This window comes from Ornithodoros turicata, unplaced genomic scaffold, assembly GCF_037126465.1.
Source record: "Ornithodoros turicata isolate Travis unplaced genomic scaffold, ASM3712646v1 Chromosome17, whole genome shotgun sequence".
Lineage (NCBI taxonomy): Eukaryota > Metazoa > Arthropoda > Arachnida > Ixodida > Argasidae > Ornithodoros > Ornithodoros turicata.
In genome coordinates, this window is record NW_026999326.1 from 2,177,714 (window position 1) to 2,249,802 (window position 72,089).

The following is a 72,089-nucleotide window of genomic DNA, read 5'->3' on the forward strand; positions in this document are numbered from 1 at the left end:
ATGTGAGGGCTTTGCTATCATTCTTCTTCTCTTGGTCGGTCATTTCTTCGGCGTATCCGGGATCGATGGCTTCCCAGCATCCCTTCTGGACCAAGGCAGCCCGAACCCGTATTGACCATGAATGGTAGTTGTCCGAGGACAGCTTGGTAAGCTTAAACTCATCCGTCGCGGACATGTTCCTCGAGAACTCACTGCTTAACGTCGTCTTCTTGACTCGTCTTTCGCAGCAGCCGTGCCCCGTCCAAGCCTCTTGCTCCTCAACGGATTCCGGCGTACGTCAGCGGAAACCAAAAGCGATGTCAAGGATACCGAGCTCAGATCCCGTGATGCCGTCCGCAGTCACAACTGGCGTCTTAGATGCCGCTCCAGAAAAAGATTCCCGATGCGCTGGCCTGGGCCCATAACCTGTTAGCAGTGCAACGCAGGGCAACCTAGGTGTTCTGGAACGGAGACAGGAAGAGGAACCGAGACGTGGCTGATCCAACTTCAACGCTTTCCCTTCTTTTTTAATGAATGCGCTGGGCGCGAGCAGTGCAATATATACCAAACCTACCAAACCTAACAAAGAAAACGAAACATTGCGCTTTCGCCCACTGGTGGCGGTACATTACACGCAGAAATACCAACATTATCTGGTGGCAGAAATGGGTGTCTTTGTCTTGGTGTGCGCTACGGTTTCTTGCAGTTACAGCTATTGGAGCACAAATGCGTGTAATTTTTCGCGGTTCTTTTCTCCTTTCACTGCTTGTACTCAGAATGTAGATGAGGGGAAACAGTCAGCATCCAGGTAGAGCAGGAGAAAGCCGCTCGGCAGAGGAGAGAGTTCATGAGAATGGAATTTGTTTGTTTTTTGTTATATGATGAGTGTCAGTATTCGCTTTCCTCGATATGTTGAGGAAGTCAGCCGTTATAGGTATTTGTGCAGAAATGCTGGTATCTGAGTGTGAGGAGTAGAAATTCCTATAAAGCACCTCTCCTTGTGCATTCCTGAGCTGCTGTGTGCGCGCGCGTGCTTCTTTTTCCTGGTTTGCGACGTCATGATGGCATGTTGGGGCTTGTTTAGCAGTGTTTCAATTTTACCCGCCGCTATTATCTTGTTGTTGTTATCTTGTGTTAGCCGCGTAGCGATGTCCAGTGACTCTGCTATTATTCCTGAGGTCTTAAGCCTTTTCCCTGCTCACCTAAGGAAATTTGTGTATCCCTGTCCTGTGCTTTCTTTACTGCGTCTGTGTATGTGGCACTATCAGATACCAGACATGAGTGTCTTTTTCTTGGTTTATTGGCATATGCTTCAGGTTTTTTAAGTCAAGCACAAGTGCGCGCAATTTTTCGCTGCTCTCTTCCTCAGATCACCGATTTTACGAAGAAGACAGTCGCATGGTACAGCTGAGAAGAGGGTTTCTCTGATTGTTTGTTTGATTTTGTTGGGTGTTCGATATGTTGAGGAAGTCAGCTGTATCCGTGAAGAAATGCTTGCATCTGAGCGCAGGATAGGAATTCCTGAAGCACGGCACCCTCAGTGTAAATTAATTATTTTGGATATGAGTCTGCTTCCCTGCATGACAAGGCTGAAATGGGAAGAGAGAAAAAATTGGAGCGCTTCATTAGTAGCGATCCAAGTAATAGGGCAATTATAGTTTCCATAGAAAGTTGGGCTCCTAAAATTATAGTTTAGTTGTAGTTTTTCTAAACTGCAATGCAATAATCATTAATATAGTATAGGAATGCTATCGTGTTCCCGTAAAGGCGTTCTGTCTTGTGCTTTGGAGTGCGCGAATAGAACTTTGCTCCCAGGCTTTCCCGCCTTTATGCTCGCAATGCGCGAATGGAACTTTGCCCACCCGGCTTCTGCGCCTTTTTTGCTCGCAGGTGTAGCCTCAGGCAACGAATGTATGAGCATAGAAAGGGTCATGTATTACATAAGCCTGGAGGTGATGTTGAGTGGTCTCACTTATTATTTTAAAAGAGCAGTGGCAGTTTACTGTAATTCTAATGACCATGATGAGCCTTTGGGGTGAAAATCGTTAATATGCGGGGTGCATTTTGTTGAATTTTAATGAGAGAATCAATGTCATTAAGAGTAGGACAAAGGAAATAATCTTGCGATTCAATAAATAATAGGAGTCTTTGCCGGTGTCTTCTTCTTCAGACAAGATGTGATGACGTCACGCAGTCTGTAGCAATGCATTGACCCTTACTGGAAAAAAGTGTGGCAATAGAAAAATGGTGTGTATTGTCCTGGGCAGATTTATGATGAGCACTGTTTTTTAATAAGAAGAAATAGTTTGATGCTGGTTTCCTTCTTTGTTTCTTTTCGCTTTTTCCCCCCTTGTCTGAAAAACATGTGCTGACATGCCTGGTCTTGTTCTGACATGCTTTCCTTCTGCATGTAGTTTTTTTCTTTTTGTACAAGGCATATTCTTGACGATAGTGCTGCCTTGAATGGGAGTAGAGCTATTCTTAATAATTTTGCGATTCATTTAGTTCAGAGAGTAACCGCGAGGGGGACAGGTGTGTGACTTTATGTCTTGCTGAACCTTTTTTTTTCCTGTACAGTAAGACTTTGGGAATGAAATGCTACAATCTCCTCTTGTCTATGGTGTTTTTCTGCCATAGTTCCCTACGCAATCATTATAGTAGAATAAAGGAAATAATCTAGGGATAGTGATTCAATAAATAACAGGTGCCCTGTCTAGAGCGTACGCGTCCTTGAGCCACGCACCTGCATGATGACCGCATACCGAGAGACTATTGTTTCAGGTTGACCTTGTCTAGAGGAGCATTAGTGGAAAAAAACTGTGTAGCCCTGAGACAATAGGATGACGTCACGACCAATGAGAACGGCCTGCAGGGGGCGCAAGGATTCACTTCTCTCTTGGACACTGACGGGTCTCGACACGCAAATTCTGCTCCTGGCGTTGGCCGTCAGTGGAAGAGCGTAGCTTCGGTGGGGTTCTGTCTGCCTCTGATGGGGTGCGGATGTGTGGTTCGTCACTGGTGAATGGTGTTCGACGATGCAGGTGGATTTTGTGACGAGCGGATTTACAATGAGGGAATGCTGTGAACGGGAAAAATGATGGTGAGTGTCTTTTTCACTCTGTTCAAGTGTTTGTTTTCCTCTGTTGCCCAGCAGTCGTACAATTTGTGCTGACGTGTTCTGACATGCCCCGATATGCATGCTTTCCTGTGTTGACGTTTTGTAATTTTTCTCTTTTGACAAGGAACATTGTTGTCTTGACGATAGTGCTGCCCTGAGTTCTGCGCTCCTGTTTACCCGTACTCTGTGTTGATTTGTTGAATACCTAGTCCTCTTATTTGCCGTTGATGGAGTTACATGTTAGGATGTTTTGTTCTTTTGCAAGTCTCATTTAGTAAGACTTTGGAATTCCTTCGATCAGCTTTCATGCATGGTGCTCTTCTGCAATAGTTTCCTATGCAATCGTTATAGAAGAATAAAGGAAATAATCTTGGGATAGTGATTCAATAAATAATAGGTCCCCTGTCTAGAGCGCACGCGTCCTTGAGCCACGCAGGTGCATGATGACGTCATACCGTGGCTTCACTGCAGATTGACCTTGACTAGAGGAGCATTAGTGGAAAAAAACAGTGTAGCCCTGGAGACAATAGGATGATGTCTGGACCAATGAGAACGGCCAGCAGGGGGCGCAGGAATGCTCTTCTCACTTAGCCTCACGACCAATGAGCAACGAGAGAAGAGGGCGCAGGAATGCTCTTCTCTCTTAGCCTCTCGCAGGTGGCGGTAGGAGCGCGCAGAGGGCGCTACGAGCGCGCGCATGCGTAGCACCCGTAGAGTGGCGCTTACGTCAGTCCACCTCTGGCTCTCGTTGGGAGAAGACGTGCGGTCGTTCGCTCCGTCGTCACTTGATCCCTGGCTGTCGACGAGAGCGGACGCTCCGTCGCAGCGGGGAAAAAGGTGAGTGATTTACCGATGTTTGCGCGTTGTTTTACCGTGCTCATGTTAAGCCTTTTCTCGCATGTTTAGACTTGTTTAGCGGTGTCCAAGCCTGTTGACGCACGTTTACCATCGTGTGGTTCCCGCCTTGTGTTAGCCGCGAAGTGTTGTGACGCTGTGGTTAGGCCTAGCCGATTGCCTTAAGCCTTTTCCCCCAATGTGTAGTGTTTTCTCCGTGCTGTTTAGCAGTAGCGGTTAGGCCTTTTCCCCGCGCTCTGGCATGCTTAGACTTGTCGAGCAGTGTTGCCATTTTTACGTGTCGCTAGTACTTTCTTGTTCTCTGTGTTTCTCGTATAGAGCTACGATGCTGGCGCCACCTGGTGTGATGCCTTGGAACTAGCGTGCCACCTGCCTCTGCAACCGTCGTGCTCCAGTCGCCCGCACCGGCGTGATTTCTTCAAGATGGCGTCGTTGATTTTCAAATAAATCATTTCCCACTGTCTGCTTGCTTTCTATCTAGTTTTTTATTTCCTACAACCCGAGTTTTACATTGAAAATCCACGACAAGTATTGCACTGAGTCAGATTTTGCCAAATTTAAAAATTTTAAAAATTTAAATTTTTAAAAAAAATTTAAAGCAAATTTTAAAATAATTTAAAGTAAAATGTGCAATACTTGCCGTGGATTTTCTGTGCAAAACTTGGGTTGTTACATTACTACTTATAAGTTAAGAAAACAATCATATAGAACTTTCAATTTTTGTGGTTTTTCAATTTTGTGCTGCTCACCTGGCCACCAACAGAAGCTGCTGCTGCAGCAAATTGCAAACCAACATTTCTGTGAATCATCTGAGTGCTGGCAGATGCATTGTGGACTGGAGGTGCAGGGTGTGACTCTGCTACCTGAAAATGTGGACGTTGTTAAAGTTCATGCATGCAACAGATGTGGAAGCCAACTTTTATAAAAACCTACACAAAAATAGGTAGTACCAATGACATTTATAGGCATATGCGTTTAAAGGCGCGAGCAAAATCATACAGAAGGTCCCCCAGCACACAGGCGCCAATTGCGGGAGGGCTTGGGGGGCTTGGGTGCTTGCTATCACAGCGGAAAATTCAGAGTCACCACCGTTGCTGCTCCGTTGCATTTGCAAAGTGGCACTTGCAACATATCCAGGAGGTGCAGGATAGCATGGATACTAAAAAATGCCTAATTGTTACGTTCAATGCATGCAGCAGATGCTTACACAAACTATTTATTCCAACACGCTGTGCAATAATCTTTCAAAATCCAGTGGTCTGAAAAGTTAGCCCGCGGTATTATAGTGGAGACCACTTATAACGTAACCACATACAGTGCGGGACTGCTTATAATTAGAGCCTGATTTGTTCGGGTTTTATTTTTCAGAAAAATCGGGGGTAAATATCGGGTTATATTTTGCTTCAATAATTCGGGTGCAATCAATTTGAACTGCATCTGATTCAACCCAATTCTCGTTGAATCGGGTTGAATCCGGTGTAAATCATCAGACACAGGGTCCATGCATGTAAGAGGTGGCAGGGTCACTGTTTTGACAGTCTGTATGAGCATGCTTATGCATTTACAACACAGTTTCCAAAGTTCCGACATATGTTATAAGTGGTCTCCACTGTGATGTGGAAGGATTGACATAAGAAATGGTATTACCTGCTGACAGCTTGTTGGGTTGTAAGTTGCTATGACATCACCCTGCCCTGCAAACCTTTCTGCACTGTCCACTGCCTGCACTGGCATGTCAGGAATGGTGGACTCCTCTGCACAATATTGTTGATAGTTCCGTGTTAGCACCATATCATTACTCACAATATCGTTACCGTGCGACATCAAGAAATATACATCTTTACAGAGCTACAGGTGTTGGTCATAGTCAGATAAGAGGCTATCATACTAACAAGGCGGACTTAGTGGCGACAGAAAGGTGCCGAAGAAAAAAAGTCATAAAGTGAGTACCGAGGGTCACATTAATGGGGATGCACTGTATATGTATTTACAACATGATTATTTGAAGAGTGGAGAGAGCCAACTTGGCATATTACGCAGCACATGCCCGACAATAGGCTGCTGGTTGCCACCCAGAACATTCCTGAAGACTGCATTTCCCATTTCTTTTCTTCTCGAAACACAATCACTTTTGCAACCTCTTTTCCTTGTAGGATGCACAAAGAATTTGAGTCCTTCGGCCGCACGTCTTTTTTTATTTTTTTCAGTCCTGTCGACTTAATGAGGGTTTACTGTAGCTGCATGAGCGAAGTATCTGTGCTAATCACCGGAAGGGAATTTGATTTATTATGAACCAATCTTGGGTTTCCCCACTTCTTCACATCTATAAATATGTTCCCTGGTTTTGCCGAGCCAACTCAGGTTGGAAGCGAGTGCCTCTCCATGTATGTCACCCTGGCTTTATCTATGTTTTACACTTCTAAACCATAAGAAATATATATGCTCTTCTATACCTCTCACAGTGCTCTCTGCGTGACCCGCTTCCTGGTCATCCCCCATGATCTGTAACGCAGCTCTTAGATTAAGGAAGGTGGACGAACCTGGTGGTGTCCCCTGCTGGGCACATCTTGGACATGAAGGTGCCAAAGGCAGAATATCTGAAAGACATTACACCAAACACTATGAGGAACATCGCTTCATTTTTTTATGCACAGTCACTTCAGTCATAGTAGCACATGTTATGCCAAAATATTGTCTTTTGTAGGTAATTACCAAACTTCTTCAATAGGACCTCTTGGAGACCACCGCAGAGTTCTCTCTCTTTCTCCAGCTCCTCCTGCAGTTTTGCCAGCTGGATCTTCAGATTTTTATTCTTCTCTCTCATGGCTTCAAGTTCTGAATTTTGTGACTCAGGCAAAACGCCATTGTTGTTCTTGTGCGTGTTGAGCATCCTTTTTAGCCCTGCGTTCTTTGCTGTCCTGATGTTGGCTGCCCTTTGTTTTTGTGAATGTGGTCTTGTCTGCACAACGCAGAAACGATTGCATCATGATGGGAGCATAAACAAATAAAAAAAAAGAATAAAATAACACTGGCAGGGAAGACCTCAATATTCCTGGTTGCAAAATCCTCGACCTCGAAATTCACGTTCTAGAAACAAGCCTGTCGTCTGCTACGAGGAACTTGGCGCATTATGGCCTTAGTAGCTACTGCGACAGTAGAACCCAAATGAAATCCGACAAGGAAAGAGAGAAATTGAAGAAAGCCGTGATGAAGTATCGTGTTTTTCTTTTTTGTCATGACAGCTTACAGACAATATCTTTCATGCCACATGGCGACATTCGCAACTTCGTATCGGGCACAGCATCACGGCACGGGACGGAATTGAGAAAACTGCTTCAGTGGTAAGCCTAGCGACAGCAACATTAAAAATGCATGAGGTCATATCTAATAACATGTTGTTGTAGTATAGAAATTAAAGGCTGTGCTTTTTGAATACTTGTGAGAAAACTACGGTAGTCTAGCACATTTGGTCATTATTAGACATGCATACGACTTTCAATGCTTTTTCGAAATGTGTCCGAAAATCTTGCCACACCCTGTAGCTGGTTCAGGTTTGGTGTTTGCATTTTTATGTAGAGGTTAGAGGACAATTTCCCGCGAGCGATTGTTCGTTTTCTCGTCAAATATAGCATTTATTTACAGTAGTTCACTTTGCAACTGGGATTTCTATCACTTCATTTTGAGGTACATCCCACTGCCGTACCTATTTTGAAAACAAATTGCTCACCGTATATCTGGCTTCTGTTTCTTCATGGTCAAATATCTCTGGAACAGCCTTGTGCATTGCACTCAATGTTTTGGCCATTTCCTGTGTACTTTCTGCAACAGAGGGTAGGCACCGGTAAAAAGATGTACTATCGTGGAACTGGGAAAAATGCGCGTCAGATTTCATCTAGTCAGGAAGACGTACCGCGATGTATTAGGAATAACGAACAACACATGGTTTCGCCATGTTCGAAGAATCGTGAAACGTACCTTTCAGCATCGTCACCGAAGCAGGATAGTAATCTTCGACTGATCCATCTTTGTTTCGCCAGTATGCGTAAACAACAGCCGAAGGATTGTAGTCATTCACATTTTTGGGGTTGAAGTTCCTAATTCTTGAAACTGGAACTATTGCCTCAACTGTGTCGTGATACGTAACATAGGCGTACATTTCATACGGGAAATGGCTCGTAGAACAGGAAAATGTTGAATATCGTTGCTGCAGCCAGAGGACAACAACTACGTGTTTCAAACTAGAAGTGACAGCCAGCACATGGGATCCATGTGGGTGAAGAAAACACGGCAACGCGCAGCCCCCTAGCGGACGGGCCGTATAAGTAATATATATATACAACGTATATATAAAAAACGTAAAGCATTTTGTACGCATATAAACGCATGAAAAATGTAAAACGTGTAAAACTATAAGTTTAGATATATTGTTATAATGCACAGTACGTGGAAACGGATAAAAATAATAGTTATTCGTTCAGCCGTCACGTTTTGGCTACTGAAAAGCGATTTCTGTAAAAGCAAAGCAGCAAGCAAGTGATTGGAGCAAGTACCTCAACTACGAAGAAGTAATGGTAGTGTAACCTGTCAGCTACTTTGCTTGCGTCGCTGCTTCGAAAAAAAAAAAGAAAAATGAATCTCACTGGGGACAACAAAATATCAAGACTAGCAGAGCAGGTGGCAATACGCGACTACATGTAGATGCATCACGTGTTCTGACTTCTGAGTTATGATGGATTCTTCACCGGAATCTGCTGAGAATGTAGCAGACGGAAGAGAAGTGGTAAACAACTGTAGCCCCGGCGGGCCTTCGCGAGTTGTAAAACGCAGAAAGCAATACTTAAACAAAGGGGAGCCGTTCCAGGTTCCGCGCTCAACTCTATATTACAGAAGGAAGCGAGCACAGCACAATGCCGTACAGCTGGGCAACAGTGTTTCCGCTGACGAAACGAGTGCGTCGGGAACTGACGCACATTTTGATAACACCATTCCTGGTTCAGTCTCACAGCAAGAGAACAGCATGGAGGAAGAACATGAAAGCGATGAACACCAAGAGAGCGACGAAGACGACGTGCCATTGTTGGAGCATGCGGAACTTGTGGCGAACTGCATCAATCAGTTTGGCGACGAGCAGTGGCGTCGGAACTGTTTTTGCACTGGGGGAGCGAAAAAAATGCTATCATCATCATCATCATCATCATAATCATCATTTATTTTCCTTGAGGGCTCATGCAGGCAATACAGGGGTGGTACACACAGGCTTCTCGACAAGATGCACAAAAGGGATCTCTGCTCCTCACAATCAAAATCGCCACACAGGCTACCCGACAAATTGCACAAAAGTGATCTCTGCTTCTCAAAATCACAATCGCCGGGCTACCCAACAAGGTGCACAAATCCTTAAACTCAAAATTACCGCACAGGCTACCTAACTAAACAACTTTTACGTCAGTCTCGTCAACTTCACTTAGCTAGGGGTGGGAAGTCCGAAGATTCCTCGAAGAGGCCTGAGACGTCTTCTTGTCGGCGGCGTGTCTTCTGGCATTTTCCTCGACGTCACACCGTGGCGAACAACACTTGCACACGTCACAAAAATAATCTAACTGCACGGTGCAGCAACCTGCAGTTGACACTTCAGACCGATCGTCGGGCCATACCGCTATTACTGCCGCCGCCACTATTCCCAAACTTCCCGGCGGGAATACTGCTACTATATCCCCCTCGCGTTTACATTTTCCGTCTTCCAGACCAACCACGGGACGAGTCTCTCAAGCTCATCCAACAATCCCTTATAAAACCTCCTTATAAACTCCATGGAACATCCATTTTTCTTGGGCGGGAAAGAGTCACGACGTCACAAAACCCCACTATGACCGCTTTACGTAAAAAAAACAACAACAAAAAAACAACAATTTACTTCCTTTCCAAATGTCAGGGTGCAAAGACAATTCCCAGGTCTGGGGGCCAAAAGATTCTGGGCGAAAACACGTGGCATCGGCTTACCGTGGACGGTCCGAACGACCCGAAAATGCCATGCCTAGTCTCGCCATATAGGGGGTCGAGAACTACCCGGAGGACGCACACCCGGACTGTCCCTCCAACGCATCTGACAAAACATCTGGAAGCAATAACTTTGGGGATCCCGAAGCTGTCATGGCCAACTGAACCAGTTCCTGTTGCAACAACTCTTCTCTAACGTAACTCGCAACTAAACGAAAATTCGCACAAGAACTTATCGCCCTGTGGTAGTGCCCTTTGACTGGGGGAGCCGTGCTACCTCATCTGTAAATGAGGGGGAGCCGTCGCTCCCCCTGCTCCCCCTGTTCCGGCGCCCCTGGCGACGAGACAATTCCAAACTCAAACATAAAAAAAAAGTTGAAGCCATTGCTCTAGTTACATCTTTTGCGACTGGACATTCTCTGACGTGGACTGCCCTCAACGACTTGCTTAGACTTATAAACACGTTGTTTGGGAGTGAAGTACTACCCCGCAGCACATACATGTTAAAGGTCAGATATGCCGATTTTGAAGTGCCGCAGAACTGAGCGATACTCGCGCTGTGTGTTCATTACCTAACACTGAATATGTGTGCGAAATATCTTGCTCCAACTGTTCGTAGTTTTTTAGAAAACAGTTTTTTTAGTTCCCACGCCCGGCCGTCAGACCGTCGGCAAATCCTGCGCACGGGCGCACCGACGTCACTGCTCTCGGTTTATCTGTCTTTGGCTTGGCTGCTTGGCTTCTTTCGTTTCCTCCTCTGTGCATCGTACATAAGCGAACAGCTGTTATGTTGTTGCTAAGCCGGAAACAAAGCATGTGAATGTTTTTTTGTTTTTTTTTTTGGCACAGCGTCGTTTGGAAAGTGCACTTCCTTGTTCTGACCTTCCCTTTTATGGGCTGGAGCGATATGATTCGTGAATATGCCACGGCTAAGTTGTCGAAGATGCGACAGTGCTACGCTGTTAGAACAATTCATCGGAGCATTCAAGTGTTACCTATTATAAGCTGCCAAAAGACCAAGCAGTGCGAAGCTCTTGGCTGACAGTGGTGCCTGCTAATTTCCACTGCAAGGATTTCGTCCACGATGTTATCATAGGTTACGCGCGACTCCAGAGGCAATTTGGAATCTCGGCACGAAATCGTCTGATGAAAATCTGAGGTGCCCGACGCATAACATTTTGAACGTGCCACGGAGGATCAAGGCAAAAAACGAGAGCAAAAAATGGTAAGTCGAGGTTCAGATATAAAAAATCGCAAGCTTAATGAATTGATTGTGCAGCTGTCCTACTGCGCTTGCTCTGATATAACCACGATTGACAACACAATAGTACTATCGATAATCTAACTTCTGAATTATCACAGGTGCACGCTGAAGGCGGAAATGAAGCATGATCTGGCTTGCTTCTGGTCATGAAGAAATTGCTGACACGTTAGTTGTAGTCCACCTCCACCAACAGGTATGACAATGTGATGTTATAATTTGAGTATTCATCTATGTTCAACTTTTCATGTGCACTCGCATGCAGAAATCTTGACACCACTTTTAAATCTGCCCTCAAAGTTACAACCTGTGCTTTCAGGGTGGAAAACAAAGGTCGCCATTACGATTAGCTGCTATCTCCCAGTTCAAGCACTTTTGTGTCTGGACACTGGTTCCTGTGGATGGGGTGTTCCAAGCTTCACTGTCTGATATAGAAGGTACGTTACATTAGTTCAGGTAATTAGGTCAGTTAATTAGTTCTGGACACCATCGGACTTCGATCGTTATTGTAAAGGAGCACGTTATTTTATTCCCCCCATTCCACCAAGCACTGGGGTAGAGTATCGCCTGTTGCGATGAAACTCCCCACTCTCCAAGGCCGAAAATAAAGTTGTTGTTGTTGTTCTTTTGCACATTTTTGTTACTGTTAGCTGGATTACTGTTGGACATACAATCCTTTGACACACCGAAGCTGATGTCGCCTCAGATAACGTTTTAGAATTTTCAGTGTCATCAACGTTCATTGAGGAAGGTGCCTTTACTATCTGTGAATCTTCAACTGAAGAATAGCCCAGAATTCATGTTAACATTGTCTACTCTTATTAATTCACTGTCTGTTTTCTGAGAGCTAAGAAAAATGGAAACTATTTATTTGTCACAACTTCACACTGGATACTGGTGTGGTACTGGCTTGACATGTAAGCTAAAATACCTGGATTCTACAATAATTGTGTTCAACTTGGTACATTACCGTGGGCAATGCCACATTCACTACATTTTTAGTGGGTCCGGTGCACAAATACTGTGTGCATACTGCATACATAGTACTGTTCGATAGGCAAAAATACCTGAGCAGTGCTGTGTAGTCTTTTTACCCAAAGCCCATACTCTTACTGCAAAGTCACAGTACGTAGAACAGCAATGTGCAGGTATGCTGCGATAGAGATTCACAACAGAAAGAAGACTGTTGAGAGCATCTAAATTTTAATGAGACGAGACTTTCGTGCACAAGGCTGCTCTTGTTAATGTCTAACATGAAGTTACAAAATCCCAGAATATATAAAACATGTTGTAATGTAGAGAGCGAGGGGTGGTACAGACATAAAGATAATTATATAATCATATATAATAAAATAAAAATGCGGTACAACTCCCCTCTCAACTCAACTCGACAACTCAATAACTCTACTTATTCTCTACCTTACAACATGTCATATATTCTGGAATTTTGTAACTTGATGTTAGACATCAGGAAATACAGCCTTCTGTGCAAAAGTATTCTTTCTGTTGTGCACAATCATTATACAGTAAATGCGACTATCCATTTCTTGTCATTAAATGCTTTTCCTTTCTTTCTTTCTTTTTTTCTGCAGTGATGAGCATCCATAAGGACACATGCCAGAAAGGGAGTCTCTTTGGGATGACAAACCCTCATCACCTCATGAGGATACAATGGTTGACGAATGGTTCTCAAGCACATCGAAACTTCCAACAAATAATTCATAAAAAAGCCAGTCAGTGCTAGCACCAGGAATTGAACGTGGACCGTCCTGCTACCAGTCAGAGATGTTCAGTGGCGTAGCCACGGGGGGGGGGGGGCTAGGGGGGGGGGGGCTCGAGCCCCCCCTACCTGCCACGGACCGACCCACACAAATCGTGCAAATCCGAGAACATAATATATGGGGGGGGGGGGACCAGTGTGACTATTGCGAAAGTTCTTGCAGTTCATGGCGTCTATCTAAGAAGCACTCTTGAATGGTTTTCAAAGTATGAGCTTTTCAAAATACTTCCAACACCACTTCATTGGTCATGACAGCCTATACATGTAATCGTACTGTGAACGTCTAAATCAACTATTTTCGTTCCCTTTTTTAATCCTCAGTTTGCAGTGTGCACAAGTATGTGTGTGTTGTCGACACAGGATCAGCGGGGGGGGGGGGGCGAGTTTTCGTATCGAGCCCCCCTACCTTTGTGGTCTGGCTACGCGACTGGAGATGTTACATTTCAGGTGCTCATTGACTTTTGGTGAATTACTTGTTGACTTTGTCCCAAGGTGGAGCTCGCTACAGCTCATTTGCTATCTGTTAATGTTGTGGCGTGTGTTGCGTTTTTCTCTTTGTGTGTTCCAGACTCAGAACGGTTAATTTGGATCAGGTCAGGTACGTTTCATTTAGACATGGCAAACATAAAGTGGTGTTTCTCAACACAACTTAGCAGTGGTCTTCATGCATTACTGCTGCGGCCATTAAGCGTGAATAGAAACCTGCACATTATCCATGATGTAAAACCCCAAGACTAGGGAACACGAAGGGACAGACACAAACATGTCCCTTTGTGTTCCCTAGTCTTGGGGTTTTACATATGCATCATCTTCAGCTCGCTTGCTTGCAGCCATTTTTTCTGCACATTATGTTCACTCTACTTTTATCGTGTGCTATATAATCTTGTTCAAGTTCTGTCAAACAACCTGTAATGCTATAAAAAAATTCAGTACACTGTTTGTGTGGGTTGAGTGGTAGCGCATGAATGCAGGAAGGAAACTGTCATGTTATGAAAAGTGTTTACGTATTGTACATTTAACTACTAATTTTATTGGTTAGCTTTCGCTGGCATATCACGTCAAGCCATGTTATATTAATTTGGAACATGTTGTTCTTATAGCCAGAGCAGCTGATACACAGAGAGAACATAGCCCGTGTGTGTTTGTCTTTTCCACCGCAGCCCTTGGGTTTCCTCCCTGATGGTTACACATGTCAGGGATAGGTTTCAGAACCGGTAGTTCCCGCCAAGTGTGAATTGTTTTTCAGGGGATCATCACGCTGGCAGATGAAACATATGGCTTAAATTATTTGCAGGACAGGAATTGCGCAGCTTCACACAAATACTACTACTACGACGTAAGAGTGGTTTCAAATCTAGCTTTTTTGCGTTGTCCTGACATTATCGCACAAGATGTAGTATCCACTATGATCCTTTATGTGGGGGGTATGTACAGTGCAATCAACAGATGCTATTTACAAATCTGTGTTTTCTACTGTGTTGAAATGGGGTAGTTTGTATCTGAGAGCCATAGTGAAACACAGGCCCTCGAGAAACATGGCAATGGGGCTCTGGATGCTGCCTAAATTTCCAGAACACACAGCTCAAGGCAGCGGTTAAATAACAAGTGGTTAGAGAAATCCAAGATAGTTGCATCCGTAAGCAGTCCGCTGTTGGATTTGCTTCTGTCAGGGATACGTTATCTCAAAGGGAACGCACGAACACACTCAGAATGATACTAGGGCTGCCTGTGAAATAGAATGAGGAGAGGGGAAGATATATAACCCTTTTTCTTGTCTGTTATTCTATTGGTTAAATTGTCATTTTCTTAGCAGCATATGTGTGTATATTCCAGAGTCCGCTAATAAATATATCAGTTTAGAGCTAGCAGTCGCATTGTACATGTCTCATCCTGTCCTTGGCTACTTGTGATTTACTATGGCCATGCTTGCTATTGCAAAAACAGAAAACACGGAAAGAGCGACCTAAAAAGCTGCCTGTTCTAGTGCTCACATGGAGGCAATGCAATGAGGTAACATGTTCCATTCATGAACTGTGCATAGTAGTACATATCACAACGGCAACCGATTATTCAGATTTTTCTTGAAGTACTTTGTTTTTTTAGCTTTGTTTGCACAGTCTATTATTGGAGCTTTATGTGATTCCCCCTCTTCAGATACTTTAAGATTGCTGATGCTGTGCAGTTTGTTAATTTTGAAACCGTACTGTGCTGAGGTACAAAAACAGAATTGTCATATCTGCATTTGAGCACATAGGAATAATTTGTAAGTACTTTACTTGTTGACATTAATATTTGCACCAGGCCACAACATTGTTGATTTATGGAAAATGTAAATAAATATATTCATTTGCTTGCCAAACAATGCACAAATGTCTTCTTTTCTAGTGACATAAATGTGGAAAAGTTAAAGGGGCACAATGATGGTAGAGTCTAGCGTTGCTTTTTGCCACTTCATATATATGCACTGTTATTCGTGTGCACATGTACGAATAGGAAGGTAGAGGATGCGCATAAAAAATTTCGTATGCAGCCACAGATATGGTTCAGAAGATTAATTAGATGATGTCCAAGCATATATAATTGGGCTTCATGTGCAATGGGTATGCTAACGGATTGCTTCCATGAAGCCTTTTTATTTATTTTTTATAAATTCTTTTTATAAATGCCATTTTTGATTTTATATAAATTTCATATTACATATTGTATACTTATATTTTTATAAATTTTATAAACTAAAAACTCAAGTTACACGGCCCCTGTAAGAGTGCCCTTTGCAAATGGTTTGGTAACGTGTCTCGAACTGTAAAGGTAAGAGGCAATCGAGAATGCTGCAGACAAGGTTGCAACTTACATATTGCTTCTCACGTCCTACATACAAAGTGATTTGTACAATAATTCCTGAGCACGGCATTAATCCCGAGGCTGGCCAGTGATGTCACCCAGGACGACAAGTCACATAACTGCCTTTAACACTTTTACACTCCATGGGCTGAGTTGTGAATTGAAAGAGCACTCTACAGAAGGATAAGGTGCACATGATTTCTAGGGTCTATGCTATGCCCTAACTCTTCAGACACCACATTTCTAAGTGGCAATATGTGCTCTGGTACTTCTTTTGCGTCTGCACCGTGTGCAACCACATGGCTACTGGAGCTTTCGTGTGCATGTTTTTGTGCGACGGTGTTCATTACAAACAATATCCAGATGTTAGACATAAAATGCAGTAGTTTGTAGCGTACCACACCACGCAGCGTGAATGGGAGTGTGTGATTCAAAGAAAGCTTCTGGAAAATGCACAGAATCCCACAAAAAGTTTATAATGTGATTTGTATTTCGTTTTACGTCTTTCGTCGTTACATACCATCGTCGACGCTGTTGCACATTGATAAATCGTACGTAAAACTTGTCCCATAGCAGTATGCGGTTTCTCAAATACATAGCACAGTTTTCCTGCAGGAATAAACTCTGTCGGCATTTTCTTGCTAACACGGCTGTCGAAACGTCAGTCTCTACAATGGGCAAGTGCTGTAAAGGGGCTAACGCAGACGCGACTTGATACAAATTGTACGTGCTCACAAAACACAAACGACGAATTCCAGTCACAACATCGCACAGAGGTTGGTTCGCGAATGAGTTCGCAGCTGCTGCACTGTTTACTTATCGCGGAACGGTGGAACCCGGCTGTCCGCCATCTTCAAGCACAGATACGTGAAGCCGCGAGAAGCCGTAGCTGAAATCCACTGACAAGTACGAAGGCGCGTACACGTCACAATGCCCGTTCGGGTGCATCTACGTCATAAAAATGGCTGCGCCCATGTGTGTTTCGGAATGAATTACCTATTTTTTTGACATGGGTACTGTACCGAACTGAGAGGATGAAGGTGTATTTTGGGGAGAGCTGGATGTGGGCTTTCAGAATATCACAACCGTTTCGACTATTTGGGATATCGGCATAGCTGAACTTTAAGAAAACTTTGGAAACCGAAGGCAGGAACATGCGTAACTCACCACTACTATTGCGAATACTGTAGCATGCCTTTGGAGGAAAATGAAGGTGCAACGCTAACATGCACGATTTGCCGGAAAAGGTATGAGCAGGACAATCTCAAAAGTTCTGGCAGCTTCTTCAGCATACTCAACTTTTCTGAACAAATGCAGCACGTGATCAAGAAAAATTGTGATGCTCTCTATGACAACCTAATAGAGATGAACTCTTCCACACATACAGATGCTGTGACTGATATCACTGACGCGGCTCTTCGTAAAAGATTACAGGCCAACGGGACCCTGTCTTTCATGGGTCTGACCATCACATTTAATACTGATGGAGCTCCTGTGTGGTCGTCATCAAAAACATCTGTCTGGCCGATACAGTACATATTAAATGAACTACCTCCAGAAGTGCGTTTTAAGAACTGCATGCTGATCGGCCTTTTTTTTTTTTTTTTGAAAAAAGCATCCTGACATGACCATGTTCCTTGACATGTTTGTACAAGAACTGAACCAAAAAAAGACAGTCGTGTGGAAACATAATTCTGAAAAAATCACATCGAAAGTGCTTCCACTCTGCTGTTGTGTGGATACTCCAGCCCGCGCCATGGTGCAAAATCATGTTTCATTCAACGGGTACTTTCCGTGCACGTGGTGCTACGTCCCTGGAACATACGTAGATGGTAAGTTTGTGTTATGAATCTGCTATAGCCTCATTCACAAATATTTTGGTGCATGTTTATATGTTATACCACAACATGCTGTCTGATTACTTTTTAGGAAGCATGCATGAGGTTCCTCGTCGACAAGCCCGAAGGTGAACGTACCCACGATAGTGTTGTCAGGGACATGGAAATGGCCCTCAACATACAGTGCCCTATTAACGGAGTAAAGGGTCCATCTCCTCTAATGAACCTTCAAATCTTCAACCTTGTGCGGGGTGAGGCAGTTGATTATATGCACTGCGTCCTACTGGGAGTCACGAGACAGGTGACAGAACACTTTCTCGCTGTGCTCACCTCAGGTAAGCATTACGAGTTTGCTTAGTAATCATTATTTTGCATCATTCATGTTTGCTAGCACATTGGAAGCATACGTCAGAAAGGAAAAAAAAAAAAAGAGAAACACTGTCAAGGAGTCTGCGAAGAGGGAATCACACACGTAACATGAAAAATGGTCAGGAGCAACTAAGATTTATTTGAACAAGAACTTTCGTGCAAGAGACTGCACTTCTTCAGGTTACACAACTAAGTGCGACACAAGTATATATATAACCCAAAAGAACAGATACAATAAAACAGGTTTCCAGAACCAAGTAAACAGAAAAACAACCAGACGGTAATATGCATTGTATATGATTGTATATGATGCATTGCATTACTGTCTGGTTGTTTGTCTGTTTACTTGGTTCTGGAAACCTGTTTTATTGTATCTGTTCTCTTGGGTTATATATACTTGTGTCGCACTTAGTTGTGTAACCTGAAGAAGTGCAGTCTCTTGCAGGAAAGTTCTTGTTCAAATAAATCTTAGTTGCTCCTAACCATTTTTCATGTTACATTGGAAGCACTGAGAATCTAGCCTGTTGATGCTTATGCGCCAGAAAAACTCCTGTGATTACCAGCAGTAGCACTGAATATCAGTTAGTTTCATTTTAAAAGGTGCCAAGAGTCTTGCGTGTGCTTGTGTGTGAAAGTCTTAGAGTACTACACTGACACTCATCGTCATCATCTGATGCTTCCTTGCATTCCAGCCAACAAGACCACTGTAGATAAACGACTCCTGGCCATCCGATCCCCACACTGCTTTACACGACTGCCTCGGTCACTTGCAGAACGGCCACATTGGAAAGCTAGTGAGTGGCGCCACTGGCTGTTATTCTACTGCCTCCCATGCACTGCGGGCATCCTTCCCACCCAGTACTGGAAGCACCTCAGTCTGCTAGTAGAAGCTACACACCATCTGCTTCGGACAGAAATTTCACCTAGGTTGCTCCGGAATGCTGGTACGTACTTCACCTACTTTTCAGTAGTCGCAGCATACAGTATCATCTATCTGTAGATCACAAGGTTCAGGTGATTCACAGTATTAATTATGCATGAGGCTCGAGAACAAATGAGAAGCGATGCCTGTGAAATTAAATAATCAGAAAATGGAACTAAATCAGCAGTGCAGTTCTGACACCAGTGCAATGGCACTGCAATGACAATGCAATGGAAGACAGTGGCGATGATGACAACTTTACACAACAAGCTCCGTGTCGGTTCTACTCAATGTTTTTAGATTTACTGCGCTTAATGGCATGCTTCGTTATTGTAATTACTAAACATTGTAGTTAGTGAGCGCTATTTCCCCTAGCCAGTACTCAAATGTGAGTATGCCCTACTCATACTATACTGAATGCAGATAATAGCTAGAATGAATATATGACTGCTAGAAATTCGGTGATACATTTTTTTTTATTCTATAGATACTGCTAAGCTGAGGATGGTTGGCGCTCAAAGCAGAAAAGTAAACTACTGTCACTCAGTCTGTGGGATCTGGGATGTGGTAGTAGTTCATTGGACAGATTCCTGATTCATGTGTTCCTTGAATATTTAATGGTCTATGCTTTATTCCCATTTGTTCAACTGACTCGCTCTCTACAAATGCATAACCATAGCCGCCAAATCAAGAAAAAAAAACATGTGTTGCATTGACTTGTTTATTGGACGGTGAAACATAAAATTTCCTGTTTGAGGGGCTTCCTGAGCGTAGCATTAGCAGGTCGTTGCTTAGTCGAATGCACTAGAATATTGTGTTCTTCTTTTCAGATGACTTGCTGAGAATGTTCGTCTCTCGCACAAGAAGTCTGTATGGTGATAGTAGCATGACTTACAATGTTCATCAGTTGCTGCATCTGTCAAAGGGAGTCGAGTTCCTCGGTCCATTGTGGGCACATTCTGCTTTCGTATTCGAAGGTGGCAATGGAGCCTTGCTAAAGAACATAACAGCAGCAAAAGGCATGCCACACCAGATCATTGAGCGAGTGCTGATGTCGCAACAGTTAGATGTGCTCCTGACAATTTTGCCAATCTCAGCAACCATTAAGAAAATGTGCCTGTGCATGCTCGGCAATGAGCCGTTGAAGAACTTTGAATATGTTGGTGAGTCATGTATGCTTGGCACTCCAAAACATGTTGTGCAGTTCAGTCATAATGAACTAGAGGCTCTACAGAACATAACAAATGTGCGTGTGTCGGCTGCCCTTGAATACTAGTGTTTTGTTCATGAGAGCCAATTATATCACAGCAGTACCTACGCTAGAGCTACGAAAAGTGACAGCAGTGTGATTGTTTCGAAAAGTGGGGAGTATCTAAAAATTCAGCGGATACTTCTGGTCTCAGTTCAAGGCACCCAAAAGTGCTATCTTCTGTGTATCAAGATCATTCAGAACAGTACCACACCTGTGACATTTCCAGCGCACATAAAGAGCTGTTTTGAGTCACAAATCCGAGCTGTCACAGTGATTCAGCCAACAGATACTTTAGGTCCTTGTCTTTTTATGGATTTTGCAACCGAGGATCTCTCATACTTGTGTCTGCTACCCAACACCATTGAACGTGACTAGTCCAATAAGTTACTGCTTTTGCATCAGTATTGCTTTCAGCCTGAATGTACACCGAAAGCTATGTTGACTGTCTAACATGGAAGCCAAGCATGGAAGCCACAGATTGATATAGTGGAAAGAAGGTGGTGCAGTCATGCTCATGGCATATTGTTGCACGAAAATAGTTTCCTTTATATATGTTGTGGTTTTTCTGATTTTGATATTGTTTATTTTGCGGGTTCAATCACACATAATTTACTGTGCTACTGCCTAGGTAATACGGTAATACCTGAGCCTCGTAGCTTGAATGCTTCTTCAAATTACAGAAAAGGTGTGTGCGAATCTGGCAATTGAGTGCATTTTTCCATCGACTGGATATTCCGCCGTTTCCTGGTCTTGTTCGTGAACGTCCTTTCCTAGTGATCAGCTCAACGGTTGTTACTAATTTATCAATTAAGAATCCAATATTTCAGTGGTGCAACAGATTAAACAATGATGTTACATTTAACTACTATATTTTGTATCGATCAAACAATGTGTATGGTACAGGATTGATTACTTGTTTTGTTGCCTATATAGAACTGAGAGGGCATAGTAGAGCACATGTGTACATATGAATTGATCGTATCTGTATATTTATTTGGTTCTGTTGTTGTTCATTGTTATCTTATTATATGAGTTCTATGTTGCAGGTACTCGACTATTGCTTGTGGTGTTGAATCTGTATCTCATAACTTTTGACCTGTGTGTGCATCACATGCTTGTTTGAACAATTCAAATAAAAAATCTTAGTCTATCTGTGTCATGCTAGCCGCGCAGCAATTTCGCACAGCTAGTGTGTGCATCACGTACTGCTTGCGAGACGGTTGTCTGAAATCGCCTGTCCATGCAGTTACGCAGTCCACTAACTTTATTGGGCTTGAAAATCGTATGTGAAGATCAAACACATGCTGCCCCTGTATATTACCCTGTATTAAGTAGTAGTCTTGCAACACATTTGAGATAGATGGAATAAAGCACATGGTGCAAAATTCAAATAATCGTGGTGCAAGCAGTATATTAATAGTCAGCAAATATAAGCAATATATTACATTTATAATTTGATTGTACACTCCTAGGGGAGGACAACTGTTTCGCTCTACTTGGAGCTCGTCTGTACACAATCAAGTTATAAACATGGTCAACGTGCGGCCACACAGCTCCGGCTAATTTCCCCTTGCTTTTTTATAACTGTGTTTGTTTTACATAACTACATATATATATATATATATATATATATATATATATAAAGAGGGGGGAAAGCCATTAAAAAAATAGGTAAATGATGCTAGATGTGTTTGAAATTCAAACTTACAGTTAAGATGGCTTCTATGGCTGCACGTAGAGAAACAGATACTCATTGAACGATGCGACAGCACCAGAGGACACGTGTTTCGCCGTGTTTGCGGCTCGTCGGCCCTGGGTAGCTGCGCATCGTTCGGGATTGGCAAACCAGGGGTCACTCAGCGAGCGATATACACCTGGGAGGGTGACCGAGCACTCCTCAATGCCACAGTGCAAGCCAGTGAATTATAAAGAGGGTGGAAAAGCCATTAAAAAAATAGGTAAATGATGCTAGATGTGTTTGAAATTCAAACTTACAGTTAAGATGGCTTCTATGGCTGCACGTAGAGAAACAGATACTCATTGAACGATGCGACAGCACCAGAGGACACGTGTTTCGCCGTGTTTGCGGCTCGTCGGCCCTGGGTAGCTGCGCATCGTTCGGGATTGGCAAACCAGGGGTCACTCAGCGAGCGATATACACCTGGGAGGGTGACCGAGCACTCCTCAATGCCACAGTGCAAGCCAGTGAATTATAAAGAGGGGGGAAAAGCCATTAAAAAAATAGGTAAATGATGCTAGATGTGTTTGAAATTCAAACTTACAGTTAAGATGGCTTCTATGGCTGCACGTAGAGAAACAGATACTCATTGAACGATGCGACAGCACCAGAGGACACGTGTTTCGCCGTGTTGGCGGCGAAACACGGCGAAACACGTGTCCTCTGGTGCTGTCGCATCGTTCAATGAGTATCTGTTTCTCTACGTGCAGCCATAGAAGCCATCTTAACTGTAAGTTTGAATTTCAAACACATCTAGCATCATTTACCTATTTTTTTAATGGCTTTTCCCCCCTCTTTATAATTCACTGGCTTGCACTGTGGCATTGAGGAGTGCTCGGTCACCCTCCCAGGTGTATATCGCTCGCTGAGTGACCCCTGGTTTGCCAATCCCGAACGATGCGCAGCTACCCAGGGCCGACGAGCCGCAAACACGGCGAAACACGTGTCCTCTGGTGCTGTCGCATCGTTCAATTGTTCAACTGTTATCATATGTTATATATATATACATACATACATACATATATATACATATATATATATATACATATATACATACATACATATACATATGTTATATATCAACTGTTAACATATATATATATATATATATATATATATATATGTTTACTGATCGAGCGTGCCACAATCTCAGCTGTGGACAAGTTATAAACATGGTCAACGTGCGGCCACACAGCTCCGGCTAATTTTCCTTTGCTTTTTTATAAGTGTGTTTGTTTTACATAACTACATATATATATATATATATGTTTACTGATCGAGCGTGCCACAATCTCAGCTGTGGACAAGTTATAAACATGGTCAACGTGCCGCCACACAGCTCCGGCTAATTTCCCCTTGCTTTTTTATAACTGTGTTTGTTTTACATAACTACATATATATATATATATAAAATGAAGAAAAATAGCATACGCTCTTTGGCTGCACGTTGAACATATGTTTATAAGTCCCAAACGTCGCCACACCAGCATTGGACAGCTGTTTCGGCCTTATTGGGCCTTCATCAGCAATGCGTAGGTGGGCGACGTTTGAGCGAGTGGCGTCGGAAGGTCACGTGGAACGTGACCTTCCGACGCCACTCGCTCAAACGTCGCCCACCTACGCATTGCTGATGAAGGCCCAATAAGGCCGAAACAGCTGTCCAATGCTGGTGTGGCGACGTTTGGGACTTATAAACATATGTTCAACGTGCAGCCAAAGAGCGTATGCTATTTTTCTTCATTTAATATTTTACTGGCTTCGCACTGGGCTTTCAGAGGTGAGTCACTCACCCTGACGGGAGGACATCACGTTCCACGTGACCTTCCGACGCCACTCGCTCAAACGTCGCCCACCTACGCATTGCTGATGAAGGCCCAATAAGGCCGAAACAGCTGTCCAATGCTGGTGTGGCGACGTTTGGGACTTATAAACATATGTTCAACGTGCAGCCAAAGAGCGTATGCTATTTTTCTTCATTTAATATTTTACTGGCTTCGCACTGGGCTTTCAGAGGTGAGTCACTCACCCTGACGGGAGGACATCACGTTCCACGTGACCTTCCGACGCCACTCGCTCAAACGTCGCCCACCTACGCATTGCTGATGAAGGCCCAATAAGGCCGAAACAGCTGTCCAATGCTGGTGTGGCGACGTTTGGGACTTATAAACATATGTTCAACGTGCAGCCAAAGAGCGTATGCTATTTTTCTTCATTTAATATTTTACTGGCTTCGCACTGGGCTTTCAGAGGTGAGTCACTCACCCTGACGGGAGGACATCACGTTCCACGTGACCTTCCGACGCCACTCGCTCAAACGTCGCCCACCTACGCATTGCTGATGAAGGCCCAATAAGGCCGAAACAGCTGTCCAATGCTGGTGTGGCGACGTTTGGGACTTATAAACATATATATATATATATATATATATGTTTACTGATCGAGCGTGCCACAATCTCACCTGTGGACAAGTTATAAACATGGTCAACGTGCGGCCACACAGCTGCGGCTAATTTTCCTTTGCTTTTTTATAACTGTGTTTGTTTTACATAACTACATATACGTATATGTATATATACAGGGTGTTTCAAAAAACGTGTCATTCGGACTTTATAAAAAAACGGGGCGACGGAAAAATACGGGGTAAAGGGCACTTGTGTGGCAACTGAATTTGCCATCTTGCAAAAATATTTTAATTTGATTTTAATTAACATAAATTGAATTTCTTTAATTGAACTACAAAATTTCCCAACTCAACCTAACGTTTTTTTTTACAGAATTAGAGAGCCTGTAGCGAACTTAGTCAGATCCACCAAGAAATCCGCTCGATATTGCAAAGGGTACTGCCCAAAAAAAGTCCCGAACTTGAGGCTTCAGAGTTTCGGGTATTCAACAGCGCACCAAATCAGTCGGAAAAATGCGCGGAGGGCAGGACATGCTCCTGCCCCCATGAAGCTAGAACAGTTTATCGCCGGACCGGCGTGCAACGCAAGACGCGCAGATAACAAGGCAGGTGACATTCCACCATACGTTGATAAGCGGCAAACAAAAATGATTCCGCCTCTTTTTTCCCGCCCTGTGTTTTTTCGACCTTCTATCTTTCATGGGGGCAGGAGCAGTCCTCCTCTCCACGATTCTTTGCGTCTGATATGGTGCGCCGTTGAATACCCGAAACTTGGAAGCCTCAATTTCGGGACTTTTTTTGGGCAGTTCCATTTGCAATATCGAGCGGATTTCTTAGTGGATCTGACTAAGTTCGCTACTGGCTCTCTAATTCTGTAAAGAAAACGTTAGGTTGACTTGGGAAATTTTGGAGTTCAATTAAAGAAATTCAATTTATTTTAATTAAAATCAAATGAAAATAATTTTGCAAGATGGCAAATTCAGTTGCCACACAAGTGCCCTTTACCCCGTATTTTTCCGTCGCCCCGTTTTTTTATAAAGTCCGAATGACACGTTTTTTGAAACACCCTGTATATATATATATACAGGGTGTTTCAAAAAGACGTGTCATTCGGACTTGATAAAAAAACGGGGCGACGGAAAAATACGGGGTAAACGGCACTTGTGTGGTAACTGAATTTGCCACCTTGTAAAAATATTTTCATTTGATTTTAAGTAAAAGAAATTGAATTTCTTTAATTGAACTCCAAAATTTCCCAAGTCAACCTAACGTTTTTTTACAGAATTAGAGATTCCGTAGCGAACTTAGTCAGATCCACCAAGAAATCCGCTCGATATTGCAAATGGAACTGCCCAAAAAAAGTCCCGAAGTTGAGACTTCGGTGTTTCGGGTGTTCAACGGCGCACCAAATCAGTCGCAAAGATGCGCGAAGGGCAGGACATGTTCCTGCCCCCATGGAGCTAGAACAGTTTATCGCCGGACCGGCGTGCAGCACAAGACGCGCCGATAACAAGGCGAGTGACATTCCACCATACGTTGATAAGCGGCAAACAAAAATGATTCCGCCTCTTTTTTCCCGCCCTGCTTTTTTTTCGACCTTCTATCTTTCATGTGGGCAGGAGCAAGTCCTAGTCTTCACAAATCTTTGCGTCTGATTTCGTGCGCCGTTGAATACCCGAAACTTTGCAGCCTCAATTTCGGGACTTTTTTTGGGCAGTTCCATTTGCAATATCGAGCGGATTTCTTGGTGGATCTGACTAAGTTCGCTACGGGCTCTCTAATTCTGTAAAAAAACAAAAAAACGGTAGGTTGACTTGGGAAATTTTGGAGTTCAATTAAAGAAATTCAATTTATTTTATTTAAAATCAAATGAAAATATTTTTGCAAGATGGCAAATTCAGTTTCCACACAAATGCCGTTTACCCCGTATTTTTCCGTCGCCCCGTTTTTTTATAAAGTCCGAATGACACGTTTTTTGAAACACCCTGTATGTGTTTACTGATCGAGCGTGCCACAATCCCAGCTGTAGATGGCCGTTTCGAGCTTCTCGGCTCTCTCTCTCGGCTCTTGGGTCGGCACAAACACTGTGTCTTTGCAAGACATCAATGTTCCAGGGTGTTAGCAACACCTCTGGAGGCCGCTGTGCAAAGCCAATAAGTACAGATACAACGCTGTGCCGATGAGAGCCAAGAAGCTCGAAACGGCCGTCCACAGCTGGGATTGTGGCACGCTCGATCAGTGAACATATAATTCACTGGCTTGCACTGTGGCATTGAGGAGTGCTCGGTCACCCTCCCAGGTGTATATCGCTCGCTGAGTGACCCCTGGTTTGCCAATCCCGAACGATGCGCAGCTACCCAGGGCCGACGAGCCGCAAACACGGCGAAACACGTGTCCTCTGGTGCTGTCGCATCGTTCAATGAGTATCTGTTTCTCTACGTGCAGCCATAGAAGCCATCTTAACTGTAAGTTTGAATTTCAAACACGTCTAGCATCATTTACCTATTTTTTTTTAATGGCTTCCCCCCCCCCTCTTTATGTATATATATATATACAGATGTAAAAATGAGCAAATGCTCCATGGCTATATATATATCTTGAAAAGTTGGAGTTGGATCGGACGGCTACGTAATTATAGTTGAAATAAATGGGAGACAGAAGACGAAAGTAGGGGAAGTAACAAAAAAGGGGTTTATTAAAACTTAAAAATCATAAAAGTTAGGGAGGATGTCTACGTTACGGCGGAAGCTCCGCCTTCTTCGGGACAAAAGAGCTAACGAGGCCACGAGGCTGATAAGGGGCTTGAGAATGACGTGGTCGGTTGGGGGAAATTTCCGCCACCTGGCGGTTGTCAATTGGGGAAATTCCAGAGCGTTTCTGTGTCGGGTCCAGGAGTGGGGTCATCGTCCTTGTGGGTCAGTGGGGACCTTAATCTGGCTGAAACGAGAAAAGGCAACAGGGTCTTATCTAGGTTGTTAGAATTAGATTCAACAATCACCGATCGGATGTTACCAAGAAACCTAATCTCCCAGTCTCACGCCATTTCAAACAACCAGAACATTCAATCAACGAAACCTCAGTTTTTATTCTCCAGTCGAACTTTACCTCCGACCGCTCCCGGGAACAACGGGAATCTTACCTAATTTACAAATTCCGATCGGCCATTAACGAGGACCCTGGCATGCTGTCAACAATAAGAAGTCTAACAACCTGGATAAGACCCTGTTGCCTTTTCTCGTTTCAGCCAGATCAAGGTCCCCACTGACCCACAAGGACGATGACCCCACTCCTGGACCTGACACAGAAACGCTCTGGGATTTCCCCAATTGACAACCGCCAGGTGGCGGGAATTTCCCCCAACCGACCACGTCATTCTCAAGCCCCTTATCAGCCTCGTGGCCACATTTAGCTCTTTTGTCCCGAAGAAGGCGGAGCTTCCGCCGTAACGTAGACATCCTCGCTAACTTTTATGATTTTTAAGTTTTAATAAACCCCTTTTTTGTTACTTCCCCTACTTTCGTCTTCTGTCTCCCATTTATTTCAGCTATATATATATATATATATATACAGTTACAGTTATATATATACAGTTAACTTAAATCGGGCTCCTTTTTTCCTGTGACTGCAAGGATCGAAGGTCCACATATCGATGTATGAAATCGCGCACAACCACCATTGAGGTCGGTACGCATGCTCTATGGAACCTGAAAGGTCATCGTCACACACGCTGTATGGAACCCGTACGCCTACCATAGAAGTCTGTACACTTGCTGCACGGACCTAGAAAGGCCGCTATGGAGGTTCGCAACACGCTGTATGGCTTCCGTACGCCTACCATAGAAGTCTGTACACTTGCTGCACGGACCGCTATGGAGGTTAACACGCTGTATGGCTTCCGTACGCCCACCATAGAACTCCCTACAAGATGCATGGATTCGGTAAGCACACCATAGAGGTCCGTAGGTCCCGTGTTTGAAGTCTGTGCGTGCTCCATACCAATTCCATACAAAGTCATACCATTCTGTAGCTTTCCATATCCTTTCCGTTCAAAGTCGTAAGAATCCATACCAATCCATACATATTCTGTATGGAAAGTTATGGATTTTTCTAATAGGGCGCGGAGCGCATGTCTATAGATGAAAAGTATTGGGCACCTTGCAGGCAATCAAGGGCATCGTCAATGGGCGGCATGGGGTAAGTGTCTCTCTTAGTGATCTTGTTGAGCTTTCGGAAGTCTATGCAAAAACGCCAAGAGTCGTCTTTCTTCTTGACGAGGACAACAGGAGCAGCACACGGACTGCAGGACGGCTCGATGACCTTGCTCTCCACCATTTCTTGGACGTGCTGTTGTATGACAAGGCGTTCGCTCTGAGAGACACGGTAGGGCTTTTGGCGGATGGGACGGTGGCCTTGTGTATCGATTGTGTGCCGGACAAGAGAAGTCCGACCCTGCTTCCGATCAAAATCAAAGATGTGGTGGTAGTCCTCGAGGACATGTAAAAGTTCGTCGCGCTGACTCGGGAGGAAATCGGCTTCGACCATTGCCATCATCCTGTCGGAACGTTCAAACACGGTGGATGTACCAGAGGTCACTGCGGGGTTGGGAACGTGTACGACCGCAACGTCACCGCCGTTTTCGTCAGCACCGGGAAAGTGAGGAAGAAAATCAAACGAGGCGACGACGATACACTCGGGGAGGGTTTCCGGTATCCATCCAGTGTTCGTCAACCAAAGTTTCGCAGCGTCGTCCTGGAGAACAGCAATGCTCCGGGGGGACGTGATGCCCTTTCGAAGCAGCAAGTCCTTAGACGGTTCCGTCAGGACATCTGCAGCGCACGATAAGGGGGGAGCGCAATGACTGGTTGTAGCCGTCACACACACGGTGGACTGGGGTGGAACTACAACAGCTTCGGTCAGCTTCAGTTGGCCCGAACATAGGGAGGGAGGCGTATAAATGTCATCGCAGCAGGCGGTGTCACAAAACGGGAACTGCAAAAGATGGAGCTCGGCGGCACCGCAGTCAATAAGCGCTCCGTGGACCGACAAAAAGTCCATACCCAAGATCACGTCATAGCTGCAAGCTTCGAGAACGACGAACGGAACAGGGACGACGGTATCACCGAATGAAAGTCTTGCAGTACAGCGCCCAAGAGGAGATAACGGCTGCAAATTTACGGCGCGCAGACGCTGCGTCGGCATGGGGGTAAGGACCTTGTTCAACCGTCGTCGAAAATCATTGCTCATGACTGAAAAAGAGGCACCGTATCGACCAAAGCCGACAGCGAGTTATGTAGGTAGAGAGTCTTCTTTATGAGTGGGCGAAGCTTGGTGTCGAGATTCTGCCACTCCGTCTTTCCGACCACGCCCATCCTCATGTCAAAGTTGAGTGCCGGGAAGATAAACGTCTTCAGGGCATCTAGTCTCTGCCACGGCGCAAGCATGGAGTTGAGGATCTTTTCGGCTGTGGCAGTGGTGTTCTGGATGGTTGTGCTGTTGCGGAGGACGTTGAACCCAATAGGCTTCCCCAGAAACGGATGGCTTTCGAAGTCGTGCAGCGTTGGAATGCGTTCGCCGAGCGCGGAGAATGTCGTGTCTCTCAGGCCTGCAGGTTGCGCACTGGATAGGTGCAGTGTCTTGCATTTTCTGGGGTTGAGGTGTAGACGTAGCTTCGCAGACATGGTTGCTATTTCGTTGATGGCGTCCTGCAGGGTAGTTGGGTCTTCGGCGAGGGGTGTGATGTCGTCGGCGTACGCCAGCATGCGGTGGTCCTTGTGATTTCCTTGGATTCTCCGTATAATGGGATCCACTACAAGGTTGAACAGTAGGCCACTGAGCGGGCATCCCTGGCGTATTTCCGGACTCTATGGGAATTGGGTTCGTTCCTCCGTCGTTGGTTATAATGGTGGTCGAGTTTCCCGTATAGAGGTCCCGAATGATATCGGTAAATGCGGGGCCGCATCCAGCTCCGTAGACGGCGTCGACGAGGGCGTTGTGGGGGACCGAGCCGAAAGCATTGGAGTAATCCAGCATAGCTGCACACAGATCTTTTCCTCCTCCTCGTGCTTTGTTGATCCGCTCCTCCATGACAAAGTTGTGCTCGAAGACACCGTCGTGGGGGAGGAATCCTTTCTGGCACTTTGAGATCACTCCTTCATCCTGGATCCATAGTTGCAGTCGCGATGCCCTGCAGCCTGCGTATAGTTTGGCGATGGTTCTCCCCAGCGATATGGGGCGCCAGTTCGTAGGGTATGTCCGGTCACCTTTTTTGTACATGAGAACGGTGCTGGACTCGCGCCATGTGTCTGGAGTCCGCCTGTAGTGCAGGCAGAAGTTAAAGACCTCCGTTAGGAACTCGCTTCCAGGGTCGACCGATTTCCAGTTGGCATAGGTTATCCTGTCGTCGCCTGGTGCCGTGTTCTCGCACTTTCGGAGCCTTGCCCGTACTTCCCCACAGGAGAACGGTTGCGAGTTCATTTGCCCATCTGCCGGTCTTCTAGACTGGAGGATCGTCGTGTCTGCGGAGGTGGGCGACCAGACCTCACGGAAGTGGTTCTCAATGTCTCGGGTTTGGATGGTGCATTTCTCGTTTGTGCCCTGAGTGATCAGTCGGATTGCTTGGCGTCTGTTCCTCCTGTACAGACGTTGGATGGTTCTGGGGTTGTCGGAGTTGACTGGCTGCCGGCCGCGTGACTCTTCGGATTGCTGCGGCAGTTTGATTTTCACTGCGATGGCTTGCGTGGCTCGTAGGAGCAGTTCTTCTAAGGATGCCCAGGTTGTGTCCGATCTGGGGGCGTTGAGGAGCTCTCTAATTTCCTCCAGGAACGTACGCAGCACTCCAGGGTTATCCTCCGGGATGTCAGTGTGGCTCGTTCTTCATACAGCCTCGTCCGTTCGTCCGGTTGCTCCAGTGTTGTCACCGGGACCGTGTATAGCGTCTGCGTTGTCGTCTGGGGTGTCACCAGGAGTGATTTCGTCATCCGTAGCGTCGGCATCTTGCTGAGGGCTAGGGCTCGCTGTGGGCTGAGTCGAACAGTGAGAAGCTTCAGATGGCGTGACCATGTCATCCATGACGTCGGCGTTTCGCTGCAGGTTGGGGCTCGCAGTGGGTTGGGGTGTGGATTGGGTGTCTTCGGACGCACTGTTGGAGCACGGGGTGTCTGCAGCGTACTCTGCTTCGTCCGTGCCGGTGTTGAGCCGAGGGCGCAGAGCGGTGCTCTCTACATCTGTAATGCTGTCGCCAAGTGCATCATCGTATTGCTGGGGGGACCTCCTTGATTGCGCAGTCAGTCGTTAACGGGCCTCTTGCCTTCGGTGCTTTGCCTCATGGTTCTGACGGCCTTTCCGCGAGGGAAAGCTTTCTGAGCACCGGCTGCATTTGAAGGCGAACGTTGTCTCACGGGTGCCCGGAGTGCTTGAGCCGGGGCAGTCATGCAGAGCGATCTGCTGATGTGGTCGTTTTCCGAGCGTGGCATTGCAGTCAGAGCAGACGTGGTTAAACGAGGACAGTCGAATTCCGTGCTCCTGCTCCAGGTGCCGTCTCAATGATGCCTTCTGCGATGTCCACGCCTCAGCCTTGAAAGATCGGGAGCACCCTGACTCAGTGCACTGGAAGTGGTCTGGAAGCGGGAGTAGATGGAAAGGTCGTTTCCTTCCTTCGTAGGCTGTCGCAGTTCTCCCCGTTCCGTCGTCTGGGTCCCGAGAGCCATTGCCCTCACAGAGGGCATAAGCGATGACTCCTCTCGTAGTGTAGAGGGCTACGGGGCTACGGTGGCTGTAGAGGTCCGCAGGGGTCTCTCTGTCGGTCAGGAAGGTCTGCGTCTGGAGGTCCGAGGTCGTGGAGGTCCGGGGCCGGCGATGAAGGTGGATGATCTGGCTGGGTCGGCAGGTCCTCATTGTCCTGGGCGTCACGGGCAGCAGGAGTCCAGGGCGTGAAGTCGCCGGCTTCACGTCGGGCTGCCGACGGGAAGCGCCTCTCCCCAAGGATGGGCGAAGGGGGCATGGTCACGGGGTGACCAACCCCGGGTCAGGCTGCCTCGGGAGGGGGCAATGAGCCAAGCTCAGAAAGGGCCCTCCCTTTGCGGACACTCAGCGCCCTGAAAAGGGCGGTAGGCAGCAAACCGCCTACTTAGTGCCACCTGCGAGGTGAGGAGTGGCTGTGTAGAGGAGGTGGTGTTACTCTACATGAGTCCTGACCGGCGATGATGGTATGTCCCAGCGGGCAGATGTGCGTGGCCTCACGCTAGGACGGTGCCGGTAGAACTGCCGTGCCAGCGCCGTAGCGCGTGGCAGCAGAGGCACGTCTTCGTCATCACACACGGGCCGCCACATCACTCCCCCCCTAAGACGCGGAGCGGTGTAGAGCTAGCGGTTGGGGTCCGCGTCGATACATGAAGAGGAGGAAGACGGGCGACACGTGGAACAGGGACGACTTGTTCAGAAATCGCAGTAGCAGCAGAATGGTTGGTGCGGGCAAGCGCTGACCGGGCGGGTTCCAGGGGCGGTGTGAGGGAGGTATGCCGAAGTAATTCAGAGAGGGGCGACAGAACCACGACCGGTTCGTGAGCGCTGGGCTCGTAGTGTTGTCGCCAAGGAGACTGCGGGGAGGACCATCGTGAAGCACGGGGAGACCGGGAGTAAAACTCACTGTGGCCTCCGTGCGTGTCCCCGGTGGAATGTTGGTCCCGGAGCCTCTTGACCGCATCTGGACGAGCTGCCAGTGTCTTGTATGGAAGCCTGGTGGGAAGGCGAGGCGGGCAGGGTTCTTGGACCGCAAGCGTAGCAGATGCGGGTGGGGCGGTCGACAGCGGCGTACCGCGACCGGTACAGGAGCGTGATGCTCGGGAAGGTGCCGCTGGTGGAAGCCCGAGGAGTACCATCACGAAGCGTGTGGCGACGTGACGTGGAGTGTGGGACCATTGCGACGTGAGCTGGGTAGATGGGTACAACCACGGTGTTTCGCGGCCGGGCGTTGCGATGAGTGGAGCCGCGTTGAGTTGACGTCGTCGCCTAGCGGTTCCTCGGTAGAACGTTGCACCGTACCTTCGGAGGTGGGCTTGCAGTAATTTGGGATGGTGCTCGGCCGAATTATGCCGAACATGGTGTTCGTTGTTCGGGTCACCAAAATCTAGAGGAGGTGGTGTTACTCTACATGAGTCCTGACCGGCGATGATGGGATGTCCCAGCGGGCAGATGTGCGTGGCCTCACGCTAGGACGGTGCCGGTAGAACTGCCGTGCCAGCGCCGTAGCGCGTGGCAGCAGAGGTACGTCTTCGTCATCACACACGGGCCGCCACAGCTGCTTCGGGCAAGGGGCAATAAATCTATTTATTTATTTATTTACTAATAATACCTCAAGGGCCCTTGCGGGCATTACATGAGGGTACATAGTTGGCCTATGGAAACAATGAAATGATGCACAGCAAACATCAGGAGAACATAAATGCACGTAGATGATTTCGAAATGTGTCTGTATTATCGATGATGGCCAAGGCTTTGGGAAGGTCATTCCAATCTTTGCTGCTGCGGGGGAAGAAAGATCAAACCCCCACAGGGGCCTTGTCCTTGGCTGGCGCGCTAGTCGCCCTGAAATGGGCGGTACACGACAAGGTGTACTCGTCGCCACCACTTTCAGACCTTTTGGCGATCGAAGTGTGTATTGTCATCAAGCAAGATAACTACCTATGGAGGTAGCCTCTTTGTATTGCCAACTGTAGCCTCTTTACGATCGGAGCCTCTTTACGATAGAGTGTATTGGCATCAAATGGAAGGCCGGCTCTTTACGATCACTTTGATCTTAGCCAAAAGGCCGAGAAGCGATAAATATTACACGTCCATCTTTCGTTCTGGTCACGGTCGCGGCACCTGCCTCCGCGGGTGTCACGTCGCCAAATTCAACATGATGTGGTGCGTGTAAGAAGCACTAGAATGATAGTCGGACTGTATGAAATGCGCATGTTAGTGGACGGAACTCGTGTTTCTTTCTCCCTTGTATCCGCCAAAAGAGCCAGAAGAGATATACGCTGCACATCTCCCCCTTTCGCTTCTGTCGCAGTCTCGCCTTCTACGTCCGCGCGTAGCACGTCGCCAGTTTGGGCATCGTGGTATATGGGTACGGAACACTAGGGTGTTAGTACTAATGCATCACGGCCCGTGAGATAAAAATGATTGATTGAAAATTGCAAGGTAGATATATATATATATATATATATATATATATATATATATAGAGAGAGAGAGAGAGAGAGAGAGAGAGAGAGAGATAGAGAGAGAGATAGAGATAGATAGATAGACAGACAGACAGACAGACAGACAGACAGACAGACAGACAGACAGACAGACAGACAGACAGACAGACAGACAGACAGATAGACAGATAGATAGATAGATAGATAGATAGATAGATAGATAGATAGATAGATAGATAGATAGATAGATAGATAGATAGATAGATAGATTGATTGATTGATTGATTGATTGATTGATTGATTGATTGATTGATTGATTGATTGATTGATTGATTGATTGATTGATTGATTGATTGATTGATTGATTGATTGATTGATTGATTGATTGATTGATTGATTGATTGATTGATTGATTGATTGATTGATTGATTGAATGAATGTGTACCCTAGTGGCCAGACAGGACATTTCCCAGTGGTTGTCTCCAGTGTGTTCTGTGCCTGCTGTAGGTTCCCTGCTTTGCTTGGTGTTGTTTCTACGCTTCCCTCTTTTGCCTGTCTCTGGTCATCATGGCTGATGCATATTGGTGCTGTTTCCGAATTTTTCTCTTTTTTTTATTTGAGACGGGTGGGCTACACCTGGAGGTAGTGCAATACGAGGGCAACCCTTGACAGTGCTGAGGCGAGCTTCAGACACACTGTCTCGGGCTAAAAATAAGATTAATATCGTGAGTCCAAATAGGGCTCGTATCAGATATTAAGCTGATAAGAACAGATACTGTTCAGAATATTTATTAACGCTATGACTATTTACATGCGAAATTCGGTCACTTCATTACTCGAGCAAACAAATAAAAGCCGACAAACAGTAAATATGTATACAAAAATGAAAGTACAATACACGATGAAAATTCAGTTTATATATACACCTTTGTAGTCCACCCTGTCAGGCGAGGCCTAAACGGGCGTATTCCTCAGAATCACCTTCCCATTTATTAGGCGAATATATCTCGTGCCCCACCTCCTTAGAAACACCGCTTCACCAAGTTCTATGGGCTGTCTTTCCAAGTGACCTACAACTATTTTACGCAGGCGAATCAAAGCTGGAAGCATGGGCATACGTCGTCTATGCCTCGCCACTGAAATACACCTGTTGTGTCAAGCCACAAAGAGAGACGCCACTGTGATTAGGTTATCGAGCCTAGAACGTCTACCTCTGCGGGGATTGCAAGGAAACCCGAACATCCTAGTAACCAAAGTAAGAAGCGTTCTCGTCTGTGCGCACTCTTGAATCGCATGCTTGTTTGATTCCTCGTATGTGCAGCTAGGAGATGTGGACACCGCCGTAACGCTCCATCTTACCAAACGATCCCGAGTGGGCAGTACGCCGGATGCAACTTTCCATAAAAAAACTTGCAGGTCACTCGGTAAGTAACGACGTGTGAGTTCAATCCAATTCGCGTTGACATTTTGAACTGATGGCAATGGGTCCACACGCCTCGCACACATTTGTTCGCAAATTCGTGAAACAGGTGCTGCCTGTATAGCCACTTGCGGAAACATCTGTTGCACTTCTAAAAACACGCCGGTGATCACGTGATATAACAGTGGAGTCCTCTCAGCGCTCGGGCACAAGTTGCCTAAGGCACATGGTATCAATACTCTACGGCGTGGGCCAAGAAAATACATAACCAGTGGCCTTGCCAAACACTCTACATCATCAAGCATGTTCAGAACATTCCGAGTTGCGAGCAAGGTACAAAATGTTGGGAAGCATGGCAGACCCCAACCCCCTTCACTTCGCGCAAGGCGTAACACATTTCGCGATACAAGTTCAGTCTGACCGTTCCAGAAAAAGCGGGAACACAACGACGTAAAGCGCGTGCTGAACACTGTCGGCGGGCGCGCAACTCTAGCAACGTACCAGAGTTTAGCGCTGAACACAGATTTAATTAAGTAGGCTCTTTCCTGAAATGACAGTTGAAAGCTGCGCGCAACGGCTATTTTCCCCTCTAACTCTGTCAGTAACAAGTTCCAATTATCAGAGGCTACCCTTGCTTTGTCAAAATGCACTCCCAACAAGGTCAAGCACTCGGTGGGGGTTACTCCAGCAGGAAGGTCTGGACACACGTTTCCGATAGAAAGAGCCTTACTTTTATCTCTGTTTAACTGTGCTCCAGAAAATCGAGCATATTCGTCAAAAACACCGAAGGCGTTCAGCAGGCTGGATACATCTCTCAAATACAGAACAATGTCATCTGCGTAAGCGGTAGCAGACACAATACTTCCTCCTGGTAAGGGGAGTCCCATTATCGACCTGTTTTGGTTCATTCGTCGTAAGAGAGGGTCTATACATAACACAAATATCAACGGCGACAAGGGACATCCCTGACGCACCCCTCTGGTCACATCGAAATTGCTCGTCACTCTACCATTGAGAATTAAACAACTCTGCAGATTAGTGTACAGTGAATTCAAGAGAAACACAAAATGATTAGAAAAACCAAAACTTCTTAGTACACTGTATATATATCCATGCTCAATATTGTCAAAAGCTTTCGCTTGATCCCAGGAAACGACCAGGCCGCTCCTGAGGTGGGGATGGGTGTACGCTATAATGTCTCGAATGAAAACAAGCGATGAAAATATTGATCTTCCGGGCACCGCCGCTGTCTGATACGGGGAAACTACGTAAGGGAGTGCCTCTCTTAGACGCCTCGCGAGAAGAGCAGCCACCAACTTATAATCAACATTCAGGAGGGTAATAGGGCGCCATGACTTCGGGTCTCCTGCTTCTGCTTGGTTGCCTTTGGGAATAAGCACAATGCGTCCCTTCCCAAACGATTCCGGCACATTTCCTTTTCTCAGGAACTCGTTGACTACTTTGATGAATGCGGGTCCCAAAACTGACATGAACCGCTTATAAAAAGCCACCGTTAAGCCGTCTTCCCCGGGCGCCGAGCCAGCCTTCATTCCGTTTAAAACGGTCACTAGCTCCTTCATTGTAACCGGTTTGTATATTTGTTCTTCCAGTTCCTGTGGAACCTGGGGCAGACCGGATAAAAAATCTTCGAGCAAAAGCAGCGGACATCCCTGTTGCCGGGGCATTTGAGTTTGGAACAGTTCTTTGAAATAATTCCCAAAAACATAATCTATGTCTTTCTGAGACCGTGAAGTATCCCCTGAGGGCATTCGCACTTCTTCTATGCGTGTGTTCGATTTCTGAGCCACTTCACCATTCCTTACGTATCTCATGTAGTCCGTATTCCTCACCGGTCTGTTGTTGTTCAAAAGAACACAAGCAGTTCGGGAGGTCAGACGCAGTGTACGGTAATATCTTTCCCTTTGAGTTTCTAAATACTCTTGGATTAGAAGCGTAGCCGCTCCGCCTCTTTTAACAATTTGCATTCGTTTCCAAATATCACGCAGAGCAGCGGTGTCTTTTCTCGTTTTCTGTCTACCTGCCGCGATTAAAATATCACACGGAATTATCTTTATCGTATCCCATGCCGCGCCTTCTTCGAGCGCGTCGCTCAATTCGGCCTTGGTCTTATCTTCCGCTTAATGCATGAGTGATTCACCGCGCAACAGCCTGCTATTAACCGCCACGCGCGCGGTGTCATGTTGTGTTTCCAGCTAAAGTGTATGGTCGTGACCGCGGGCAGGTGATCCGAAATGTGTCCCATTTCCGGAGAAAAAACAACAACATTACACGTCTTTATTCTATATTGTGTGCTTGACTGGAAATAAAAGCGATCCAGCCGTGTGAAGGACTGTCTACGGCACCAGGTATACTGAAATCGGCTACCGTGCAGGTGCACCCATGCATCATTTAATGCGTACTGCTGAATGAGTCTTTTAAGTTCGCGAGCCACGTAGGTAGGACGACCTAACCCAGGACCACGTACGTCTCTACAAGGATCTAGTACACAATTAAAATCTCAGACGAGAAATATGGGCTGTGGATCCAACATAAAAGCAACCAAATTACTATAAAAGTGATTTGAGAAGCTTGCAGATGCAGGTCCATAAACATTTATGACACGAATTCTGGTATCGTAAACTGTAAGGTCACCAACAAGTACTCTACCTGCAACATCAAAGCGAACAACCAGGTCTTTGATTATCATAGGATTGAAATTAATCAGCGCTACTCCCTCACTCCGAGCAGAGCAAAAGGAAAAGTAACAATCAACAGGAAAGCGCGTTTTAAATTTCGTTACCTCGTTAAGCGAGCGAATATTTGTTTCTTGTAACAACAACAAGTCACAATTTATCAGTCTCGGCCATTGAAAAACTTCTAGTTGCTTTCTTTCACTCCGAAACCTCTGTACATTTAGGGTTACAATGCTTATACTCATAAGGAGTAGAACCTTCAACAGGCAGTAACAACTATACTGAGTCTGACGTATCATCATCATCATCAATGCTGATGTCTGTACTAATCACGTTTTTCTTCTTGGTGACTTCCGTAGGGTGATGACTGTCGTCCGAGGTGTTGTCACTGCTTGACGGTAGTAGCTTCTTGGCGTCCGGTCTTCCCGCGCTGTCGACGGGGGAAAACTGTCCAACGGTAGAAACGGTCACCCGGCTTGACGAAGTACTTGCTGTTGAGATGGGACGAGACTGCCTCGGAGGAATCAGGTTGGCCAGACGCTGCGCCAGAGGGTGATGTGCAGATTCATCGTTGGGCTGCACGTCGTCTGTTGAATTCTCTTTTCCAGTTGTTTCCGTTTCACACATTGTAGCGGCCGAAGTTATAGAAGAGCCATCCTCCGAAATGTTTAGCTCATCATCCAGATTAGGTATCCGCTCTCGTTCATTTTTATCTTCGTCGGCACCTGGGGCTCCCTTATCGCTGCTGATTACGGTCGGAGAAACAGCGGCGGCCGTTTGTTCCGTTCTTCCTTTTTTATCTTTCCTTGCGCTTAAGAGGGCATACCAGCTCTCCGTCCCAATGTATTTCCTATGGAACAGTTTTTATGCTTTCTCTCGGTAACCGCCGCGCAGATTTTGACGCGGGTGCTTTCATCATAAAGAGGAAGACGAAATGAAATTATTTACGCTACAGCATTTCTCATATATGTCGTATGTATTTTACGGCGACGTCACGAATGAGAAAAAAATACACAATTTTTCTCCTCCCTCCTTGAACAGGTTTTATTAAACTTCTATAGCCATTTCGAAAAAAAACTTTTCACTTACTTTCTCTGGAATTATTTCAGGAATCGATAAACTTCAAATTTATATGTCTACCACTTTCCGTTTTTATAAAAAAGCATGAAAAGTGAGTACGGATAAATACTGTCTCAAAGCCCCGTAAACCGCGTCATTCTGTGTCGCCCTCTAGCCGTAGCACAGAAAAAACCGCGCGGAACATTTTGACCGTATCCATCCGCCGACCATGCGGATGGACCATGCGCACGCGCACTGTAGTGATCCCTCTCTCCTCTTTACTTTCATGGACAGCGGACTTTGAGCATGGCCTTGGAGACCAGAACAAAAGCTTACTTAGCTGCTCGTAAAGGGATTAGCGTCAGCCAGCATTGTCGGGGGGGGGGGGGGACGTTGGGTAGACGAGTCAGCGTTGTCGCGGCCCGTGCAAGAGACCACCGAGACCAATAAACCTCTTCTTTTTTCGGTGCGCTTATAGAGAAGTGAGATGAGTTTGTTAGCTTGACATGAAACGTCAATTTGCTCGATTTTGCCGTTTCGGTTTTGTGCTTACTCAGTCAACTGTCTCATAAGGCTGACGATAATCTCTCGGATTTACGGTTAGTGGAAGGCCGACTTCGCAAACATTCCAGTAACGTTCAACAGGACTGCCCTGTAACGTTCGGAATGTTGAAACAGCCAGCCAGCGGATTACACACAGATAAATGTTTCTTAGGATAACGGTACTTAGAACTGCAGTTTTATTTGTTGTTTCTCTTTCTTTCTTTTATTGATCAATTTATTTTTATTTTTATCTTTATTATTATTTTTTTTTTCATGAACGCTCCACGTGAACCAATAAGAAAAATCGATCAAGCGGCCGCTGCACAATTCTTTCCGCCCACGCAATGAGCAACAGTCTTTTCCGGAACCCAAATTCACGTTCGCGTAGCAAGGAAAACCAACGACAGCGACGGGGGAGGGGGATATATTTATTAGACGAAAAAAAAAAACGGGCTAAAGGTCAGCCAAACGGGACTATTCGGCTTGCTATTCCAAAAATACATAAATAAATAAATAAATAAAATTAACAAATAGGAGATAAATGAAACGGACGCGACGGAACAGCACGTTAGGTAGTTGATTATTAGATTAGTAAAAGTTCGGTGTTTGCATTTTCATGTTCTGGTTAGTCTAAGTGGGCTTTCGCAGTTTCCGCGCAGAAACAGCCAGATAACATTTATTTACAGTAGTTTATTTTGCAACGGGGACTTCGATCACGTTATTTTGAGATACGGCAATTTTTCGAGACCGGTTCCCTGGATTTTCCATCTTTCGACAATCCTTGCTAGTTGCACGTTGGATGACCCAAAACCTGTACCCGTCTGTCTTTGCACGGCGCACAAAGGGAGGCACTTCTGAGGAAGATAAGGAAAAGCTCCGGGTCACTGGGGATTCTCCGCTGAACTAGTGTCTACGCTGAACGAAAGGTCTGGTGTAAATGTAATGTGAAGTACCCTGTGAAAACCAAGCAGTGTCTAAAAATATGGTACTGAAGTTTCCGTGTAATAATCAGCGCAATTATGAGACGGAAATCGTGCTCCGAGACCTCGTCGCGCGTCAAGTTCCTTTGATTTTATCTTGTTCATTTATACATAAAGATGGAGTCCATGGGGTTTTAGGAGCTTCCTCCTTCTCCTTTTCTTTTCATTTTTTTTGAATAGCTGTTGCTAAATTCAATGCATTTATTTAGGCTGATTGAGCCTATCAAAAGGCCGAAAATCATGACGCCGAACTATCAGAAGGCCGACAGCCAAAAGACCAAAAAATCATAACGCCGAACTGTCAGAAGGCTGAAAATGGAAAGGCCAAAGAGACACCGGGTGAGCACTCCAGTGAATGACCACTGAATGGGATGGTGTAGATTATGAAAAAGTTTTGTGGCTAGGCCAAAGAGACACCGGGTGAGCACTCCAGTGAATGACCACTGGATGGGATGGTGTAGATCATGAAAAAGTTTTGTGGCTATTGTATTAGAAATCAAATAACTGGAATGCATAGCATTTGGTGCTCGCAAATAGACTAGCCAGCGAATATGAAAAACAATAATCTACAATATGTTTACTACGAAAAGAAAGTGTGTGGTGGGTAAAGTGAGAATAATTGTGCATTAAAAGCCCCTGGAATATACAGTCAACCCTCGATTTATGAACAGCCTTCGTTCGTCGAAAAATCGTTCATAAATCGAGGTGCAAGGTGCGCTGAAGAGAAATGGGCTGAATCGCGACAGGAAATGCACTAGGTTACGTTTATTTGTGAAAACAGTTCGTTGTGCTCTGCACCATACATTCAGCTGTATTTATCCTCTACGGAAGAGACGATCGAAGTTTGGAACTTGACTCGTCCGCCTGGTCCTCGAACTGTAGATGTGATTCCACGCTAAGCGAGCTGTCACAGCTTCAGAACAATCCTGCTAGTTATCTTCACTGTCACTATGATCACCCTGGGTACCATCATTTGACAACTTCACTAAAGCACCGTCATCGAGCGGCTCACATATGCGTTCACCGTCAGCACAGGAAGTGCAATCCTCTGTTCTCAATCTCGAATTCTTGTGGCTGTGGGACACTGCACGGGTGCTTGACCTTCATCCTTTATTCATCTTTATTGACGCGATCCCAGTACTTCCCCGTGCGTTCGCAACCCCGTTCATAAATCGAGGTCAGAACACACATGGTTTTGCGGTTCGTTCCCTGAAAATTCGTTCACAATTCGGATATCAAGGGTTCATAAACCGAGGGAGAAATACATGGAAAAAGTTTGGTCCCTTGTGACGCCGTTCATAAACCGAGGGAATTCGTAAATCGAGGGTTCATAAAACGAGGGTTGACTGTAGATGCAAGTAAGAACTGAAATCTAGACAGCCGATGAAATACATCCCAGCCGACCGAATGTTATCGTTCGCTTTGCGGATTTGTTGAAATTGGGAGACATAGGGGCTTTTTTCTTTTTTTTATGTGTTAATAATGAGTAGTTAAATCTACATTCCATTCAATAAGCAACATAAAATGGATATACATAGTTTGCTGCATTAGTTCGCTAGCGATATCGTTCGCTGGATTCTATAGTATTTCTCTACTGTCAGTCAGACACAGGTGTTAAAGTTGTCCTTTGTCTTTTTCTGGGCCGATGTTTATGGGTTATAAAAGCTCTACACCCACTTATTCAGGTGTTTCACTGCGGTTTGATTGCATTGAAAATACGGTTCATCAACATAGAAAGTATGAGACAACAACTACAACATCATTGTCTGACCGCCACCAACAACAAAACAGAACTATATATGAAAATACCAGTATTCCAGTTGAGTTGGGAACTACGTCCGACGATATCCACGTTCAACGAGCGTGAAGTCAGAGCCTCAGGATTGTGGGCATTTGCATTTCCTTTCATTGATACGAATACAGAAGGTAATGCGTCCTTGCGCTCAGTATTCTGTAGTACTCCCCTTTATAAAAGAACGCGGCTTACATATCTGCCAGAAATAAGGTATCAGGACCTTGGAAAATCACCAGTGATGAATCACCTCGTGTCATAGTCAATATTTATTTGTTGTTGGAGAATCCCTTCCTAATCTTACCGCATTGTCTGCACTCAGCAAACTTTGCGAGAGAGGAACAGAAAGAACAGATGTAATCGGCGCAACGCAAGCGGCGCAGTGGGTGTAACCGCATTTATGTTCCTTCTTCAGTGGTTTTAGTGTGCATTAGCATGCATATTAATTTAAAAAATCTCGTATCCCAATTTAAACAAATAATGTGATAGCACTTGATCGGCTATGATCCGTTTCCTCAGCTGTTCACAACGGCGCTCCTTTAATTTCCGGGATACGGAAAAATCGTCCCCGGTGGGAACCTAGGTTAGAGCGATTAGGTTAGAGTTATTATCAAGGTAAATTGAAGTTGTAAAAACATTTTTGGGACCCCTCATATAGGACCCCGGTTAGCGAATGCTGCCCTGTTGTGCATTTCTCACACACAAAATATGGACTTTGTCGCAGGCAATGCTATGTACCTCGTATCTTTAATGACCTCCCCTTCGACAGTTTTTCTTTGGAATCGAAGTACAAACTAAAAAAAGCGCTACGGCAACTTTATCATGGGATGTGGTACCTTTATATGTTCATGTACTGTCAAACTGTATGCCGCTGACTCCTTCAGGCCCAGTGCCACAAGCTTTTCCGCTTAGACGGGCCTGTTTTATTATATTTGTAGTTTGCTTTCTTGAGTAAAATTATTATTATTATTATTTATTCTTCTTCTTCTTATTATTATTATGTAAGCGAGTGCAGAAAAAAAAAAGAATACCGTTTCGAGCAGATTTTCCAGACTGGCATTGTTGCGCAGTGTGTAGGCGATGTTTATAGCCTAATTTACAGCCGCTGGTAGATTGAGCCAATTGAGAGCCTCTGAGATACCGGCGTCCGTACTACCCGATCACACCTGTACGTCGGCATACAGTAAGTATGCGCTAGTAAAACAATACGAAGAGCAACTAAAAATTCCATAATCAGTCAGTACAGGCGGTAGTGACTTGTGAAAACAATAATTGTAGCATGAATATATAAGAACAAAAAAATAAAAACAAAGTACTCATGTAGCAATAGGAGACAAGCAAAAAGACGTGAATGTCTCGAATCGAACTACGGACCTTTCGTGGCAAAGTCCGACACTTTACCACTCGACAAACAGCGCAGAGGGCGCGGGCCGCCTTAAACTCGCGAGGTCAATCATGCACAATGGGGATTATTTCGTGAGTCAGTGGCGAACGGTGTGATAAGGACGAGCGTGGCGCCATCTAGAATCGGGAAAATCGTGAATCGGATTTGCTCCCCGACTGGTATGGCCTCTTAAAGGGGGAAATTCCACAAGCGATCTCGTTACGACTTCGGAATATGGTTTCCGCACTGTGCAATCTGCTGTCGCATGCCCGCCGTTGCATATTCTGCAACGGGCTGTACACCCTTCCTTCCCGTGATCGAACACACTACAACGATCACAAAACGGCGTGATGCAAGCCTCCTTATAATCAGGGTGTCGAACCGCAACAAATACGGGTTCGGTTCGGGTTCGCATTGTTTTGATTTCGTTCCGGTTCAGTTCCGGTTCGGCCACGCCAAAAATCGAACCGGTTCGCAAACCGGTTCGCAGCCCCGAACCGGTTCGCGAACCGGTTCAACGTTTCCGTTTTATATGTTCCATAAAACTGCTTTTATCAGGAGATGCGTGGCTAATAGCTTACTGCTGTTGTCTGGATTGACGTCTCTAGAGGTGAGGTAGCCCTTTAGCGAGAGCAATGAGAAATGGATGAACACTTATTGCAAATAGAGTCCACGCTGTTGAAGCGGTGTAGTCCTGCTACTTTCTGTTCCCAAAATCTCTTTTTTCACACGCACAGTGCCAGCAAGTTACATTTAAAGGAAGCCTAATAAGATGGACAGCGTAACATATAGACGACAGTACTTGCCGGCAGCGTGAATCGATCTGAAACGGTACTGAAGCATGTCGAAAATAAGCCGCCAGCCTTACTCTGTCCGAGCTCACAGCAGTGTACTAGTTGATCCACAACACAAAGGCAATGTGTCAAGACACAACTGCACTACCAATAAGAAGAACCACATTTACTTTTCAAACCACGACCAATCAAACCGGCACCGTTCTGCGTACGCTCCTTCTCCACTTCTCATGTTTCTGACTTGTTTAATTTGTACTGCTCACGTGTAAAGGGAAATCTCGGGCGCTTATTTGATCACATATTCGTCCTGTAGAGCTACATAACTGGCCTACTCCATTCCTGTTTCATTCGTCCGCGTGCACTCTTAAAAATGAACTCCACCGCATAGCACGCTCCTAGCCAACCACCATCTCGAATGATATCGTTATCTGCCCTGATTTGTTGAAAACGGGAGGCGTACGCCTTTTTGTGACTTATGCTGTTCATAATTGTCACAAAAAAGGCGTACGCCTCCCGTTTGCAACAAATCAGGGCAGATAACGATATCATTCGAGATGGTGGTTGGCTAGGAGCGTGCTATGGGGTGAAGTTCATTTCTAAGAGTGATGGCACCTCTTCTCTGAAGAGTAGACGCCGCATCACCGCGTGCGTGGGGCGCTAGCTGCGGCGCTCACAAGGAGAACTGCGCTTCATCGTGTTAAAAAGACACTGAAAGTATACTTACTATACGTCGTCGTCTGACTGCTAGGTGAAAATTTCTGAAATCCATGATATAGGCGCGTGATGATGATACCAATGTGCCTTCGTTCGGGCATAGAGAGGAACTCTTATGCTGACTTCTTTTATGTCCGAACCGTTTTGTTGCGAACCGGTTACCGCTATTATTTTTTACGGTTCTGCTCCGGTTCGGGTTCAGCAGCGCCATGAAAATTTCGGTTCGGGTTCGGGTTCGGTTCCGGCAAAAATAACGGTTCGGGTACGGTTTTCGGTTCGGGTTCGGTTCGACACCCTGCTTATAATGCCCCTCGCCTTTGCATCTTCGGCATACTCTTCGCATCCCGCGGTAATTGAATGTTGCGCGGTGGCCATGAACTCGAAGAAAATAAGGCACGGGGTTATTTACGTTCATTTCCATCTTAATTACTCTGTCTCCAGTGCGGACAGTTGGGCGATCCTTGTACTTTACGTACGTTATGTCCAACACCTCCCCGTACGGCTGCAATGCACGGCTGAGGTGCTCCGTCGCCACATACGTGGGAAGGTACCTACATGTAACGTAGACGAGCTGCGGTCCAATCTGTTCGATGTTGACATCTTGGCCTGCTACTCGTAGAAGGCCTTGTCCAATGACTTGGCGGCTGGCTGGTGCCGTCGCCACTACCACCTGGAAAGCTGAATCTCCCAGATGTTGCACGCTGAATACTTGATTCAGTCCAACTACATCGGCTGTTGAGTCGATGACTTCGTCCACCGACGTCCCGGAGGGCGCCGTTACGTTGAAAGCCCACTCTTTAATGGGGGTGCAAGATGTCGCCATCTTGCCCAGGGAGACGATGGTGAAAACCACGTACTCCGGGGCCGGAAACTTGCTGAAAAACGCTCTGATAACAACCGCAGATCTTTGCCAAAAGGCCGAGAAGCGATAAATATTACACGTCAATCTTTCGTTCTGGTCACGGTCGCGGCATCTGCCTCCGCGGGTGTCACGTCGCCAAATTCAACATGATGTGGTGCGTGTAAGAAGCACTAGAATGATAGTCGGACTGCATGAAATGCACATGTTAGTGGACGGAACTCGTGTTTCTTTCTCCCTTGTATCCGCCAAAAGACCGAGAAGAGATATACACTGCACGTCTCCACATTTCGCTTCTCTCGCAGTCTCGCCTTTTACGTCCGCGCGTGGCACGTCGCCAGTTTGGGCATCGTGGTATATGGGTACGGAACACTAGGGTGTTAGTACTAATGCATCACGGCTCATGAGATAAAAATGATTGATTGGAAATTGCAAGGGAGAGAGAGAGAGAGAGAGAGAGATAGCTTATTCGTGCTGTTTCCGAATTTTTCTTTTTTTTTATTTGAGACGGGTGGGCTACACCTGGAGGTAGTGCAATACCAGAGCAACCCTTGACAGTGCCGAGGCGAGCTTCAGACACACTGTCTCGGGCCAAAAATAAGATTAATATCGTGAGTCCAAATAGGGCTCGTATCAGATATTAAGCTGATAAGAACAGATTTTATTCTATGTTAATGACATTACATAGCATGCATAGTAGACAGTTGATAAAATATATTATATGTACAGTCAGGATGCAATATTGTTTTGGTTTGTGGAGTCATGCTTGTTAACACGCAGTTGGTCGTCTCGTACTCTGTTCTCCATTGATGTGGGCCGCGTATATGTTGCGAGATGCTGCGATGACGCTGCTGATGCAAAGTTTCTTCAGCTTCTTCGCGTACGACTTTGAGCACATTCTTCGCAGCAGTCTATCATTGGCAGGCTCCCAAGACCCAAGGGCACCAACTACGACAGCCTCGACGGAGACGCGTTGAAACCGTCTCTGCAGGTTTTCTTTCACAGGCTGGTATTTTCGCTCCTTGGCTTCACGGGCGTGTTGGAGTGCCTCCATGCGGTTCTCGAAGGGGCAGGATACGTCGACTATAATGGCTCTTTCTCCTTTCTGCAAGGTGAGGTCTGGTCGGAGCCCAGTACCTCCCACTGGCTGATTTTCGGACATAATGCTGAACCTGCCGGAGGCTGCCTTCTTGATGCGTTCCACCACCTCGTTGTGTCTCCTTGTCAAGGCGGCACTCTGCGTCATGCAGTGGCAGATGACGTGGGCTAAGGTTTTGCTCTCGAAACCACATCTTCTGCACCTTTTGTCGCGGTTGGACTGCCACGGTCGTGCCCCATTCAGCGGCAGAAGGTTGAGTCGGGCCTAATGCACGAACCTCCAATCAGCAAATGTAGTGAAGGCGCCAGTGCGGATGAAATGGGAACTTGCGGGATCCGCGACGACACACTCCGTTACTTTGCTTTGGTTTGGGAGGCTCTGGAGTTTTTGGGCTCGACTCTTGCTGAGTTGCTGGCGGAGGGAGGCGAGGAGTCGTTTGCGCTGCGTGGGAGAGAGAGACACTTCTCCGCACGTGATGTAGGGGCTTTCGTCTTGGAGCTCCCATGTCACTTCCATTCTCCGGGATGCTTTTCTGGCCTCCGTCCATACGCTCCTTAGTTGTGTTGCCGGAGCCCTGAAGTCGCCCTCTCCATTCCCGGATAGGTAGTCTGCGATGTCTCGTGAGGTAACCGGACGTCTTAGTCTCCCTTCAACAGTGCGTTGGGCCGCTGTTCTTGTCATCTCTTGTATCTCTGCATCTTTGGATGTCAGCAGCTTGAACGCAGTGTCTATTCTGCAGAGGTCGCTGAGTTCTGCAGCCACGGGTATGTCACAGGTTCCGGCGACCCTCCTGTCATGGATGTAGTCATTGGTGGCCCCTGTTGGTAGGTAGAGAGACTTCTTTATGAGTGGGCGAAGCTTGCTGTCGAGATTCTGCCACTCCGTCTTTCCGACCACGCCCATCCTCATCTCAAAGTTGAGTGCCGGGCGGATAAACGTCTTCAGGGCATCTAGTCTCTGCCACGGCGCAAGCATGGAGTTGAGGATCTTTTCGGCTATGGCAGTGGTGTTCTGGATGGTTGTGCTGTTGCGGAGGACGTTGAACCAGTGGCGTAGCCAGACCTCCAAGGTAGGGGGGCTCGATTCGAAAACTCGCCCCCCCCCCCGCTGATCCTGTGTCGACAACACACACATACTTGTGCACACACAAACTGAGGATTAAAAAAAGGAACGAAAATAGTTGATTTAGACGTTCACAGTACGATTACATGTATAGGCTGTCATGACCAATGAGGTGGTGTCACGAGATTGGGAGTATTTTGAAAAGCTTATACTTTGAAAACCATTCAAGAGTGCTTCTTAGATAGGCGCCATGAACTGCAAGAACTTTCGCGATCGTCACACTGGTCCCCCCCCCCCCCACATATATATATATTATGTTCTCGGATTTGCACGATTTGTGTGGGTCCGTCCGTGGCAGGTAGGGGGCTCGAGCCCCCCGTAGCCCCCCCCCCCCCCCGTGGCTACGACACTGCGTTGAACCCAATAGGCTTCCCCAGGAACGGATGACTTTCGAAGTCGTGCAGCGTTGGAATGGGTTCGCCGAGCGCGGAGAATGTCGTGTCTCTCAGGCCTGTAGGTTGCGCACTGGATAGGTGCATTGTCTTGCACTTTCTGGGGTTGAGGTGTAGACCTAGCTTCGCAGACATGGTTGCTATTTCGTTGATGGCGTCCTGCAGGGTAGTTGGGTCTTCGGCGAGGGGTGTGATGTCGTCGGCGTACGCTAGGATGCGGTGGTCCTTGTGATTTCCTTGGATTCTCCGTATAATGGGATCCACTACAAGGTTGAACAGTAGGCCACTGAGCGGGCATCCCTGACGTATTCCGGACTCTATGGGAATTGGGTTCGTTCCTCCGTCGTTGGTTATAATGGTGGTCGAGTTTCCCGTATAGAGGTCCCGAATGATATCGGTAAATGCGGGGCCGCATCCAGCTCCGTAGACGGCGTCGACGAGGGCGTTGTGGGGGACCGAGCCGAAAGCATTGGAGTAATCCAGGATAGCTGCACACAGATCTTTTCCTCCTCCTCGTGCTTTGTTGATCCGATCCTCCATGACAAAGTTGTGCTCGAAGACACCGTCGTGGGGGAGGAATCCCTTCTGGCACTTTGAGATCACTCCTTCATCCTGGATCCATAGTTGCAGTCGCGATGCCCAGCAGCCTGCGTATAGTTTGGCGATGGTTCTCCCCAGCGATATGGGGCGCCAGTTCGTAGGGTCTGTCCGGTCACCTTTTTTGTAGATGACAACGGTGCGGGACTTGCGCCATGTGCCTGGAGTCCGCCTGTAGTGCAGGCAGAAGAAGACCTCCGTTAGGAACTCGCATCCAGGGCCGACCGATTTCCAGTGGGCATAGGTTATCCTCTCGTCGCCTGGTGCCGTGTTCTCGCACTTTCGGAGCCTTGCACGTACTTCCCCACAGGAGAACGGTTGCGAGTTCATTTGCCCATCTGCCGGTCTTCTAGACTGGAGGACCGTCGTGTCTGCGGTACTACACTTTGGCCTAGTGGCAAGACAGGACATTTCCCAGTGGTTGTCTCCAGTGTGTTCTGTGTCTATGTCTGCTGTAGGTTCCCTGCTTTGCTTGGTGTTGTTCCTACGCTTCCCTCTTTTGCCTGACTCTGGTCATCATGGCTGATGCTTATTGGTGCTGTTTCCGAATTTTTCTTTTTTTTTATTTGAGACGGGTGGGCTACACCTGGAGGTAGTGCAATACCAGGGCAACCTTTGACAGTGCCGAGGCGAGCTTCAGACACACTGTCTCGGGCCAAAAATAAGATTAATATCGTGAGTCCAAATAGGGCTCGTATCAGATATTAAGCTGATAAGAAGAGATCATGTATTGGCATCGGAGCGGAAGACCAGCCACACGGACTGGCTCCCTCTGTTGGATAACTGTTTATTTTTACAATAATGTACAATAGGTGGCGGTTACATAATAGTTTGTTTAAGTGAACACAGAGGGAGCTATGCGGCGATACCTAACACACGCCCCATCATCGAGCTTGTCAAGTCTTTTTTTTATAACAAAACAGGCATGTACACGCACACACAAGACTTGACCAGCGATGAATTAGGTCAGTTCACTTCTGGAAAAAGGTCGGGTGAAATGTTCATTTGTGGTTGGTCGTGGAAGGGCTTTAAAGATTGTACGTGGACGACGTTAGTAGTGGGATTGGCCTGGTTTGCAGTTGGCTTCGATATTTCGTAGCAAACAGTCCCGATAGGTCTCACTACCTTGTATGGGCCTTTAAAGATTGGTGTCAACTTGTGATCGGAAGCTTGAGGCCAATCATAGAGGACAAGGTCGCCGGCACTGAACTTTCTGTCAACACGGCGTGCGTCGAACCTTGCTTTGCTTGCGTTGTGTGCTTTCTCCAAATTGACTGAGGCGGTTGCACGGGCAACTTGTAACAGGTCGAGTTGGTTTTCACGTGTTTCATCTGAAGTCAGAGTTCCAAAAGAAAGCTCTTGTGGAAGTCGCGGTTGGTAGCCGTGAAGTAAGTAAAAGGGAGAAAGGCCAGTAGAGCTCTGAACTGCAGTGTTGATGACTAAGAGCGCGTGAGGGAGAGCTTTGTCTCATGCCTTTGGGTTGGAGCAGGACAGTTTCTTGAGCATTGTTACGAGTGTGGCATTGGCCCTTTCCACTAGTCCATTGGCTTGTGGCGTATATGGCAGTGATAAACGGTGCTGAATGCACCGTTTATCACCGCGTTTATCACGGCAAGGATGCCCGCTTAGTGGCTTGCTGTTCAATTTGGCAGTAGATCCTATACTTCCTGACATCCAGGGCCCCAACAGAGAACACGCCATCTTGGCATATGCTGACGACATAACACCGCTCGCAGAGGATCCCCAGCTCCTACAGCAACGCATCGACAGGATTGTCTCCCTGGCATGCTCCCTCCGGCTATCCCTCAACCCCAGCAAATGCAGGACCCTCCTCATCTCTGGGAACCAACCGGTCGGACTACGAGACACAGTGGTCCACATCAATGGCAGGCCCATCAGCACCATGGCGGAGTTTGAGTCCTTCAACTACCTCAGACGACCGGTGGGCTTTAATGTACTAAAGGATGTCTCAACAATTGATACGGCCATCAACACGGGGAAACGGATCCTGACATCGATGTTAGCGCCTTGGCAACGACTTGATGCGCTGAAGACATTTGTCTACCCGTTCCTTAACTTTGCCATGCGCTGTGGACGCCTGGGGAAAACAGACTGGACGAAACTCGACCAGGAACTGCGACCTCTCATAAAGAGGACTCTCTACATTCCCAACAATGCCACCAATGACTACATCTACGGTAAATCCGGATTGGGATGCTGCAGCATCCCTCTTGCGGCAGAGACAAGCGATATTGCAAGGATCGACGGAGCGTTCAAGCTCCTGACATCGCGGGACCCAGCGGTGGCAAGGATAGCCAAAGAGGACCTCTTCGACACAGTCAGCAAGCGCGTGCGCACAATATGCTCCCCAAGTGACGTGGAGGGTTTCCTTTCCGGAGACACAGAGGGATCCTACAGAGCATCTACAAATGAACTCTGCAATGTTTGGACTGAGGCCAGGAAAGCCTCTCGTCGGCTCTGCGTAACGTGGACCATCGAGGAAGGTGGTGCCACCATTACCAGGAAAGGCCAGGCCATGACAGAGCGCTGGAGAGCAAGAATAATGCGCACCATACGTGACCAACTCGATAGAGAGCGCAGGGATGCTCTTCACAACCTTGCCAACCAAGGCAAGGTCATGGACTACGCCGGACTCAACTCCAGCAGCATCCACTTCTTCCACACGGGCCTATTCACACGGACTGGAGATTTGTTCATCGAACCCGCCTGAATATCCTTCCACTAAACGGCGCAAGAACCTGGGCAAACGGTGACAAGAAGTGTCGAAGGTGTGGCTACCAAAATGAAATCCTGCCTCATGTGGTGTGTCACTGCATGAGGCAAAGCCAAGCAATGACGAGGCGGCACAACGACGTCGTCGACCGAGTGAGGAAAGCAGCCACAGCAAAGTTCACCATAATCTCTGAAGACCGACCTGTTGGTGACACCCAACTCCGCCCAGATATCATCCTTGCTCGGGGAGAAGAAGCTATCATCGTCGACATAACTTGCCCATTCGAGAACCGCCAGTCAGCGTTCGAAGAAGCCCGCACAGCAAAGGTCACCAAGTACCAGCCTGTCAAGGAGTTCCTACAACGAAGATACCAACGCGTTACCATCAAGCCAGCCGTTGTCGGTGCCCTCGGCTGCTGGGATCCCAAGAATGATCACTTCCTCAGGCGCCTCTGTTCGCGCAGGTACCTAAAAAAGATGAAGAAGCTGTGCGTAAGCGCTGTCATCTCTGCGACACGGGACATCTACGCGGCACACATCGCCAGCTCATGACCTGCTGCTGATAACACTGCAGTCTTAGCCTACATAATGGGTCTCCCCTTGTACATCCATACTTCCTTGGCATAAGACCTATCATGTTATCCTGTAAATACTGTACATAGAAGTAATCCCATTCTCCAGTGTAACGCAACCAACATCCCGAAATAAATTCTGGTCTTATCAGCTTAATATCTGATACGAGCCCTATTTGGACTCACGATATTAATCTTATTTTTGGCCCGAGACAGTGTGTCTGAAGCTCGCCTCGGCACTGTCAAGGGTTGCCCTGGTATTGCACTACCTCCAGGTATAGCCCACCCGTCTCAAATAAAACAAAAAGAAAAATTCGGAAACAGCACCAATAAGCATCAGCCATGATGACCAGAGACAGGCAAAAGAGGGAAGCGTAGAAACAACACCAAGCAAAGCAGGGAACCTACAGCAGACATAGACACAGAACACACTGGAGACAACCACTGGGAAATGTCCTGTCTGGCCACTAGGCCATCCATCCATCCATCCATCCATCCGTCCATCCGTCCGTCCGTCCGTCCGTCTGTCTCTCTCTCTGTCTCTCTGTCTGTCTATCTATCTATCTATCTATCTATCTATCTATCTATCTATCTATCTATCTATCTATCTATCTCTCTCTCTCTCTCTCTCTCTCTCTCTCTCTCTACCTTGCAATTTCCAATCAATCATTTTTATCTCACGGGCCGTGATGCATTAGTACTAACACCCTAGTGTTCCGTGCCCATATACCACGGTGCCCAAACTGGCGACGTGCCACGCGCGGACGTAGAAGGCGAGACTGCGACAGAAGCGAAAGGGGGACACGTGCAGTCTATATCTCTTCTCGGTCTTTTGGCGGATACAAGGGAGAAAGAAACACGAGTTCCGTCCACTAACATGCGCATTTCATGCAGTCCGACTATCATTCTAGTGCTTCTTACACGCACCACATCATGTTGAATTTGGCGACGTGACACCCGCGGAGGCAGGTGCCGCGACCGTGACCAGAACGAAAGATGGACGTGTAATATTTATCGCTTCTCGGCCTTTTGGCTAAGGTCAAAGTGTCGTGAAGGGGTTGCAATACAAGTTGGCAATACATGAAGGGGTTTTTTGTCACGCATTGTTACCGCAGCCTTGCTTTTTGAGTTGAGTTGAATTGAGTTGAGAGGGGGGCCACGCCTTGCTGAGGTCTTCGGGATGGCCTCCCGGCGCACCATCAACCGCGAGTTCAGCTTTGAGCTGGAAGTGGACAAGGATGTGAGGATGTCTCACGTATTACAGGGATTGCTGAAAGCAGTTGGGAAAGAAGCAAGGGGAATCAACCCTTTCGGAAATGGTCGCTACACTGTGACGACGACTACGAAGGGTGCAGCGGAGTTCTTGCTAAGGCCGGGACTTTGGAAGTGGCAGGTAGGGAGTTCGCTCTCGTACCGATAGCGTGTATTACGACAGTAGTAACGGTACATTTTCTACCGGTAGAGGTGCCAAATGGAGACCTCTCGGAGGTCATGAAGCCGTACGGGAAGGTGATTTCCGTTAAACGAGAATACTTCAGAGAGGCCCCGACGGTCGAGAAGGGAAGCCGACGAGTCATCATTGAAATGCAGACGGACATTCCTAACTACTTAGATGTAGACGGTTTCAAAGTTATGTGCATCTACGCGGTTATGCAAAAGTCATGCAGGAGGTGCGGCCTAGTCGGACATTTTTCGTTTAACTGCAGGACCCCACAGTGTAAAAGGTGTGGGGATTTTGGCCACTTAGCAGCGACCTGTACAGTTCTGTGCAGATGTTGTGGAGAAGACCACGCAACAACAACGTGTACCGTCACTACGTATGCTAGTGTAGCGTCTCCCACCACCGAGCATGGAGACCTTCCAGACTTTGCTATGGACAGCAATAGCGAGGTCAAAGGTGAAAACGCCTCCAGGACTGTGCCGACAAAGGTTGATATTCAGGGACAGAGAGACGAGGACGACACCTGCGTTACGACGGGCGTTACCCAAGACCAAAGTTTGCCGACATATGTCTGAAAGCGTCTGAGGAAAACCCAGGAAAAACCCAGGCACAGTTCCCCTAGAAGTCGGCCCAGGACGCACATTTCCCCAGGGCGTCAGTCGTGACGTTGCCCACATACGTGAGGCCGACAACGGCAAGCCCTTTCAACACCACCACCACCACCAAAGTTTGCCACCCTCGTTTCCTCAAGAAGAGGAACCAGAAGACGAAGAAATTGCTACGCAAAAGGAGCACGGACCGAGTAAAGAAGGAAGCACGTCGGATTTAATGCCACCGGGGACTCTCGGAAATACACTACTAGAAGATGAGGAGACGACGGAGCCTCTTCAGGTGCCGGACAGTGCGATGGAGTACGAGTCAGCGGTGGGTGCATGAAAGCGGGGCCCGCCAACGGAAAAGCTTTTGCATCGATACCACGGCTTCTAGAGAGAAAAAATAGCAACAAAACCACAAAAACACCGTGCGTGGAGGCTGATGGTAAAATCTTTATATTTTTCAAGGCAAAATTACTTTAAAAAAGGTGGATTTTTAAAATTTATTCTACGAAATTAACCTTCAACGTTGCAGACCTTGCAGACCAAACAACAGTAATCCAGGCATCTATTTCTCACCCCTTCCTCACTACTTGAGCGCCACTATCGGGGAAAAAAGGAAAAGTATACAAATTTTCGAGTTTATTATCTAAAAACTTCGTATCTTGGGGACGTATTTTACATCGTAGCCACTAAATCAACATATATTACACAAAACAACAGCAATATTTCACAGAAAATCACACTTTTATAACATTTCTAACCATAGCGACAGTAAAGCAGACGACACATCTCGAGAAGCTCCGCAAATGTCCGCCATGAACCTCTTCACTCTCGGTCGAATACTTACGGACACTGAAAAAACAGTGACATGGATTCACGACAAAGGATTGGTCCCTACCACCATGATGTGCCCCCGTTGTGGCCACCAACGAGTGTCAAAGCCGTGCCAGCCAACTTTCGGTCGCTTTCGGTGCCGCCGCAACCACTCGGAATTTTGCCAGTCCACCACTATCGGGACCTGGTTTGAGAACATTCGATTGACGCTCTCGACACATGGAATACGTGTTCACCAGACCTAACCTAACCTCAGTCACGCCGGATCGCAGTCTACATGGGCCCTCTCGACACATGGAATACGTGTTCACCAGACCTAACCTAACCTCAGTCACGCCGGATCGCAGTCTACATGGGCCCTCTCGACACATGGAATACGTGTTCACCAGACCTAACCTAACCTCAGTCACGCCGGATCGCAGTCTACATGGGCCCTCTCGACACATGGAATACGTGTTCACCAGACCTAACCTAACCTCAGTCACGCCGGATCCCAGTCTACATGGGCCCTCTCGACACATGGAATACGTGTTCACCAGACCTAACCTAACCTCAGTCACGCCGGATCGCAGTCTACATGGGCGCTCTCGACACATGGAATACGTGTTCACCAGACCTAACCTAACCTCAGTCACGCCGGATCGCAGTCTACATGGGCCCTCTCGACACATGGAATACGTGTTCACCAGACCTAACCTAACCTCAGTCACGCCGGATCGCAGTCTACATGGGCCCTCTCGACACATGGAATACGTGTTCACCAGACCTAACCTAACCTCAGTCACGCCGGATCGCAGTCTACATGGGCCCTCTCGACACATGGAATACGTGTTCACCAGACCTAACCTAACCTCAGTCACGCCGGATCGCAGTCTACATGGGCCCTCTCGACACATGGAATACGTGTTCACCAGACCTACCCTAACCTCAGTCATGCCGGATCGCAGTCTACATGGGCCCTCTCGACACATGGAATACGTGTTCACCAGACCTAACCTAACCTCAGTCACGCCGGATCGCAGTCTACATGGGCCCTCTCGACACATGGAATACGTGTTCACCAGACCTAACCTAACCTCAGTCACGCCGGATCGCAGTCTACATGGGCCCTCTCGACACATGGAATACGTGTTCACCAGACCTAACCTAACCTCAGTCACGCCGGATCACAGTCTACATGGGCCCTCTCGACACATGGAATACGTGTTCACCAGACCTAACCTAACCTCAGTCATGCCGGATCACAGTCTACATGGGCCCTTTCGACACATGGAATACGTGTTCACCAGACCTAACCTAACCTCAGCCACACCCATTTCCTCTGATTCATTTGTGCCTCTGCTAATAACTTTCAATATTAAACTTTCAATACATTTCAATATTAAATGCTGCTAATAACGTTCAATAATAAATTTCAATATTATATTCAATACATTTCAATATTAAATGCTGCTAATAACGTTCAATAATAAATTTCAATATTATATTCAATACATTTCAATATTAAATGCTGTATTCCAGACATCTACAAACAAAGCACGCATGCAGTTTTCTGTTTTACATCACAGTTGGCCCTAGGAGCTCTAACTATTCTAATATCCCTGCTCTACCTTTCAATTTGAAAAGAAGATATTGCATTGAATCTCCGTATTCACACGTATCGTCTGGCAACAATGACCGTAGCGTACTCCTGCTAAACCTACATCCATCCGTGCGCTTTGGGATCGATGCAAAAGTACAGCCCCGCCAACTTCAAAGGACTCTGTCTCATGAAGTGGTTCGGCTCCTATTGGCATGCACAGTCTGCCTGGACGACTCGGTGAGCTTCCCAGTAGAGGAGGAGGGTTAACAAAAAAACCAAAGAAGTCTTAAGTTATGGGTTCTAGTAGATTTAGAACAAGTTGGTACGGGATACTTGGCATTATCTTACTGTGTGTTACATTCACTGTTGCTACATTAAATTGTAAAGGACTGAGGGCAGAACGGTATTTAAAGGAACTGGTGAATAGACTGAATATATATATTTTGTGTCTACAAGAGACGCACTTTTGTTGTGTAGAAGATGTGAAAAACTTTCAAAAGGTTACGAACTTTGTTTCTGTGCATAGTTTTGGAAGCAGAAGAGCACGCGGTGTTGCTATCTCTCTATCTGGAAAGTTCCGGGGGATGATTGACAAGTTTTCGCGCGACGATGAGGGGCGTATCGTGACGGCTGATATCAGCTTCGATGGGAACGTGAGAAGAGTTATCTGCGTTTACGCGCCGGTGGAAAACGGGCCACGTAATGAATTTTTCCGCACTTTGGATGCCTTTATTATCGGTCTAGCCAAATTATCATCGCCGGAGATTACAATTGTGTTCTCAATCAGCGGTTCGATAGAACTGGAGGCCAGACAAAGTCTCAAGCGTAGAAAGCAAAAGAACTTAACCGCTTGACGAATGCATGCGGGCTAACTGATGTGTGGTCTGAGGTACATGGTAATACAAGTGGTTTTACTTTTCACGCTCAGGGATGAAGCGTGCGACTAGATCGGTTTTATGTTTCAAAAGCATTGAGTGAAATGATAATGGATTGTGAAGTGTTTCAAGTGGGAAACAGTGCCTTGTATATGTCTGATCATTGTATAGTGGTGTCTACGTTTAAAAATGAAAGTGGTTTTGGAAGGCTACCAAATCGGTGGCGCCTTAATGTCAATTTGCTGCGAGATAACGAGGTAGTCGACGACATTAAGAGGTATCTATCAGAAAAGATAGAGAAAAAGAAGTTCACATATGAGTGGTGGGAGGATGTTAAAATGGGGGCCAAAGAAATATTTCAGAAATGGGGACGGAAAAGGTCGGCAGAAAGACGACATGCCATTTACTCCATCAGATGGGGTCTTAGATATCTGAGAAGCACTGGGCTTGGGTCAGCGGTTCAGCAAGAAGCGTACAAATAATTGCAGGAGGATCTTAACTCTTTGCTGGTTAAATCTTCTTGGGGAGTCAGGCCAGAGACTGGCCAAGTAGTTCCCACTCTGCGTAGAGAGAGGCTAGGACTCAGTGCAATAATGGATGAAAATGGAACTAAGCAGGTTATGCAGGACGAAATTGAGAAAGTCTGTGTCAGGTTTTATGAGAAACTGTACTCTTCTCATGAGATAGCGAAGAGGCTTGGCAGAAGCTCGAGAAGATGATCCCAAAGATCGATGGAGGCTATGAAATTTTTCAAAAAGAAGTTTGTACAAATGAGCTAAAGGAGGCGCTGTCTTGCCTTGCTGATGGTAAAAGCCCAGGAGCGGATGGATTACCCGTAGAATTTTATAAGGTGTTTTGGTCTTTCATTGCATTACCGTTGACAGAGGTATTGCGAGAAAGTTTCAACGAAGGCTCCTTACCTCCATCAATGCAGTTTGGCGTTATTAAGTTGATATGCAAAGACAAGAAAAGAAGCACTGACTTGAAGGCTTGGCGACCGCTAACCCTAATGAATTTGGACTACAAATGATTGGCCAAGGTGTTGCAGTTGAGACTTTCTAAAGCTATGGCGACCTTAATTTCTCCTGTCCAGGTTTGCGCTGTACCCGAGAGAGGGATTCAGATGCATTTAAGCGCTCTGAGGGACCTTTGTGCCGTTGTCAAACGTAAAAATATTCCTGCGATGTTGGTCACGTTTGACCAAGAGAAGGCCTTTGACCTTGTTGGACACGAATACCTTTTTAGACTTTTAGAGGCTACAGGCTTACCCCAAACCTTCAGGCGCTATGTGGAACTTCTATACGTGGGTGCAAAGAGCGTCGTAGACGTTAATGGGAAGCTGACTCGCCTCTTTGGGATGCGGTCAGGAGTGAGGCAGGGGTGCCCCCTCTCCCCCCTGTTGTACGTCTTATGTATTGAGCCATTGTTACGTTGGCTTGCCTCAAATCCGAGCATTGCCCGAGTGGCGCTGCTGGGAATTGGTACGAAGCCTACCCTGTTCGCTTATGCAGACGGTTTGACCATCTGCACGTCTGACACAAAATCTGTGGAGGAAGCTCTGGATGTTATGGATGTGTACACGAGAGCCTCCGGGGGAAGGCTAAACAAAGCAAAGTCCTCTATTGTGGCAATAAACGGCGCAGTCGGTAGGACTGCAGTTGGAGACATCCTGGTGGTGCAAGGTACGAAGGTGCTTGGGGTTCACTTTGCAAGGGGCGGAGCGTCAGGAGAGTCCTGGAAAGAAGTTGGGGACACACTACTGAGTCTCAGAGAAGAATATAAAGGGGTTAGTAAGCTTTGGTGAGAAGCGTCAGTTTATTGTAAGCCATATGCTATCAAAGATTTGGTACCTTGGAACGTGCTTTCCCCCGTCAAAGAAAACGGCCAAGGTTTTGACGAGGATTGTGATGTGTTTCTTTTGGGAAGGCAAGTGTGAGAGGGTTAAACGTTCTGTAGTGCAGGCGCCTGCTGTTTTTGGCGGATTTGACATACCTGACATAGGTCTCAAGTGCGAAGCTTTGGCCATGGCCCAAATTTGTAGAATCCTAGATGATGATGACCATATCGCGAAGCCTTTGATGCTTTATTGTATAGGCACCGGGAGTCGAGTGTTTTCGGGTTCCCTGAACCACACGGTTCCAATGGCGGAAACGCCAACGGTTTTCTATTCGGGAATCATAAGGTATGCAAGCATCGTTCAGCAAGCTGTTCCCTCTGGAAGTTTGGCGTGCATGCGTACGAAGGATTTGTTCCATGAGCTGTACAAAAGATTTGTCATGAATGACATAAGGATAGCGCCGTTGGAAAATAGGGGACTTGTGGTATCGAACTTGCTACAAGGGGACAGGGCTGATATCGCTTGGGAGTTGTCCCACAATATACTGCCTGTTAACACTCGACTTTTTAGGTTCCATTTTGTGTCCTCCATGAAGTGTGATGTGTGCGGTGGTATCGAAAACCACCGTCATGTGTTTTTTGAATGTGTTCTGGCTGAAGCTTTGTGGCGCAAAGCCGCTACTGTCTTTCGTGTACCACGAATAATGTATGAAACTGTACTGTACTCCGACCCACTCCCTGTTACTACTGGCCGAGTTCCGTCCTTCGTGCTCCTCATGGGAGAGATAAAATATGAAATATGGACATCAAGAAAGAGGAGGATATATGGGGGAACCAGTGAATCACTTCGGAGATCGTCCTTTTATATTGGCTTGAACATCCGTAAAAAGTTGCAAGCCGAGTTGGAGACACTTGATGAACTGGATTTTAAAAGGCGATGGAAAAACCACAGGCTTCTGTTCTCTATAGCAGAGAAGAAAATGAAGGTTAGCTTTTAGAGCAGCAGGGCTTTGGACCGAGTGATACTCACGGATGGACTGAACTCTACCAGTGGCGGAGATGGAGATTGCCTTTGTTGCGTGCTTATTTGTCTGCATTATAGTGTGAGTGTGTAATAGTGTTTTTGTAACGGCTTCTTTGTGATCAAGTTTGATTGATCACGTGAATTGTACAGTGTATTTATTTTCACAATAAAGCTGTTCTTATCAGCTTAATATCTGATACGAGCCCTATTTGGACTCACGATATTAATCTTATTTTTTGCCCGAGACAGTGTGTCTGACGCTCGCCTCGGCACTGTCAAGGGTTGCCCTGGTATTGCACTACCTCCAGGTGTAGCCCACCCGTCTCAAATAAAAAAAAGAAAAATTCGGAAACAGCACCAATAAGCATCAGCCATGATGACCAGAGACAGGCAAAAGAGGGAAGCGTAGAAACAACACCAAGCAAAGCAGGGAACCTACAGCAGACATAGACACAGAACACACTGGAGACAACCACTGGGAAATGTCCTGTCTGGCCACTAGGGTACACATTCATTCATTCATTCATTCATTCATTCATTCATTCATTCATTCATTCATTCATTCCTTCATTCCTTCATTCATTCATTCATTCATTCATTCATTCATTCAATCTCTCTCTCTCTCTCTCTCTCTCTCTCTCCCTTGCAATTTCCAATCAATCATTTTTATCTCACGGGCCGTGATGCATTAGCACTAACACCCTAGTGTTCCGTACCCATATACCACGATGCCCAAACCGGCGACGTGCCACGCGCGGACGTAGAAGGCGAGACTGCGACAGAAGCGAAACGGGGGAGACGTGCAGTGTATATCTCTTCTCGGTCTTTTGGCGGATACAAGGGAGAAAGAAACACGAGTTCCGTCCGCTAACATGCGCATTTCATGCAGTCCGACTATCATTCTAGTGCTTCTTACACGCACCACATCATGTTGAATTTGGCGACGTGACACCCGAGGAGGCAGGTGCCGCGACCGTGACCAGAGCGAAAGATGGACGTGTAATATTTATCGCTTCTCGGCCTTTTGGCTAAGATCAAAGTGTAAGATCAAAGACCCGGCCCGTAAAACGGTCGTCGGGGCAACATCGCTTGCGGTGTTGTTTCCGGGAAGATATTTTCTAAAGATCAAAGTCTCTTTCAAAGATCTTTCGCGGTGGAGGGAGGCGAAAGGGGGCCGGTCCTTCATATTTCGAGAAGGGCCCCTTGATAACGCGGTCCGCCCCCGGGTGGGCTGTGTCTTGGAATGCGCGGCCCGTAAAACGGTCGTCGGGGCAGCATCGCTTGCGGTGTTGTTTCCGGAAAGATTTTTTCTAAAGATCAAAGTCTCCCTTCAAATCCGCGTATTGATCTTTCGATCTTTCGCGGTGGAGGGAGGCGAAAGGGAGCCGGTCCTTCATATTTCGAGAAGGGCCCCTTGATAACGCGGTCCGCCCCCGGGTGGGCTGTGTCTTAGAATGCGCGGCCTGTAAAACGGTCGTCGGGGCAGCATCGCTTGCGGTGTTGTTTCCGGAAAGATTTTTTCTAAAGATCAAAGTCTCCCTTCAAATCCGCGTATTGATCTTTCGATCTTTCGCGGTGGAGGGAGGCGAAAGGGAGCCGGTCCTTCATATTTCGAGAAGGGCCCCTTGATAACGCGGTCCGCCCCCGGGTGGGCTGTGTCTTGGAATGCGCGGCCCGTAAAACGGTCGTCGGGGCAGCATCGCTTGCGGTGTTGTTTCCGGAAAGATTTTTTCTAAAGATCAAAGTCTCCCTTCAAATCCGCGTATTGATCTTTCGATCTTTCGCGGTGGAGGGATACGAAAGGGAGCCGGTCCTTCATATTTCGAGAAGGGCCCCTTGATAACGCGGTCCGCCCCCGGGTGGGCTGTGTCTTAGAATGCGCGGCCTGTAAAACGGTCGTCGGGGCAGCATCGCTTGCGGTATTGTTTCCGGGAATATTTTTCCTAAAGATCAAAGTGTAGTCCGTAGCGCTCCATCGATTTTCACTCGTGGACGCGGCAAAACTCGTGTAATCCCAGGAGTGTTTGGTATTAGTGTGTGCGTGAATGCCCCAGGATCAAGAGGATACCCACGTTTGCTGTGAGTGTGAAGGTTTGACGAAGTTATAAGTGTTTTTGTGAAACGTGGAATCGGGCCGTTAGGCCTAGCCCGCATCCCTGCGCAACGGCTCTTCTCGTCGGTGCTTTGCTCGGGCTCCGAGAGATGGCGAGACCGCCGCGTGCAGCAGGAGAGGAAACCAAGGGGATGAAACTCGCGAGTTCACTTGCGGACTAAAGTGAGGCGCTGCGAGCCTTTCGCGTCATCAAACGTCATGAAACGTCAAAATTTTTACGTCGAAGCGCCAGTTCTCTACCGAGAGCATCCCATTGGCTCCTTCGGCCGCTCCCCCGGTATGCGAGAGCTCATTGGTCGGTTTGAAATTATAACCTTTTCGTGGCGCGCGTAAGCCGGCACCGCCGTGTCTGGGGTGCCGGAGCAGCTCGCCGTAAAGTTTGAAATATGGTGCAGCAGGGACGCACGCAAAGCATCTTTGCCGGTACCGCTTTGGATAGTTTTTAGTGCCCGTCGATACCGACTCTGCAAAACTCGAATCCTCTTGGATACTTCAGCAAGTAAATTCAGTGATAGATAAGTAGAAGGCAGATCTGCTTCGCTTGCTTGTTGCGACAACGATTCAAGAAGGATCAATACTCTGTTTTTCCACTCGATGGCAGGTAAGTCAGTTCCCATTCCATTCTGCCGCTTAGCGTAGCATAGCATAGCACCACACCTGTGGCATATACGCAACATTTCGGCAGGTAGAATTTTTAGTTTTCACGTTTTCTGATCCCTTTTCTGGCCTTTCTTGCTCAGGTATCAACTAGGTACTGCCCAAGTCATACCTGCTTCAGAAAAGCGTCTGCATGAATGCAATAGAATGGATAAGCCACTCTGAGGGGTTAGAACATCATCTTTTGGCTTAGCAGCTGCACAGGTTCCTTTGTGACGGGTCAGCCTTGACATGTGATACTACACAAGCAGCAAAGGAATATGGACATGTTTTCTGTCACGCTGGATTTGTGAATGTGTGTGCCTGTGCAGTGAATTTACTGATCTACTGTGAAATCTTCCACGTCAGACATATCAGCTAGCAGTGAATGCGAAGTTGCTTCAGCATATTACTCGAACTTCAGACTTTACTCCCCCTGTTTCACCGAGATTATGCTATCAAAGCATGTTCATGTGAAGTTTGTGTTTGGCGCAGATACAGAAGACTGCATATGTGTGATTTGGAAATACCAATCCCGAAAAATAAAGCACCTTGTGCAACAGAAAGAGCCAACGCTTCCGCGTTTTATTTATTTCACTGGATGCGAACGAAAATCCAGATTCCAGAACCGCCAAAGCGGGGAGGGGAAAGAGAAAAGGAACGCCTCAGCAGCGTCGCTTTACGTCACCCGTCACCCAGGGAGACAAAATAAAACAAAGCAAAAAACTACTCTACCGAGGCGCAATGATTGGCCCGACGTCAGAGGTCACGTGAGTTTTTCCCAACAATAGAAATATGCTACACGTTCATTCCCCTGAGGAAATCGTCGGGGGCGATTGCGCAATATCGGCGGAGGAGGTGAGGGTGAGTGGCCTTCGTTTGTAGGACGTTGCTTCGCTTCGCTGACGTGTTTACACCGCGGGATTCGCTCCGTCTGTGATAGTGCGTGTGCGTACCGTGTGCGTGAACGTCCCAGGATCAAGAAAATACCCAACTTTGCTGTGAGTGTAAAGATTTAGCGAAGTTTGGAATGCAGTTTACGTGATCTGTGCGAGGTACACGGTGTGCGTGTACTATTCTTGTCATCCTGTCGGTCAAGATGGAAAGCAGTAATAATATGTTAGTTACAGAAGAAGGTAGTGATCTGGTGACAGAGGACAGTTCCATTCAATGACAGCGTACCCACAACCTGTGCGACGGGGGCAGATACTTACGGTGTACTTCCCGGTACCCAGTGCGTTTCGGTGTACTGAAGAAGCGTGTGAAGTGACATTCAAGAGTGCCACATGAACCACAAATAAAGCAGCTCTCATACACCACCTGAGGAACAGTCACTCGGTAAAGCCCGGCGACATTCGTTACGAATGCTTCATGTGGCACTCGTCGCTAGGTGAGAGACCGAAAACTCATGTGTGCGACGAGATGAGAAGTCAAATGCCGACACCTATGAAAGACGCGTCTGTTCCACAATGCAACATATGTTGCAGAAAATTCCATACAAAAAAGCAGCTACAGAACCACCGGCAGTGGCACCGAAAAAGGATGCTACTCCAACACTCCCCCGCACCGGACACGGAATACAACGACGCAATGCAGCACAACAATATACAGACACCGGTATCACCAAGTGAAGATGAAACGGAACAGGAAACCACGCCAACTGATTCACCAGCAGGGAGCAGTCTTCTTGGGAGTATTAATACTCCCCTGTCCATGTCACAGATGGAAGGCGAAGAGTGCGAACAGCCAAAGCTTGAAGGCAATGTACTTCAAATATTCTTACCAGTACCTTCCTACTTCCAGTGCCCACTTAAACCGTGCCAATCGAAATTTGCGGTTGGGGTCTGGACAGCCCAGCGTCGATCACTAGAACGACACCTCGAAAACGTGCATAGATTGCGGGTGACTTCAACAATAAACTCGTGTTCAGACTGTAAAATGACACTTGGCCAACGTCCGTCATCACACCCGGAAATGTGTCCCAGACAACGACTAAGACTGCGCTCAAGATCGTTCCCCTTCAAATGCACAATTTGCCAGCTCACTTTCCCATCGGCAAAAGGCCTTGCAAACCACAACAAGTGGCACAAGCTGAGGAATGCTGAAGAGCGGCTTAGTATAAGGTCAACCGGAGGTACGCGTGAGGAGAATCCACAGCAAGACAGCCCTGAAATGAACCGGCAGGTGGAGGCCACACCCACTGATAAATCACTGTGCAATGAGGACTGCACCTCCGTGATTCGGCACAGTCCCTGCACTCAGGAAACGCAAGACGATACTCGGGAGACAGATGAAGATGACCACAACCCACGGGAGAATTACACCGCAGAATCAACAGGTGCCCGGGAACACATATCTTTCGAATGTTGCCATGGTTCAGTTGCGGAAGCGGATAGCATGGATTCTGGGGAGAGCAGCTCCCATGGGGACCGATGTGAGAACGACTACCTACCTGACACATCCCTAGAAACCCCGTGCTTTGCAGGGACTCTCGTGGAAGGCGAAGACGGCAGCCACGCAAATGGAGCACACGAACAGGATAGAGAAACGGAGCAGTCGCACATAAGCACGAGGCCAACTGCTCATATAGATACATCACTGCCGGCTTTACGAGATCATGCCGCCCAGATCAAACGCTGGACATGCGGGGCGCAGACTCAGGAGATGTGGAGAGCTTTTGAACAGTTGCTGGATGCCGCGTGAAGTGGCAGCCTTCGTCAAACTTCCTGAACAGCCGAGCAGGAGACAGGGAAGAGTCACAAACCCAGAAAACCCTAGGGATATACAAAAACTTTATCGACGAAACCGCCGCCAAGCCATCCGCCTAATCGTCCAGGGAGCACCCAAACGGTGCCACATCACCGTAGAGAAGTTAGAGGAGTATTTCACGCGTGTCTGGGGATGTCAAAGCCCAGCACTTCTGGACTGCTGCTCGAGACCATCGGCAGAGGAGCAAGTAGACCTTAGCGTGTTTAACCCCGGAAGAGGTGAGAAAACGTGCAGTCAGCTGTGAGAACACAGCCCCTGGCGATGACTGCATCACTTACCGCCACTGCCTCTCCGCCGACCCGGACTGTCCATTCTTGTGTGCTGTGTTCAACATGTGTTTGCAGTACAGACGCATACCAGACACATGGCGATCCTCAAGGGCTATTCTGATCCACAAGAAAGGAGACGAGAACGACCCGGGGAACTGGCGACCTATCTCACTTTGTCGCACCATTAACAAACTCTACACTAAATGCATAACGGCACGCGTACTCCAGAAAAGAATAAACGATAAGGTGGAGCTATGCGAAAAGCTTGGTCTTAAAGGGACTCTGACCAGAAGTTCAACAAATCTTTCGGTTGCATCTATTACGAAGGTATAATATGCCTCCAAGCTACACGCGAAATATTTTGGCTGTGCGCGGCGGCGAAGTTTGCCAAATGGGGAGCTGAAAACCCGCTTGGCTTTTCCTCCTCAACTCACGCAATCGACGCCGAAATCTAGCCTCTTCGTAGTGGATATCGGCCAATTTCCGTGTGCGTGACGAAAACATGAGGTTCATGTTTCATTGGCCGCCCGGACCGGAAGTTCTGCTGTTAGTTTGTGAGAGCGGCGGCATCCGGAAAGAGATCTTCAATATGGACGTCGAAGCAAGGAATTCGGAGACTTCGAGCCCGGAACTTTTTTCTGACCTTTCTGCGATCGAGAAGGAAATTCTGTGTGCTGAACAGTTCGGAAGCCTCGCTTTCGAAACGTCGCCGATGCCGCAAATGCGAGCCGAAGTCAACGCTCTACGAACATCGGTCACAGATGAAGCAAACAGGATCAGTCGCCTGTCTTCGACAGACTGGTAAGCTATGAGCTTTTTAACGCACACTGTGATCAAACATGTAAACGTGTTCTCTGAAATTTTGTCCTCATATTTAATGCGTACTTCCTGTTTAAGGTGCCGGTGCGGCTGGTGTGTCATACTGCCGAAGGAATCGAATATGCTTGTGCTGCAAGGAGCTCGAAAGCGCAGTCGAATGACAGCAATATGAGTGCATTACAACCCACGAAGATTTGTAACTTCTATGCCTCAATACGACTGTCCTGAAGGTGGATATTGAATTCCGTGGGCAGCGCGAACGTATGAGCGACCATATTCACAAGTAAGTCACATTTGGCCCTGTCGAACGATGTTAAAATTTGGGCGCTCGAAATTGGTTTGGTCCTGCATTAAGGTCGCTAAAAACTCCAGTGCAGGGCGCACCACATAAAAGATGACATAATACAGAACTGTGGACTGGAGAAAAGCAGTATTAGGCAACTGTGTAATTGTCAAGGTGATATGTCCTAAATCACCTCTTTGTGTATTGCCCCGTGTTTATATTTTTAGCGTAGGCTTTTAGCGATATTGAGTGTTCTTACTTTCGATTCACTGAAGCGTAAAAAATGTTAATTTCTAAAAGAATACAGCATGTGTAGTAATATACAGGGCGTGTGCAAATAAATTGCAGTCGCTTTCAAGCAGGGGCAGATCTAGGATTTTGCTGAAGGGGGCAGGGGGTCCGCTATGGACAAGTGCCAGGTGCATGCTGGGATTGGTCCACTGAACCCTATGTTCAAGTGTGGAATTGAGGGGGGTCCGGACCCCTGGACCCCCTCCCCCTAGATCCGCGCCTGCTTTCAAGTACACGTAGAAATGCCACGACACACACCCTGTAGTGTGATCGGTTGCCTACTTGCCTAAACTATATTTTATGTACACCTGCGTATACGATATGGATATACTGCATATCGCCAGTTCGCAACGTGTTTTTGCCACAAGCTTGGGAAAAACAAGAACATCGACATCCCAGCCTGCACAGTGAACAGGATCTGGCGAGCCTTCCACACAGAAAGTGCCACGGGCTTCAAGTACCCAACGCCCTAACTGGAGGCAGCTCTTCGCACAGCTCGTCTATCGCATTTAATCTAATTCAGCATCTGTATTTAGGATTTCTTATAGGTCTCAGGATGATGCATGGTTCATCAGTTCAGTATGTTGTGTCCTTTTTAATGAGTCTTGCGGAAGGGTAGATGAGCACTCCTTTCGTCGTGACATTGTGTACCGTTGCTACAATTTCTTGAGCAAAACTGATGAACAAATGAAAAGCACCGTCTGGCTTTCAAATATGTATGTTCCTTGTAACTTCTGTATTTGTTATGTGACCCATGTTGTTGTCCCCCCTCATGTAATGCCTGCAAGGGTCTTCGAGGTATATTCATGAATAAATAAATGTCAAAACCAGAAAAAGGTGTAACATCTATTGTAATACCTATCCTCTCTCTGTGTGTATGATACATAAACATTCTCAGAATGTTTGTTGTCACACTTTGCCTCATTGTGCCTAAAGCCTAATTCCACCTCTCACATCACCTCCACATCCTCAATCTCCAAAGCTGTAAAAGGCTAAATCAGGTACTACATAAAAAAGGGGGAAGGAGGAAATTAAAAGCTGAACATCTAAATTCAAAGAAACCTGGTGCTTTCTTGGGGCTACTCATGTCTCTGTCCTGGATGAGATCCACATAGAAAACAGCTTTTCTGAGCCTCAGTGATTGATTCCCTTGATTGCCCTGACTGTGAGGAAATACTCATCGGCTTGGTGGCAAGTGGGCTTGTTCCTGATAGTGCGATTTGGAATAAGGGCAGCAAGCAACATCTCTCTACGGTCTTAAGAAGGATATCAACATAACCTGTCGAGGCATAGCATTTCATATTGCTTTCAGTAAGTACAACACTGCTCGTAGAAGTTGCGACCATTCATGTTGGGAAAGCATGCTGGAGTTCCCTCAGGCAGTGCATCCAGAACAGGGAGTCAGGTTCATAGAGAGCACCTTATGAGATGAACAGCGACAGTGCCCAGCGAAGACACTCCAGAAATTTTGTGCAGGTTTAGGGGGTCACGCCTTTTAACAGTTTTGATGGAAAGCAGGGTGTGTGCAACACTGAGCTCTGGTGTATGAGTTCTTGTTATCTACAATCCGGTACCCGTGTTCTAGTAATCTGGAAAAGCCTTAGCTCTCTTGCAGGAAATTGTTATGAATCTGAGTGTCTTCTGTGGAAACAGGTTGTCATTGTCTCTTTCTATCCACCCTTCTTAGTTGCCCTAGCAAAAGCAAATATGTAATGCTGCAGACAATATCTAATTCTAGCACACTAGTTGCTTTGAGTGTTCTCAGGCTCCTGAAATGGAGCTACCTTGTGCGTACGCTGTGCCATGTTGGCAAGAACATAAATCAGATTGCCTTTGCTTTTGAAATTGGCCCTTCAGTGCTCCACGTGACTGCAGGAATGGTATCCCCTAAACAATAGGCAACAAGAATGATTTCTACAATGTAATGAGCTTTGTAAAACAACAACTTTATTTGAAAATATATTCCAAACGCCGGGTGACGACCTTACAATGTAGCATCCTTTACTGCAAACACCGCTTAACATAACGACTAAAAATGAAGCGTAAACGTTTTGCCGCCTATCTGGGTGGCATCATCAGTACAACAAGGGCCAGAGACAAGCACCTCAGCCTACTTATCTAAGAGGGCATCATACACATCCGATAGGGGGACACTGTTTGTATTACAGGCTGATGCATCACGTCCGATAAACCAGGACTCTAAGCACTTTCTAAGGCCTCATCGCTAGTCATGTGCAAAGGTTACCGCACCATCAAAATTTAATACATGTTCATCAGACCAACAATAGTAGACTAATTTGGTCCTGGTTTCAGTAGCATTAGAAGCCTTGGGACGTCCCTTGTGTGCTCTTTTAGTATTTTCCCACGTCTTTTGTCTGTCTTGCCAATGTAGGTTGTGTCACAGTCTGTGCACTTAACTTTATATGCACAGTCTTAATGCCTGATGGGCACAGTTCCCTTCAAATGGCCTATCAACACCTTGGATGAAAGGAATGCACACCACTGATTTGACTCCGTCGATGCTGTTTGTGACTGTTCTCTGTTGTAGCGATGATGCCACCCGGATAGGCGACGAAACGTTCACTCTCTTTGTTCTCAATTGTTGTGTTAAGTCGGTGCTTTCAGTAAAGGATTCTACATTACAAACTTTGTTTAAATGATGATTAGTGGCAAGCTTCATACCCTGGGCCACTACTCTAACAATTGTTTGCGTTAATGTGGTGAAATGGGGTAATCATCCTTGTAAACAATTTACTTGGCAATATATTTATTTATCTGTCATAGGTTGAAGAACCGCGTGGTGTTAAATAACGGAGGGACGTGTAATTATACAAGACCGATCACCTAAAGGCCTTGCTTCACACTTGATTAAAATGTGATGCATATGTAACCCGAGGAATGCTGCATGGTGGCGATATGATAGGTTCTCCTCACGAATTGTTGGCATGGTTGCGGTTAGCCAAGAAACTGCATATCCAGTTAATGGTAGCAAGATCAAATTTTAATGGGGCTAGTTTGGCCAACAAGCAAGCATAAAACACAGTGCCAAAAGCCCTCACAAAATAAAAAAAAATACTGCATCTACGTGAACCCAGAAATCAAGACAGTTTAAAATGCTGTGACCGAATTATGTAACTTTTGTCTAAATTCCCTTTTCTAAAGCCATGCTGGAATTTAAAAAAAGAAATTTATAGACTCAACGTGGTTAACAACGTGCTGGTATATGATGTGTTCCATTAGTTTATAGGGAACCCTAAAGTGGAGCAGGTTAGTAGATAGAAAGAGCATAGTTGACACCTCTTATGAGGACAGAAATTAGCTTGTGACCTATGGCCATGACTCAGACACATACAAAGCACCTTTCACACAGATTAACGCATCTTCGTTCCAGCACTTCCACCTTTCATCACTGCTGTTCATCACTGTTGAGTGG

The 72,089-nt window shown here is 46.7% G+C and overlaps 2 non-coding genes and 3 pseudogenes across 2 annotated transcripts; 2 read left to right on the forward strand and 3 right to left on the reverse strand.

The window, feature by feature from the left end:
• Positions 1–35,155: 35,155 nt before the first annotated feature.
• Positions 35,156–35,336, reverse strand: LOC135372977 (U2 spliceosomal RNA; annotated as a pseudogene).
• An 11,943-nt stretch (positions 35,337–47,279) lies between these two features.
• LOC135372968 (U2 spliceosomal RNA) lies at positions 47,280–47,464 on the reverse strand. Its single transcript, XR_010416190.1, has one exon. It is a non-coding gene; the product is annotated as a U2 spliceosomal RNA (small nuclear RNA).
• Positions 47,465–50,553: 3,089 nt separating this feature from the next.
• LOC135372911 (U2 spliceosomal RNA) lies at positions 50,554–50,729 on the reverse strand (annotated as a pseudogene).
• Positions 50,730–53,383: 2,654 nt separating this feature from the next.
• Positions 53,384–53,579, forward strand: LOC135372902 (U2 spliceosomal RNA). Its single transcript, XR_010416163.1, has one exon. It is a non-coding gene; the product is annotated as a U2 spliceosomal RNA (small nuclear RNA).
• An 8,050-nt stretch (positions 53,580–61,629) lies between these two features.
• LOC135372883 (U2 spliceosomal RNA) lies at positions 61,630–61,800 on the forward strand (annotated as a pseudogene).
• The last annotated feature ends 10,289 nt before the right edge of the window (positions 61,801–72,089 follow it).